At 37.6% G+C, this 54,352-nt stretch overlaps 6 protein-coding genes across 9 annotated transcripts; 4 read left to right on the top strand and 2 right to left on the bottom strand.

Annotated features, from left to right (window-relative positions):
- Positions 1-2,808: 2,808 nt before the first annotated feature.
- LOC130722894 (metal transporter Nramp2-like) lies at positions 2,809-7,426 on the bottom strand. The gene is made up of 4 exons (XM_057573780.1): positions 6,695-7,426; positions 5,625-5,761; positions 4,823-5,475; positions 2,809-3,521 (listed from the first exon to the last, which is right to left on the bottom strand). The coding sequence occupies exons 1-4, from the start codon at positions 7,249-7,251 to the stop codon at positions 3,297-3,299; spliced, it is 1,572 nt and encodes a 523-aa protein (XP_057429763.1). The 5' UTR covers positions 7,252-7,426; the 3' UTR covers positions 2,809-3,296.
- A 6,793-nt stretch (positions 7,427-14,219) lies between these two features.
- Positions 14,220-15,831, top strand: LOC130748854 (agamous-like MADS-box protein AGL104). The gene is made up of 9 exons (XM_057602100.1): positions 14,220-14,404; positions 14,544-14,597; positions 14,786-14,801; positions 14,906-14,967; positions 15,055-15,082; positions 15,177-15,238; positions 15,370-15,469; positions 15,627-15,754; positions 15,798-15,831. The coding sequence occupies exons 1-9, from the start codon at positions 14,220-14,222 to the stop codon at positions 15,829-15,831; spliced, it is 669 nt and encodes a 222-aa protein (XP_057458083.1).
- Positions 15,832-16,769: 938 nt separating this feature from the next.
- On the bottom strand, positions 16,770-19,045 carry LOC130722880 (cyclin-A3-4-like). Of its 4 annotated transcripts, none has more exons than XM_057573743.1 (7): positions 18,628-19,045; positions 18,331-18,563; positions 18,156-18,231; positions 17,950-18,026; positions 17,673-17,841; positions 17,434-17,597; positions 16,770-17,349 (listed from the first exon to the last, which is right to left on the bottom strand). In XM_057573743.1, exons 1-7 carry the CDS (start codon positions 18,892-18,894, stop codon positions 17,286-17,288), a joined length of 1,050 nt encoding a protein of 349 aa, XP_057429726.1. In that variant the 5' UTR covers positions 18,895-19,045; the 3' UTR covers positions 16,770-17,285. The 4 variants fall into 4 exon arrangements, with proteins under 4 accessions (XP_057429726.1, XP_057429736.1, XP_057429751.1 ...); XM_057573753.1 differs by having other exon boundaries at positions 17,434-17,585; XM_057573768.1 differs by having other exon boundaries at positions 16,771-17,349; positions 17,434-17,561.
- A 23,827-nt stretch (positions 19,046-42,872) lies between these two features.
- On the top strand, positions 42,873-44,358 carry LOC130748834 (uncharacterized). Its single transcript, XM_057602081.1, has 3 exons — positions 42,873-43,511; positions 43,597-43,822; positions 43,916-44,358. Exons 1-3 carry the CDS (start codon positions 42,873-42,875, stop codon positions 44,356-44,358), a joined length of 1,308 nt encoding a protein of 435 aa, XP_057458064.1.
- On the top strand, positions 43,622-45,947 carry LOC130722835 (uncharacterized protein At2g29880-like). The gene is made up of 4 exons (XM_057573686.1): positions 43,622-43,822; positions 43,916-44,381; positions 44,628-44,986; positions 45,082-45,947. The coding sequence occupies exons 3-4, from the start codon at positions 44,636-44,638 to the stop codon at positions 45,787-45,789; spliced, it is 1,059 nt and encodes a 352-aa protein (XP_057429669.1). The 5' UTR covers positions 43,622-43,822; positions 43,916-44,381; positions 44,628-44,635; the 3' UTR covers positions 45,790-45,947.
- A 2,031-nt stretch (positions 45,948-47,978) lies between these two features.
- LOC130722827 (putative cyclin-A3-1) lies at positions 47,979-50,153 on the top strand. The gene is made up of 7 exons (XM_057573675.1): positions 47,979-48,407; positions 48,501-48,733; positions 48,840-48,915; positions 49,020-49,130; positions 49,224-49,373; positions 49,466-49,600; positions 49,690-50,153. Exons 1-7 carry the CDS (start codon positions 48,096-48,098, stop codon positions 49,765-49,767), a joined length of 1,095 nt encoding a protein of 364 aa, XP_057429658.1. The 5' UTR covers positions 47,979-48,095; the 3' UTR covers positions 49,768-50,153.
- Positions 50,154-54,352: the final 4,199 nt, after the last annotated feature.

Below are 54,352 nucleotides of genomic sequence, written 5' to 3'. Positions count from 1 at the left end.
ATGCACTTAACTATATTCGTTGATATATTGCTTATCGAGTTTTTGAGATATTGAATGTTGAATTGTTATTAGAAATCTGATAACATGTTATGTATATACCTTAGGGTGGACGATACAGAACTTATATGTATATATACAACCTATATATATATACCCCTTTATTCATCACATGTTGCTTGTATTATCTATTATATTCTGTGAGTTGACCCTAGCGCCTTGGCTTTGTGTGTATGGTTGTGTTTGGGCGGTCGGCCTGCTGCCAGACGTCCAACAGCTGATTCAAGATGGTTCGTCGTTCGGGGAGGATCCTGAGCGCAATGACTACTACTAAGCCTTCGACATGGACCCGGACTTCATGCATGATCGGATGAGGGTCGATGTTAGGAGTATATTATATGGGGGATTTTTTTCACAGCTCTGATTGTCATTTCTCATTCTGGGGCAGGGTAGGTCCCCGACTATTAGCTTTTGTGTGGTTCTCTTCTAGGAGGATCACAGGGAGTTTGTCAGGCATAGGAAGTCTTTCGAAGGCCGTTTGGGGCTGACTTATCTTCTTGAAAACTGTGTTCACAAAACTCATGGCTCTGACCATGGGATGTACTTATTCGCCTGCGGGCACTATCCCCAATTACTTTATGTTTATTATCTTTGGGTTGAGTCTTCATTATGTTAAGTCTTCTATTTGAAAAGAAAATTGGAAAAAATATTTACGCATTTTCCGCACTATTGATTTAAAGTCTCTAAAGTGGCACCACCGAAATCGGAGTGTATATGTTATGTTGTAACATGTATATGTTATGTTGTAACATGCGTTATAAACTTATAATGCATTAAATTAAAGCAATATTTATTGATTTCGTAATTATTTTTACAAATAAACATTTCTCTTTAAATTTTAAACAATCAATTCCTAAAATTTTCCATTCAAATTAAATCTATCAAAATATTCATAAATTTTTATTAGTGTATTTTTGTTTAATTAGACTATCATAAAAATTCAATTTAATTTTGTATGCCTATAAATACTTAATATCACATATTTTATATAGTGTAATTAAACTAGTAACTGATATAACCAAGTGGGTTGGTGTAGTGGTTCAACACTTCATCCTTTAAGCAAGTGGTTGGGGTTCGAATCTCAGCTCTTGCGAATAGAAAAAAACTCTTTGGTCAGCCCCCTACCGCTTAGTGCGCTTATCGTGGGGCGAGAGATTAGGCTCACGGCTGTCGGCTGTGTGGATACCTTTGTCAAGACAAAAAAAAAACTAGTAACTGATATACCAACAAGGTCTAGCACAGTTGGTTGAGAGTTTGACTAATTAAGCATTTAGTTGAAAGTTTAATATTTTGGTGGGGTGACATGAAGAAGAATTTGTTATGAGAGAGACATATTCATTTAATGTCATCGCAAAGCCTAAAAAATAGAAAACTTATTAGCCTCTTTAATCTCTCCTTCACATTGCATTTGTTACAAGAAAAATATGAGAGATACATTTCGTTTGGTTGCACAATTATTGTGAGAAGAGAGAAATTTTGAAGCAAAGTCCACACCTTTATCAATCTTCGGTTGTGCGCCAAAAATAATGAGAGGGTTGGACCTATCTTTTTTGCCTTTACAATCTTCCTAATTGACATTTTAACAGTAGAGTAAGTTTTAAATTTGAGAGATTAGTTTCTATGCATTGACGGTATAAAAAGTTTTACACAGTCATTCAATCATAACCTTCCATTTTCGATTTTAAATATTTTGAAATTCAAAATTAGTTACCAAAATGGAGGAATATAATTGAATGATTGTCTTAAACTTATTTACACTGGTAATGTATGTAAATTAATCTCTTTAAATTTTAGGGTAAAAATATATTTTGACGAGAAAAGTAATTTTTCTCCTTTTAGTTTTTATCCAACCAAACAAGAAGAAATAGTTACATGTTGTTACTACATTCTTTCTCATCTATTTTTTTCTCATACAAACAACTCAAACAATATATTGTTTTCTCACCACTTTCCCTCTGCTCATTCTCTATTCTCACTTTCTCTCTTTAACCAAAGATAGAGTTAGTGGTTCTTCCCTCTCCCTTCCCATTGATTATATTTTCACATTTTTCATTTCTCTTTAGGAATTTCAATTGTACACAAAGAGGACTTGTAACTCATGCTATAAGAGATAACAACTTTAAGAGTTCCAAATTGGAGGAGGGAAGATTTTGAGGGGAAGGAAAGTGGAGGGAAAAAGAGGAGGAGGGAGTCATTCCCTTGTTTGAGAGTTCCAAATTCCCCAAAACTCTATCCATTCTTAAAATCTCTCAAACAAGGAGATCTTCTCATAAGTCTCCCCTTCAATATATGGTGTGTCTGTGAGGTGAGTTTCGGAAGTTCAAAATTCCACCAAAACCCTAATTTGGGGGAGTTCCACGAAATATAACTAAAGGAGGGTCTTGAAGGATTTTCAAAAATTTCCCAAAACCATTCCCCTTAAAAAATAAAAAATAAATAAAAAAACCCTCTCAAGGGAGGGCTTCTGATAAACCTTTTATTTCCCTCCCTCCCCTCCAAAACTCTAGTTACATTTCCAAGTTCTCCCAAATTTGGGGGTTTTGAACACCCAAAAAAAGGGAAGAGCTTACCCTTCTTCTCATCCCTTGCGTTCCCCTCAAAGCCTTCCTTTCCCCTCCCCTACCCTAAAAACTCCTCCCTCTCCCCTTCAAAACTCTAACTCACAAACACACCATTATTGTCTTGCACATAAGCAAATTAGTACCTACCACATGTGGAATGAGATCATAAACAACAAGAAAACAGGAAAAGTGAGAGACAAGAAAAATGTATTTCACATTGTACTATAAAGTAATCCCTACAACTTATGTCTTCTGCCTTACCTGGCCACTCATCATATAAAATATACTCCATGTTTCTTCACCAAAGCAACATGAGAATGTTTCTATAAGTTAAATACAAACTGTTTACACTAAAGAATGATGCAGCAATTAACAACTTGTTAGAAAAAGAATTAACCAAGTTGCAATGATGCTCTCTCCACATCTTCCATTGCAGTAAGATATCTCCATCTTGGTACGCATGGAAGGTAACCTATGTAACTCTTGCAAAAATGCAGTGCAGTTAAATCTAGGTGCTTTCCACTATCTGACCTTGTTCTCCCTTTAATCGTGGTTGGAAGGTTAGAAGACTTTATAAACTTCCTCTATGGTGTATGAAGCAAAACTCCTCATGCAAAATTGTTGCAGAAGCTTGCTGTTCTATTTCCATATTTTTCATGTCATGTGAACTTTGTTGATTTAATTCCCAGCAATAGTAGAAAATCCCTTAGGAAGTCGATTAACCCAAGAGGAAGGAAGAGCACCGCTCAATGAAACCAAATATACAATGAATGCAACATATGCAACTGTGCAAGAGCAGGCTACAAAACCAAGCAATAGGCCGTTCACCTCAGAAACGAAGAAATCTACCAAGAGATACCCATTGATTACTATTATCAGTACAGCAACAGTCCATGCCACCCTCTACACACACAAAAAAATTATAAACATTACTAAAAAAACCATATGATTTTACTAAATGGATTTGGTAATTTGCACATCATTTTTCTTTAAATTTATTAAAATCTGCACAATTGTGTGAATCATGTACAGGAACAAGTAGTTACAGTAGAGGGAAATTGGAATTCAACGATCATTTTCCTTAATGTCATGAGAAAATTCCTTGAAATTTCAGTACATTAGGAACACTACCAAGCAACATTATAAATGGATTAACATCCTCTTATGTTAAGATTTCACCAGACTTAACCACATTGAAATCGTGCTTATCTCTCTTCATATATTAGATAGGCACAGAGTTTAACATGACAATGTCGTGTTATGACAACCTACTTGATGTACCAGTAACCAGTGAAACATTCATGATATGAGAAACAAACTATGTATATGTAAGAATACTAGTACTTTCAAATGATTTTTTTGACAGCAGCTTTGGAAAAGTGATCAATAGTCAATCACATATTTTATGAACTTCTACAGTACTACAAATGGAATTGAAGGATCACTACATTGTCACTTGTTTAAATCCGACTCACCCAACTATTCAAAACTTCAAAGTTAAATTCAAATATATGTGCAGATATGATTCATGAACCTTTGATGTCTCAACTCTCAAACCACACTCTATAAAAGTACCTGGTAAGTAGTAACACATAGTTCACAGAAAATGCGGCTCAGTATCAAAATAGTTGGGCTAGATAAACCACACAAGAAACATATCTTTCGAGTAATTTACATTCAATTCTACATATCAATTCTATTATAAGAACATGAATCCAGTAATAAACACAAAAACTTGAGACTGGAAAATACACACATGCAATATGCACAAAGATCATCACTGAAAAAACTATCAGAACTAAACTCATCAAAGCGTCGGAAATACAAGTCAAGGGATAAAAGCAGATATAGAAAAATGTCAAGATTGTTACAATCTCTTAAAATATTCCTGCAGTGCTATTTCCATTTATACACAGCATGCAGGCATAGATTGTTTATTCAATAGTCAATAGACATCTTAAACAACTTGAGATTTGATTATCAGATTAATGCAGACCGTTGTCTAGATAGAACCATTATTAGCAAGAGAAATAGATTGACCGCTGCAGAAACTAAGCTAAACAGACGGAAAAAAAAAAATTTGTTTCCTTGTCAAATAATCTAATAAAATGAAAAACAAAACTTTGAACCATGAGGGAAGTTGATTCAGATATCTTGGAATTAACAATTGACGGAATGAAAGAATACTGAGATGATTAACGCACCTCAAGAACAGGCCCAATCTTAAAGGTGCCCATGATCTGCTCACTGGAGACCAACGTGAGGAGGGGAATCAGTGCAAAGGGAATTTGCATGGACTGAAGCACATTAAGCCACTCATTCAAAACATCCAGTGACCCTTCCGATCTATTAAAAGCAATAGCTACAACTATAGTTGGCACAATTGCACAACTTCTAGTGATCAATGCTCTCAACCATTTCTTTAACCGAAGGTCGAGGAAACCCCCCATAATGAATTGCCCGGCATATGTTCCAGTGATAGTGCTACTCTGTCCAGCTGCCAATAACCCGATTCCCCATATATAAAGAATAGGGAAGACCCCTCCTCCATACTTTTCCTCAAGATACTGCCCTGCATTCACCAATCCTATGCTATCTGCCTGCTTCGTACCATAAAAACCCTTAGCAAAAACTGTTGTGACAAATAGATTGATCATGAAGGAGACTGTAAGTGCAACTGAGGACTCGATTGTATAGTAATTGAGAGCCTCTTGTACACGGACTTTCTTTTGTGGGTCAATCTTTCTTGACTGCACCAAAGCAGAATGCAGGAATACATTGTGTGGCATTATGACACAACCCACAACACCTACAGCCTGACGAATTGTTTTTGAGCTGAGTCTTGGAATCAAAATACCTACCAGAAGGAACAAGCAAGGTTACACCAGTGGACAGATATCTTTTCATTTCTGAAACGCCAGTTGGAGAGGCAAGCTACTTAAGAAGACAGAAATTTGGGTCATATAAAAAACTGATATCTCAGCTACACAGTCAGATAAAATTTACCCATCATAAGTTCTTTCCCACTAGGTCTTGCGTCACCAAACATCCAGGCAAAAGAAAGAGCCATGGTAGCGATGAGAACCGCAAAAGCAGCTTCCAACTTCCTCACTCCATAGTTCTCAAGAAATAGAAAGAAAAAGCTGTTTGACAGAGAGAATAAACCACAGTTAAAAATGTGTTTGGACATGAAAAGTGGGAAGGTTCCAACCAATTAATCAACTACAATAATAAACAAGGGTCAGAAATTTGAAATCAAGAAATGAAACCAGTAAATGCGTATTTATACATAGTTCTCTTCAGTTAGCAACTTCCAAATTAGAATAGCATACAAGACTGAACCAAGATGATCAGAGGGATGAAGGAAGAAAGGATTGGAGTACTCATCCATGCTGAATCAATGGAAGAAAAAACAGAGAAATCAGAGAGTGCAGTAAGCAATATCTTCTGATACCATATTGAGAGAGAAAGAGTAATCTAGAGTGAAAACTTTGGTCGAATTAAACGAATTAAAAAGTGGTTACAACTATATATATAAATATGTGCTAGCTCTAACAGAATACATGTGCTAGCTGCCTAGCTGTAACTAAATTAGGCATGTGACAGTTAAATTAGTTAATATCTAACTAACTGAAGGGTACTCCTAATAAATCTGGTGTTGACAAAGTGGTTCTCGTGTTCAAAATCATAGTGCGTTAAAAGAATACTTAGTGCATGCCTGGAACCCCTACTACAATTGATTCTGAATTCATAATCAATTCTGGCACCCGTAAGCTATTCAAAGAAGCTTCTCCCCAAAATTGATTTTGGCTTCAGAATCAATTATAGAAGGACTTACATACATGGACTTAGCATAGGCTCTATGATTTCTAATTATTAATCCTGCAAGACAAAATCCACAATATAGCTCCAAATTATGAGTATGATTCTCAGCTCCTCCTTTACTAGATGGTGCACTCCACTAAGCAATTCATAATACCATTTTGACTTAAACGATTAACTATTATATGATTGGAAACAAGAACAAATCAAATTTGAATAATTGAATGAAGGGTGAAATACAAGAGATACCATACCAATCAGAAGCAGTGATAAGAACTCCAACCCAGAGAGGGAAAAGGCCTCTGCTAAGAATTTGGATCGCAATGGCACTACCAATAACCTCTTGAATATCAGCACCAATCAAAGCAACCTCAGCCATGAACCACAGCACAAGACGAGCCCAATTTGGATAGTGGTCCCTACAGAGCTCGGCGAGGTGGCGGCCGGTGGCGACGCCGACCCTGAGAGAAAGAAGCTGAATCAAGAGACCCATGAAGGTAGCCCACATCAACAGCCATAGCAGCGAGTAACCGGCGATGGCACCAGCTTGCAGATCCCCTTCCAGATTCCCTGGATCCAAAAACGCTATGCTCATCAAGAACCCTGGCCCTGTGAACATCCATAGCTTCTTCCATGAAAATGGTGGCACAGTTGATTCGTCCACCGTTTCGAAGTCGAAATCCACCACCGCGATTTTCTCTCCGGCTTCATACGCCGCCTCTTCTTCATCTTCTTCCTCCCTTTGTAGAAGGCGGTTTCCCTCTTCTTCTTCTCCTTGTTTTGAATCCTCTTCCGGCGACGGAGAACTCATCGTCGTTTAATTAATCACAGTCGCGGGTTCCGATGAGCACCGTCGAAGCCAGTTTTCCGGCGAGCTTGTTACGTGTGCATACACAGCCACTGGTGCAGCTATTTATTCGGATCTATCTATGATGTCACACACATCCTCTGCTACTTTTTATTTTTTCCTTTTCCTTTTCTTCTCTCTTTTTTTCTGAGATTCTCTTTCTTTTCTTTTTTTTCTAGTTTATCCTTATTCGTTAATAAACCAAAATACACTAGAATACTAATACGTCAAAAAACAAAAGTAAATACTACATGACCATTTTTTTCTTCTTATGTTATGTTTTATATATTGTACAACAACTTTTTCTTACGTGTTGTTAATTTTTTTCCTAGGTATTTTATCGTCTTAATATTTCAATATTTTGAGTTATATCGAATTTATAGATATATTTCAATAGATGTTTCAGTTGAGCTCAATATTAGTTACTTAAGAACCTTGACTATGTAACATGTGTTACACTTGGTTAGTTTCGTGTTGACATATGTTGTCATATTGTTTCAGCATATTCTTTATTTTTTTTATAGGGGTTATAATTAGTTTGTGTGCTTGTTTATTTTAATTAAGATAACACGTTACTTTAAGCTATTTTTTGAAAGGAACATGTTTTTTTTTTTTGAGAGAATTGAAAGGAACATGTTACTCAATCGATAAGTCATTTTTGTTTATATTGATTTAATTTTAATTTAGAGTTAATAATCATTTTGGTTCATGTAATTATCAAGGTTATTTTTATATAAAAAAAACTATTATCAAGCTTATCTAAATTGGACAACAACTAACAGATGAGGAGACTAATTCAAAGTTTACTATTTCAAACATAGTTAAACCATGGTTGAATCAACATTACCTTTATAGATTAAATGTTATAATATTGAATACAAAGTAATATTAATAACTTCATTTTTTTATAGGCATATTAATAACTTCATACTACAAATAAAAATTACACAATATAATCAAAACTACGACTAAAATAGTAGATTTAAAATAACAATAGTTCTTTTTATAAGCTCAAAATAACAATAGATAACATTAATAATATTTAGGGAATATTTATTATTCAAAATTCGAAAGAGACTAAAATAACAAATATTATAACAATTATCAAGGTCAAATTATCAACTGGTGTGTTGTTAACTTGTGTTATGTTTACGTTTTAATGCAATAATGTTACTTTAAAAAATGAGGTGTGTACGTATCATTGTTGATTTTAATGTTTCACCCATATTTTATTGTTTTAAAGAAATAAGAAAAAAATATCAACAAGAAAAGTTGGATTTAAGGTTTCCTGCACGTGTTCAAGCCTAGTTTGTCAAAAAGAAAGAGTTTAAAATGCCTACAAAAAACTTTTTTCGGTTGAAACGTCCTAAACCGCTAACCAATCGATTATCCTTAGTCGCTCACTTTAGACCGATTTGCCTGGTTCGTTTTCGATTTTCTCTTAACACGATTTTGTGGTTATTCCAAACTGGTCTAGAGTTTGATTCCCTGTTCTACTAATCAAACCGGCAGGTCCAGTCCGATTTTAATAACCATGATAATTATAGTAATGTTTGAGTTTAGTCCTGCACCTTACTTCCATAAGGTCGAAAAGCCATTGGCCACAAATGGTTTTATAAGATCAAATGTGACGGCACTGATGGTAGAAAATATGCTCAAAATGAAGAAATTAATTTCAAAGAAATATTATCTCGAGTACTAAGATGTCACTATTAGGGTATGTGTAATGCGCATTTGACTTACATATTGAAAAGTTGGGTTCAAATCCGGGAGAGGAAGAGGAGGGGATAGGGGGAGTGAAAGTGGTGAGTATAAGAACGAGAATTATAGTATGATTACAATTTTACATTTTTGTCTCAAGTTCGATTCTGGTCATTCACCTAAAGAATATTCATAGATTTTAAATTTAACGGTGTTTAATAATGTTCTGGTGAAATATAAAAAAATGTATTTAGTCTTTTTTTTTTACATCGGAAAGATAAATTGTACTCGTTAGGGGTTGATCCATGGACCTTCTCCTCTCACTCATTTATCATCAACTCTTATCACTTGAGTTATCATTCAATGAAACACCCAATGACGGATTTACATGAAAGGGTATGGAGGCAATTGACCCCACAAACTTTTTGATGTTTCCTTAATACAATGTGTTGTTTGTATTATTTGTCTACAAAATTTTTACTTTCATACTAATATATGTACCATTTACCCCCATTACTTAATTATATGTATGTGTATATGTAAATTTCTAATAACTCAAAATTTATGGATTTGCCACTTGACACACCTAGTCTAGTTTTAACTGCTAGATACTATTTTGTAACTTATTCAATTATTACTGTCGCCCAACACCTTTACGTTGTCTTTGTCCAAGCCATAATGTGTTTTGTTACTTTCAGGGTCACTTGTTAGCGTCAAAAGCTGTTCTCTAACTTTATCTTGAAGTCATATAAGGATTAATTAAGTATGAAGGATTAAGTTGGCTCCATGATAAGTGCTAATTTTACGTATATTCGGATATAATTTTCTGCACTTATTTAACTTGTATGCTTGAGTTATTGATCATTTTATCCCTTAAATGACTAATTTGTTAAACACTTAGTTTTAGTATATATACTGTGTAGAAATCATGTTTAATCCCCTAATTTTGATGAAGGTTTAAAGTTTGAAGAAGATCAAGAAAATCAAAGCTTTGGAATGAAAAATGAAGGTTCTAGATGTGTTGGGTGCTTAGCACCATTTCTGGGTGCTTAGCGCCATTTTTGGAGAGAGGAAATCCAAAGCTGAAGAAAGCTTGGCGCTTAGCACCAGAAAGTGGCGCTTAGCGCCATTAAGGCGGTTTCAACCTACTTTCCATGGTGCTTAGCACCAAATTGTGGCGCTTAGCACCAACCTGCTGCTCTGTTTTGATATAAAGTGTGTTCCATCACGTTTTGAACCACTTCTTGGACCAGAACTGAAACGCACCACTTAGGGAAAGATAAAACTCAAAGGAGAGCATCAAGGGAGGTATATGAGACTTGGGAGAAGGCTTTGGAGCTGATTTCATCGCCGGGAACCGTCATAGATTCGGTTTTTTCATTGTTCTTCTTCTCTTTTATGATTGTAAAGCTATTCATGGAAATGGATAGCTAATTTCTCATTTGTTGGGATTGGAACTAGTTGTTTTGATGCTCATGTAATCTATTTGATTTTCTTTCATGCAAATTTCATGTCTCTATGTTAAAGAATCAATGGTTTTCTCTTATGCTTCAAGCTATATCTTAGGTTGATCCCCTTGGGTATTTTGATTGATTCAAACTTGTATAGAGAACTCACATGATCTTGAGTCTGAACTAGAGTTAATCATATGTTTCTTTTCCATGATTTAATGATTTTTACCTTGTGCTTCATGCTTGTTTTGGATTGATCACCTAGAACATGAATTTAGATTTAATAGGATGGTGGGAACTAACTATTTAAATCTGAATTAGGTAAAATCATCTAATGATTCTAAGGTCTAGGGATAGGGTTAGATCATTAGTCTATTCAAACATTCATGTTTAATGCTACTCACTATTGTTAATCGATCAAGGGATTGAAGGTTAATATAGGGAGTTAATAATCTTCTACACCGGGGGACTGGGTAGTAAGATAAGAAATTGTGGGAGGAATCAATTTCATAGAACAATATTTGCATGTAAATCAACAGGTTACATAGAGGTCAGATAACGAAACTCTAATCCCAGCAAAACTATCTACCTTGGTGAATCCAACTCTTTTATCTTCTTGATTTATGTTTTTATGTTCTTAAGCAAACAATCAACCTCTTTGTAAACCATCATTTAAGTGTGTTAGCTATTGAACGGCATAAGTATTACACCTCTCTGTGGATACGACAAAACCCTTTACTATACTACAATTGAGTCTTGAGAGATTCAAACGTAAAGTGGTAAAAAATCTTTCAACACTCCACCTTGAAAATTTTCAATATCAATCAAACACAAATACAAAAAATAATAATTTTCTCATAATACGTGCATGTCTGCATGAAGAGTTTTTCTGGTATTATTTATAGCACGAGTTATGGATCATAGCAAATATTTGACATATTGAATTATTTTTTCTCTAGTATATATTTTATAATTGATGTAGTATTCCTTAAAAGTAAAATTAAAATAAATTCCATTCAATCAAATTTAGATTGAATGAAATTTAAATTAAAAATGAAACTATATGATAGAGTAAAAAAAAACAAAGAGATTATGGATAAGTTTAGAAGACTAACAGATAAAGTTACTTGCAAACTGAAAAATTAGTTAATTATTACTTAAAATTTAATCTTACAAAATTCACAAAAGCCCCCAACTTTTGAAAGTGTTTTTCGGGTATAGTTAGCAATACCCATAGGAACCATTTTTGGAAGAAGTATCTTTTTTTTGTCAACGATGTAAATTAACATTCAAAGATTATCCAACGACACTTACATCAGTGAGACTAGACGCCCTAGAAGTGATTCTACAATGCATTATCAGATAAGAAATTAAACTTAAAGCATGAGAAAATTATTTTTTGTATTTGTATTTGATTGATATTGGAAGAAGTGTCTGATCAAAAAAGAAAGAGGAAATACTTTTTTTTGAAAAAAGAGGAAGTGCTTAAGGACTAGGCCTAGCTCGTCGCATCTGCTAGTAAAGTGGGCCATTCTCAAACACTTTGATCGGTTCCCTTTCATGATTCTCATATGCTTGGCTATGCTTTGTTCCCAGCCAAGAACATGTCCCTTTTTCTTCTTCTTTCTTTGCAAATTTAGAAATTCTTCACCAAAATCAGATAAAGATTGCTGTGAGAGTGTCTTTGAAGTGCTTGTCATCAATCGTATGAGGTTTAAATAGACAATTGCTCTCCACTCAGAACGATATTGGAGCCTTTAAATAGCTGCAAAAACGACCTTTGCACAAGGAGTGGAAATTTGGCCTGTAATTTATAGTCTAACCTTGTGAATAGTTGCACCTCAATTTGAAGCCACACATGGATGGAGTATACGATGTAATCACATTTGCTAAAAGAATTTGTGGACTTTATCTTAGGAATATCGTTTCAAGATTAAAGTTGGAAATTAGGAATAAAAATCTAATAAGTTACATAAACTTTATATCACATTTTATTCAATACTTATCTACCCCTTCGGCTAAGTCATGGCTTAGGGACGTCCTGATCTCCGTAACATCAGACCTGACCTAAACCGGCATACCATCCTAGCTTTGAGAACCAGGAAGTTATGCGCAGATCATAACCCCCATTATAAATTAGGGCATTTGTAACTTCCATCTGAGTTAATAGCGTCGTCACTCCACTGAATAAACAAATGTTGATACCTAATTAATACTATTAATTCTTCATGAAACCCTCAGAATTTCTCATATACTCGAGGGATAAAGTGTGTCTTTATAAGAGACTTTGACTCAACATTAATCCAAGACCTGAGCTTGGACTTCACGAGTACATATCCGCTTTGAAGTCATATATTTGATGGAAGTGATGGTGTTCAAGAGTACATAAGAGATTAAACCCAAAAATCTCAATGCCTTAAGAATTTAGGTAAAAATATGGTGTATATCTCTTAATAACCTTCTTTTCTAAAACAATGGGGTGTGTAGAGAGACTTACGTGCCCCTTTCATGTCTTCCAAAAGTTGGAACTTGGAACCCTTTTTTTTACACCCAAATTAATAGAGCGTGGGCTGAATATTAAATTGGCAAAAAAGTCTCGAAAATGAACACTGTCGGAAGGCAACATATTAAGAAAATTTCTAACATTTTTCAAGAGTTTAGTTAATTAGGCCAGTGATGTAGATGAAAATTTGAATGTCAACCAACGATTTATTCATTTAGAAGTGAACTATATAATAAGCATAAATTTTTAAAACAATCTTTGAAACAATGTGTAAACTATGTTGTCCACGTTAAAAGAGATATCGAGACCACTCTTTCAATTATGAACTCTCTGTGTCATCGTAACTCATTCCCCAGCAACTTGATTAAAAAAATGGAAATCCATAGAAGTAAAAAGAGTAGTAGGCTGAGAAAATAACATCACTCGTTCTCACAAAACATACTTCCAATTTATATATTCTTCTCAAATTTTCCCCACTATCCTCAATCTATTAACATGAAATTATGACTACAAATTGACAAGCCTAACAAAATTATCAATCTTCCTACTATGTAGATGAACCTTCAGCATATGTGACCAGAGGAGAGACAGAGAGAGATATAAGGAAAAATAGCTTTACTTGCTACCCCTACTCCTGATCATCACCATATTCCCCAATTTCAGGATATTCTAACTTCATCACCATATTCAAACTTGCTTAAAATGCACACACATAAATTCACATGAATACACTAACGTGGCAACACCAAAGTAAGAAAATAAGCAAACATGTTCATTTAGTATTGAGTACATGTACATGATGATTCAAAATCTTTCTACAACTGATCAAGCTAAAGAAAAATTAATTCTGCAGAAAAAATTATGAAAAGCTTATCGGAATAGTTTTTGAATTTGAAAATTGATTTTGAGAAAATAAAAGATAGAAGCCGCAAGATGAATAAATGTTGTTCTTAACAAATTGCTGACCTGAACAACAAGCTGGTCCAATTCTTCAAGTTAAATAAACCGCCATCTCTTTATTTCTCAACCCTCTTCGCGTCACCTTGTGTAAATGGCCTGATACAAACAAACATTTCTTCCTTTTTTTGCTCTTGTTTTCTTCTTGTGTTGCCGCCTAAGTTTACACTTGCATTTCACTTATGGAAACAGGTGGTTTGCCTCCACCACGTTCAATTCATATCTATAAATCTCACGAGGGGCTCATTTAATGCTGTTTCCTTTGCCTATATATTTGACTTCTCATCATCATAGATGCTTAATTTCCATGAAGGTGAATTATGGGGAGAGTGAAGCTTCAGATCAAAAAGATTGAGAACACAACAAATAGACAAGTTACTTTCTCAAAGAGGAGGAATGGGCTGATCAAGAAAGCTTATGAACTTTCTGTTCTTTGTGATGTTGATGTGGCTCTAATCATGTTTTCCCCATCTGGAAGAGCCTGTCTCTTCTCAGGCAATAGAAGGTTAATTGGTGAACTCCTGTGAAATAATGTGTCTACTTTTTTTTCCTGTCAATTTATTCATCTCATTTTTTATTTCAGAAGTTTTATTATTATTCAAATGATCTACATAGCTCATTTTTTTGTTATCTATGTTTTGAAGCATTGAAGAAATTCTAGAACGATATATAAATCTCCCGGAGAGTGAACGCGGAAGGTAAGACTTGCTTATCAAAATAATTTCCCGGACTTTCATTATAATTTATAAGAGTTATGTTCACTTTTTTTATCTTAAATTCCAAGCTAGCGTCTATTTAGGGCGATTAGTACTTCTTAATTTATCCTAATGTTTCTACCTTTCATGTATTGGCCTTGTGAATTCTTTGTTACCGTGCAACCCTTAAGGACACATAATCAAGAGGTAATTTTTAGTCTTGTATCATATAGCATTTTTTAGATGGATATTAATTTTGAGAAGTTGATGGGGATATCATTCTGAAATTATAAATTTTGTATTCTCTTTAGCAAATCCAAAAGGTGCTTTGTAAGATGAAAGCTGAGGGTGATCAAACATGCCAAGCTCCAAGGTATTTCCTTTAGCTCTTGTCTGGTTTGTTAATTTGGGGTTTGATGATTTATCATGAAGTTTAAATCTTAAGCTGATGTGTTTGCAGCCCGGTGATTACAGACTCCCAACTTGAGGTATTTGTTATATGATCTAGCTCTGATATAATTCCATTTTCCAACTTCAAATAATGTTACATGTTTTTGACTGGTCATTCTATGCGACATTCAGGAGATTCAAAGACAAATTTTTCTTTGCAAGTCTCAATTGGAAGAGATGGAGAAGCGACTGAGGTTCCTTTGAATTTATCATTTCTCACTATTTACATATCATCATTAATTGAAAATCAAAAGCAAAATTATATTATGTTATGATGGAATTAATATAGCATTTCCACCATTATTTCACACTATATTTCGTTTAGGGTATTTGAAGGTGATCCTTCTGAGATCACAACTCTGTGTGAGGCTGAGTATCGTGAAAAAGTCCTTCAGGAAACTCTAAAACAAGTGCAACTAAGAAAAGTAAGTTTTATTTCTTAGTTTAACTAACATCGACAGAAGCGACATAATACCGCTAGTGTTTAAACTTATATGCAAATTATATTTAGAAATTTAAGGATTGAATTAAGCTTGTTAAATGTTTAAAAAAAATATCTTACCTGTAAATTAATCTGATTAGGTACACCTTGCAAAAATTGTAGATGGATTTGTTAGCAGAACCTCGAATACATTAGACTGGTTTCCACAGGGAGATCCACATGTTCATATTATGAACCTCGCCAATGCTTATGACCCTGCTCCTCTCAGGTACTTTTCATTGGCAATTTGGCATTGATCCATTTGTTTGTAGATTAACTGCATCTGCATGTTTAGAAACAAGATAATTTTTTACGTTATGAGAAATGAATCGCTCTGAAGTCCTCAGTAAATTTGTAAAGGGAGAAGTGATTCTTAAATATTCAAACGTGGAACTAAGCATGCTACAACTGTGTATAAAGTTGTTTATCTCTCTTTTTTCTGCACACAGTGATCAACAATCAATTAGTAATGTTGTTGATATGGTAACGCCAACTTCAACCCTTCTATACACAACAAACATAGATCATGGAGCTCAAATGAATCCTGGCAATAGAGTAGTGGCTGGCATAAATAACACACTGCATCCTCAGTTTGAACCAGTTATCGACTTCAACTCATCTTCTTGGGGACATCTCCATCATTTAGGTACTTACTGAAATATAATCTTGATAAAAGTACAGGTTTGGAACCATTATGTTTGTGAATTGTAGTAGATGCTGTATATTGATGTTTTAACTATTGACAGAGAGTGGATCAATGTCAGTTGCAGAAACACGGGAAGGACAACTACTCGAACAGTATTTTTCTCAGTTTACTCCATCAACTAACTTAATGCCCAATCACAATCAAACTCATGCATGATATAAGGTTACTATGTACATTCTTTATGGAAAATTACAAACTGCTTACACGGAGAAGATAGGCAAAAGTTGAATATGTATTAGTACTTCTGCCGGCACCAGCAGAATAACAGCTTTTGATACATTTGTATCGTTTGGCTTCCATGTTTATAACTTGTTGGCAAATTCTAACTGGATGTATCATGTATGTAATTGCTAGTTTTATGATATAAAGTTTTTTATGAAACGTTTCATGAGAACTTACCAAATGTCTTGCCTATAATTTCCTTTTTCATTCAGAACTAAAGTTCAAAAATTATGTCTAGCAGGCATTGGTATATAACAAAAACTAAATATGACATTTGGATTGAGCATCCCACTAATTATTTCATGCATCTGATTCAGAAAGTGCTACATAGAATATGTTATTATGGATAGGATAAAGAGAATAATAAGGATAATTTGGGACCCAATGGAGAAAATCTGAATGTAAAATTGAAGACTTAATTTACAATAAGTTAAATTGTAAACTGGGATTATCATCACAGAAGCATCTGGCAATTAGATATCACACCAACTGTGTAGTGCAGGCTGAAAATCACAGCATTGAAGGTCCTTTTAGTTATATCCTCTATTACAAAAGTGCACCATATTATTTATTTTTGAAGTGAAAGGTTCCCGCTCCTTTAAGTAAATGCTACTACAATTTCAATACCTAGCTGAACAAATTATAGAGTGTCTTCACCATAACTTATATCTAAATAAGTTGACTGCCATGTACAATATAACCTTCACAAAATTGAAATTCAGCATTGAAATGACCTCATAGCAAAGTCACCGTATAGCATGCTTCTTGTTCAAAAAATAGCCAGCTCCATCAAAATGGTGGACCAATTCAGTACAGGTTTCATCCAGCTACATCACTTCTTCAAAGAGATGACTTGGTAAATGCGGAGGCGCAGGCAAGTTTGACACACATTTAAACTGTTGGAACATAAGACCTTGAGTCACTCTACATACCATGATAAAATCTAAAAAGGAATAGAAGGGAAAATATTAAATAATCACCTTATGTTGCTTGTATTTGTCCCTAGTAGCTTGGAAAGACCCTCCACTTCTTGCCATGTATAAATCATGTAAAACAAGAACACATTCTTGTAGCTCAAGTGATGTATACCCAGTGCGTTCTTGCAGGGCTGGTGTCTTCCAAAGGCAAAAAACTTCATAAATGCCTTGAACCACATGTGTTAATTAAGTAATTCTTTTACATAAAAGGTAAGTCATTATTCATAACACCAAACACTTACCCAGGGATGATTCTCAGGCCAAATGATAAAACTAGCTAGAAACATTGTAGATGCAGCCACCAAAGAAGGCAAGAACATTAAACAATCATACTCCAACAAACTTAGCTCAGCAAGATAGTAAGTCAGATACTCAAACTTTTTATCCTGGCAACCAATCCCAGTAAACCTCCTGGATCACATTTGTAACACATTATTAGTCCATTGTAATTTCAATTAGGTTTAAATGATTGTTATTTGCAACAACAGAATAATGAAACTGAGCTCAGCATATACTTGCCTTAGAAAAGTCTTAACAGTAGGATTGCCCATTTCAAAATCTAGGGACTTGAGAATGTCAGCTTCCATCTTTAAAACCTACATTATAAGCAATGACCATGGGAACAAAAATTATGAGCATTGCCACATTGCAAAAGGAAATTATCCAAATCAATAAGACATTAAGACAATTTAATAACTAATCAAAGATTAGAATAACATATCCACCTCTTCATTGTTGTATGTGTTATCAGTGATGAAGCACAACTTTTCGACATGGCACGGGTTAATTTCTTCATACTTCCTGCATATCACAAAAGAATTCAATTGTGATGATGCTTAAACCAGATTGACATCACATAACAACAATTGCAAAAGGAAAATTAAGGTAGTGAGGGTTTACGATGCGATGAGCACAGCTGAAACACCGAGCAATTGAAGCGAGGGCTTGTTGACGATATTAACAGATAGGAACCTATCAATGTAGGAAACAGCAAGATGAAGAGTGTCAGAGAGAAGCCTATACTCCTCAGCAACCTCTACTAACCAATCCACCAAAATTCCCCTCATGTGAGGAGTAATATCCATCTGAACTTTCTCCATGTAATTAATCACCGGTCTTCGCTTTTTCTCCATCTGAGAAGAAGCAAAAAACATCAGAATCAAACCAATTTGAATTTCGAAAAGCGCGAAACCCTACCTCCATTGCGTGAAGATATCTGAAGATGTCGGAATCAAAACGAAACTCGAGCTTGCCATCGGTGCTTGAATCTGTGTCAACGGCATTGCTAGCTATCTTGTTCGTTGTTGCTGTTGTTTTGTTGGGCTTGGGATTCTTCAAAGTTTGAGGGATGTTGAGATTGGGTGATGAATTGTGAAGCTCACCCAACACGATTCGTTTCTTTTTGAAGGATTGGTTTTGGGATTGGTTGATGGACTTTCTCTTAGCGGCGACACGAGTCTCCATCTCCGGTTGCGGTGGTCGTCACACTCTGTTTCCTCTCAGACAGAAGAAACAGTGTGTGAAGGTGAAGGTGAAGATGGAGATGGAGAAGATTTGATTTTGAAGGGATGGTGAAGAAGTGTTTAAAAAATGAAAAGCGCGATTATTTGAAATTTGATTCAGAGCTAAAAATGAAACTGTCTTAAACGAATGCCGCTGTGTCTGCGAAAATTTTGGGGATTTTACTTTTTGGTTCAAAAATTGATTCTGTGAGGGAAACGTGAAAATTGTTTTTCAAATGGCGGGGAGGGCGCGCTTTCGCTTCCGCCGCCTATAAAAATTTCATTTGTGAAAAACAAAATAGTGTTAAATATGTTTCAACTTTCAAGTTAGTGACATTTGGTCCTTGAAACTTCTTTTATAGCTTTTGGTCCTTTAATTTTTCTTTTATAGGCAAATGTAGTAAATTAGTACAAATTATTCATCTTCAGGGTTCGAACCCTGGTTTTTCACCTGTAATTACCCTTAACTCAAACATGTGAGTTACTCACCCCGTCCTGGTCCCTTTAAAATGTTCTTTATTTGCATAACGACATCTGATGTAGGTGGTATTTTTTTCCAAATCACCAACAACCAAGTCATCGGAAAAAATTTAAATTTTAACACTGATATATTTACACTTCATTTTCTCTTCCATATCATTTCCACTTGTTTTCCTTTTAATTTCTCTCTGCATTTTCTGTCACATCACATATCATATCACTTATTTATCTCATTTGTGTTCACATTTATACGAAGTGGAGGTGGAAATTGATGGTGGACTCAACATTATTCAAATAAATTATATGTGTATTTTTTAAAATCACTTCTGGTCCTTTAAATTTTCTTTCATTAGTTTTGATCATCTTCCTCATTTTTACCTTCTTCCTCCCACCCACATCATTGTGACCAGGTGAATTTCAAATCACGTTTTTCAACTAGTGATTGTGGGAGATGAGGTATGGTGTCTAGTTAGAGATATGGTTGTGTCGGGCTCCTTCAATCTTACATTGTCTCAAGAGCTTATTGCTTTAATTCTTAAGGTGGATGTACCTACGCAGTTTACAAAGTTTCGACCTATATGCGCATGTATTTTCATGTATAGGCTTATTACAAATGACATGATGAGTAGTTTGAAGCCTTTTCTTCATGGTTTTATTATACCTTTTTGGAATAAGTTCAGTCTCGAGAAGAAATATGGTAGATAACTCATAAAGACTATTAAGACCACGAAGAAAAATATGTCTAATAAGACCAATAATAGAAGACTTCACCCCAGTCAGAAGAAAAGACCGTGAAGAAAAGGCTCCAACATTCTTTTGATTCATTTGATGCACCATGAAAAAAGGCTTCAACTTTCATTAGTTATTATCGGAACCATGGTGACCATGCCCTCTTCCAAAGTGTCATTCACCTATTGTTCTTGAAAAGAACTCTAAGACTAAGTGAGTTGAGTAAAACAAGATCTAAGAATGGTATATTGATAAAAGTTGAGTTACAATGAGTATGGAAGACCTCATTTATATAATAGGTAGGTCGGGCATGCTAAGTGTCTAGATACACTGAATGGATGCGGTTACATGTAACAGAAAGACAACAACGTGATAACAAAGCTGACAAGCTTAACCCGGAAGTCAGTAAAGACTTGGTCATAGCACCATCTCTCACAATCTTACGTGGCAAGTTAGACGCGTCCCCACCTTCTCGAAAGCTCTTTGATTTATGTCGGACCGCATTTGGTATGGTCCAAGAGCCCTCTACCGATATCATGGTACGCCGGGCCGAAACCCTGAGTGGTACACCTATACATGTGTAACACCCTCTAAACCCTGCGTAATTATTAAGGCATAAATCAAAGTAAAATGCATAACACAGAGGGTGTCACACTTACTCTCCAAAACCATAAATCAAAACACCTGTCATGCTCATAATAAATATATAAATTTCCAAACTTAGTGTCATAACGTCATATGCATAGCACAGCGGATTTATTTTTCAACTCCAAACTAAAACATACTCCAAAAATAAATAAAGAGAGTTCACAAAATAACTCTTAATATCAAGGTTCGAACTAAGCGTTTCCCCGGTGTTACATAATAGAGCATGAATCCCATCACTAAAAGCATATCTAAAAGACTAGCTCCTCTGACTAACCCTCGCGAGAAGCTCCACTGCTCTCCGTACCTGAGCGATGTCTCATAGAACATCATTCCAACAGAAGGATGAGAACTCATATCATATGGATAAGCATAATAATAAGTAATGCGAAAGCTTATAAAAATTATCCATAAATTTCTCATACATAATTAAGAAGATATATCATAAAATTTAATATAATCAATTAATTTTCAAAGTATGCCAATACTCCATAATCATAGCTCAGATAAAGCAAATATAAATATTGTCAATTACCACAACAACAAAATTCTCCAAAGATATTGCAGTTAACTTTAATTAACATCAATAACTCCCTACAATAACTTATATGACTCAAGTGTGACTCCGTGCAGATGTCTTTGGTACCAAAGTTGTTATCCTTAGCGGTATCACCGCGTCCACTCCAGACAGATAACCACCAATAAGCCCTCGCACTAGGCTTCAAAACCACTCCAGTTTTGGGACAAGTCACTAGCCTCCACGAGAACTAGCAAACATTGCCTCTTGACAACTATGCAGTGTATTGTGCAAAACTCAACTAACATATGCATATTCAGACCATCTCCAAGTCCTAATTATTTTAGCATATTCATCACCAGTTGCACAAAACACAAATTACATGTTATCAATTATACAACTTGCAATTCCAACTTAACATCTCAAACATAACATCAGTTCAGAAAAACAGCACCAAAACAATAAACTATTAAACATATATAAATTAAATATAGTTTATATTTAACATGTTCAGCAACTTGTGATCCCTTAAATATACTGGAAAGACGCTTGTCTCTTTTTTTTTATGAAAAAAATATCTTCATCGTTGCTAATTTAAAAGAAACAGTACCACTATCTAAAAAATGCTCGAAACAAATCCCTATCATAGGCATTCATATGTTGTTCTTTCTAAAGTTGATAAAAAAAATATCATGTTTACCATTTAAACCAATAGATGATTTATTCATCATATTATAGCACTAAGTGATCAATCAAAACTATCAAGTCAACACAGTATGTATCGAAACTTTGTAACTAATAATTAATTGAAATTAATCAAGTACAATCAAACTAATTAATTAGGTAACTATCAAGGATCTAGACCCTAATACACCTATAGGCCGTCAGCTATAAACTTATAGCACATGGTGATGTTTCCAGTTTTTGGATCAAAATATGTAAACTTCATAAATTAAAATTATAACTCCTAGAACATGCATGGCTATAGAACTCACGAAAATAGCAACCAGAGGATAGTATAGCATAGACCAGATTCAAGAGGTACCATCACCACCAAATACATTCAAAAGAAAAACCGCACCACCACGACCCATAAGGCAATTGAATTGATCTCTGCACACCACGCGCACCTTTACCCCTCTCTCCTACCCCCACAGTGCATCTAAAATCAAACCTATCTATTTTCAATTTAGAGAATTCTACATCCTATGGTTTCTAAATCATGCTTTCCACCATCATTAACTATTATGCCAAACCAAAAAAATAAGAATTCAAACCCTTACCTCTTGAAGATCAAAGCCTAGGTTTTCTTCTCTTTTCTCCTCTCCTTCTTGCTTTCACGCTTTCTCCCTTTTCTGTTCTGCTCTTCTAATTCTGATTTCTCTTTCTTTCTTTTCTCTTTCTATTTAACTCCTAATTACTCACTCTAAACCCTAAAACCCCTTTTAATTAAATCTTTTACTATATCACATAAGATTTAAATAATAATCACATATATCACTCATATCCAATTTAAATAATTTATTCACTACATATATCACTATATCACCTTATTATATAATAAAATCACATATTTATTCAAATAAATATATAACCTAATAATAATTAAAATAAAATAATTAACATTCTATTAATAAGAAAATTGGGTGTTACAACTCTCCCCCACTTAAGGATTTTCGCCCTCGAAAATTACCTTAACCAAACAACTAGGGGTAGGACTCCTTCATCTGACTCTCAAGCTCCCAAGTAACATTTCCCCCTGCCAGTCCTCCCCAAGCAACCTTCACCAATGCAATCTCCTTGCCACGAAGTTGCTTCAATTTTTTATCCTCTATTCGCATAGGTGATGTCTCCACGGTTAAGTTATCTCTTACTTGCATATCATCTACTTGGATCACATGAGACGGATCTGCAATGTATTTCATCAACTGCGACACATGGAACACGTCATGGAGATTAGCAAGTGACGGTGGCAAGGCGATTCGATAAGCCACTGCACCTACTCTCTCTGAAATCTGATAAGGACCAATGAAACGCGGCGTCAACTTACGCGACTTCAATGCTCGTCCAACACCCGTTACCGGAGTGACTCTAAGAAATACATGGTCTCCCTTCTCGAATTCGAGTGCTTTCCTCCTCTTATCGTGGTAACTTTTCTGACGACTCTGAGAAGCCTTCATCTTCTCCCGAATCATCTTGATCTTGTCAGTGGTCTGTTGAACTATCTCCGTCCTACAACCACACTCTCACCAGATTCATACCAACATATTGGCGTCCTACATCTCCTTCCATACAAAGCTTCAAATGGTGCCATCCCAATACTAGCATGGAAACTATTGTTATAAGTAAACTCAATCAAAGGCAGGAAACTATCCCAAGCACCTCCTTGTTCCAACACACAAGCTCTCAAAATATCTTCCAGTGATTGAATTGTCCTCTCCGTCTGACCATCTGTTTGAGGATGGTAAGCAGAACTCAAACGCAACTTCGTACCCAAAGCACTTTGCAATCCTTCCCAAAATCTAGAGGTAAACCTCGGATCTCGATCCGACACAATACTAGACGGAATACCATGCAAACTGACAATCTTCTCAATGTACAACTTCTCCATGGGATAATCCATCCTTATAGGAATAAAGTGGGCAGATTTCGTCAACCCGTCTACAACCACCCAAACAGCATCACAATGACTTGGTGTCCTAGGAAATCCAGACACAAAATCCATGGAAACACTATCTCATTTCCATTCAGGAATGGATAACGGTTGCATCAAACCAGATGGCTTCTGGTGCTCAATTTTCGACTTCTGACAAGTCAAACAAGAATACACAAACTCCGCAATTTCTTTCTTCATTCCTGGCCACCAAAATAATTTTCTCAAATCTTGATACATTTTTGTAGCTCCAGGATGAATACTCAGTCCACTACGATGCCCCTCCTCAAGAATCCTCTTCCTCAAATCAGATACAGCCGGAACACAAACCCTGTCATGACATCTTATGATACCATTCTCATCGATCCGAAAATCACCGCCTCGACCTTGATTGATCAAAGTAAATCGATCCACCAAACTCAAATCAGATTGTTGGCCCTCTCGAATCTCATCAAGAATGCCACTAGTAAGCTTCAACATACCAAGCTTCACCCCATAAGAAGTCTCTTCACAAACTAAACTCAAATCTCTAAATTGCTCGAGTAACTCCATCTCTCGCACCATCAACATCGACATATGTAGACACTTTCTACTCAATGCATCAGCTACCACATTCGCTTTACCCGGATGGTAATTCAAACTAAAATCATAATCCTTCAAGAACTCTAGCCATCTTCTTTGCCTCATGTTCAACTCTTTTTGATCAAACAGATACTTCAAACTCTTGTGATCACTAAACACCTCAAATCTTAATCCGAACAAATAATGCCTCCAGAGTTTTAAAACAAATACAACAGCAGCTAATTCGAGATCGTGAGTCGGATAATTTCTCTCATGCAATTTAAGTTGCCTTGAAGCATAAGCCACAACTTGTTGATTCTGCATTAACACCCCACCCAAACCCATCAAAGAAGCATCAAAATACACTTCGAACGGTTCCACCGGATTAGGCAAAATCAAAACTGGAGCGGTTGTCAACCTTCTCTTCAACTCTCGGAAACTAGTTTCACACTCCGCGGTCCAAACAAAAGCTTGACCCTTCCTAGTCAACTGCGTCATTGGCAAAGCTAACTTGGAAAAGCCTTCAATAAATTTCCGGTAATAGCCTGCTAAACCCAGAAAACTTCGGATCTCGGAGACAGACTTCGGAGCTTCCCACTGCGACACGGCCTCAACCTTCGATGGATCAACAGCAATACCTTCACTCGATATCACATGGCCAAGGAAACTTACTTCTTTCAACCAAAACTCACACTTAGAAAGTTTAGCATACAACTGTTTCTCCTTCAACACAGACAACACAATTCGCAGATGCTCAGCATGATCTTCTTCACTCTTGGAATAAATCAAAATATCATCAATGAAAACAACAACGAACTTATCCAAGTACTGATGGAAAATTCTGTTCATGTATTCCATAAATACACCAGGGGCATTAGTCACTTCGAATGGCATTACAGAATACTCATAGTGACCATATCTGGTTCTAAAAGCAGTTTTCTGAATATCTTCAGGCTTCACACGAATTTGATGATACCCAGACCTCAAATCTATCTTACTGAACACACTTGCACCAACTAACTGATCCATCAAATCGTCAATTCTTGGAAGTGGATACTTATTCTTGATAGTCACTTTATTCAGCTGTCTATAATCTACACATAATCTCATAGTACCCTCCTTCTTCTTAACCAGCAAAACCGGTGCGCCCCACGGTGACACACTAGGGCGAATAAACTTCTTCTCGAGCAAATCCTCCAATTGACTCTTCAATTCTTTCAATTCAGGTGCTGACATCCGATATGGGGCCATTGATACCGGCCTAGTTCCAGGAACTAAGTCGATCGCAAACTCAACTTCACGTTCTGGCGGCAAATCACTTATCTCCGCAGGAAAGACCTCCGGAAAATCACAAACGATCGCTAACTCACCAGTTGTTTCTTTCTCAGTAAGACTCAAGGTTGCCAATAGCATAAACACCTCAGCGCCCTCCCGCAACGACTCATTCACTTGCTTAGTGGACATAAACATATCCGCGTTCTTTTCAGGTTCAAGAAAAAGAATTGCCTTAGCAAAGCAATTGATATAGACATGGTTGGATCTCAACCAATCCATACCAAGAATAACATCTAGTTGATCTAAAGAAAGGCACACTAAATCGACTTCAAAGTCTTTATCACAAATACTTAACGGGCAACGCAAACATGCATGAGAAGTAGTCACCGATCCCATAGCTGGAGTATCAATAACCATATTTCTATCCATAACAGTTAACTGAAGATTCAACTCCTTGACATAATTCAAAGAAATGAAAGAATGTGTTGCACCAGTATCAATAATAGCAATCAAAGGTGTACTTTTAATAAAGCACGTACCTCGGATCAGTCTATCCTCAGCAGTAGTCTCAGCACCAGATAAAGCAAACACCTTTCCTCTCGCCTGATCCTTCTTCGGCTTGTCACACTTGGTACTAATGTGACCTTGCTCACCATAGTTGTAGCAAGTCACCATCGGGCCATCTTTACAATCATAAGACCTGTGACCTAGCTTGCCACACCTGAAACATTTCACCTCAGAATTGGGACACTCTAGAGAACGATGTCCTTCAACACCACACTTGTAGCACCTAACCGGATTAGGAGCTCCTCCCCCACTTGGCTTCTTGTCATGACCAGCTTTCTGTTTACTCATATCAGCAGGTTTCCCATACGGTTTTCCTCTGAATTGCCCCTTTTCTTTCTTCTCTTTCAAAGACTTGTAGTGAGCAGCACTCTCCCTGCTATCTTCATCATAGATCCTACTCCTGTTAACCAGATCAGAGAATCGGGCAATCTGTTGATAGCCCACAGCCTTCTTGATCTCAGGTCTCAAACCATTCACAAACTTGTTACACTTAGATCTCTCAGCTTCAGCAGTATTGTAGTGGGGACAAAACTTAATCAATTCCTCAAACTTTGCAGCATACTCCGCCACAGTTCCATTACCCTGTTTCAGTTCAAGAAACTCAATTTCCTTCTTTCCACGCACGTCTTCTGGATAGTACTTCTCAAGAAATGCACCCTTGAAAAGATCCCAAGTAATCTCCATCCCATCACCTTCAAACCTCTGAACAGTGTTGTCCCACCAATCTTCAGCTTCTTTCTCAAGCATATGGGTGCCAAACTGCACCTTCTGCGCATCAGTACAATTCATGACTCGAAAGATCTTCTCAATTGCTTTCAGCCATGCCTGTGCTTTGTCAGGGTTGTATGCCCCTTCAAAGGTTGGTGGATTGTTCCTTTGAAACTTCCCCAAAGCACGAAATTCATCCTGATTCTGGTTTACAGCATTCGCCTGTTGACCTTGCCCAATGGCGCCAGCCAACAATGCCAATGCCTCAGCGATAGCTTCATCATTCCTTCCTGCAACCATTGTCCTGAGAATTCCGAAACAGTATCGATTGCGTCAAAAACACATATCGTATACAAAAAGGAATTAAACATGCTAATAGACATGCTAATAAACCTAGCCTACTGACCGATCATGCTCTGATACCACTAATGTAACACCCTCTAAACCCCGCGTAATTATTAAGGCATAAATCAAAGTAAAATGCATAACACAGAGGGTGTCACACTTACTCTCCAAAACCATAAATCAAAACACCTGTCATGCTCATAATAAATATATAAATTTCCAAACTTAGTGTCATAACGTCATATGCATAGCACAGCGGATTTATTTTTCAACTCCAAACTAAAACATACTCCAAAAATAAATAAAGAGAGTTCACAAAATAACTCTTAATATCAAGGTTCGAACTAAGCGTTTCCCCGGTGTTACATAATAGAGCATGAATCCCATCACTAAAAGCATATCTAAAAGACTAGCTCCTCTGACTAACCCTCGCGAGAAGCTCCACTGCTCTCCGTACCTGAGCGATGTCGCATAGAACATCATTCCAACAGAAGGGTGAGAACTCATATCATATGGATAAGCATAATAATAAGTAATGCGAAAGCTTATAAAAATTAGCCATAAATTTCTCATACATAATTAAGAAGATATATCATAAAATTTAATATAATCAATTAATTTTCAAAGTATGCCAATACTCCATAATCATAGCTCAGATAAAGCAAATATAAATATTGTCAATTACCACAACAACAAAATTCTCCAAAGATATTGCAGTTAACTTTAATTAACATCAATAACTCCCTACAATAACTTATATGACTCAAGTGTGACTCCGTGCAGATGTCTTTGGTACCAAAGTTGTTATCCTTAGCGGTATCACCGCGTCCACTCCAGACAGATAACCACCAATAAGCCCTCGCTCTAGGCTTCAAAACCACTCCAGTTTTGGGACAAGTCACTAGCCTCCACGAGAACTAGCAAACATTGCCTCTTGACAACTATGCAGTGTATTGTGCAAAACTCAACTAACATATGCATATTCAGACCATCTCCAAGTCCTAATTATTTTAGCATATTCATCACCAGTTGCACAAAACACAAATTACATGTTATCAATTATACAACTTGCAATTCCAACTTAGCATCTCAAACATAACATCAGTTCAGAAAAACAGCACCAAAACAATAAACTATTAAACATATATAAATTAAATATAGTTTATATTTAACATGTTCAGCAACTTGTGATCCCTTAAATATACTGGAAAGACGCTTATCTCTTTTTTTTTTATGAAAAAAATATCTTCATCGTTGCTAATTTAAAAGAAACAGTACCACTATCTAAAAAATGCTCGAAAAAAATCCCTATCATAGGCATTCATATGTTGTGTAAGATCAAGTTTTGATCTAGTAGTACAACTCTACGTTTTGATGATTACAAGTTAACCTTTTGATATGAACAATTGTGGTACTCTAACGTGTTTTTTCTGAGTGTGCTATTTACAGGCTCTGGCCTCTATTCAATCTCACACTAATCAGAAGCAATGTGCTTAAAGAGTGATCCAAGCTACGCTTTCGCAATGACCATGTTCAATATGAACAGTGGAAAAGCTTCAGAAGTTCTGAAGTTATACAAACTCTGATGTGGACTCAGTCACTAGAAGTTATGAAGATCCAAAAAAGTCTGATAACCAAGAAACACTGAAGGTTCAGATGTTCTGATGGTGTAGAAGACGCTGAAGATCCAGAAGCTGAATAGTGGAAACTCTGATGTCCAGAAGCAAGAAACTCTGAAGACCATGTACTTTCCTTTGAGTTCAGAATCAGAAGATACAACGTCCAGACGATCTGTGCTTTCCCTCTGACTCTGATCAACCGGCTTCACAAGTTCCAACATGAAGCATTCCCCTGATCAGAAGTCTCCTAGGTTTAAAGGTCAAGTCACTATCCAAGTACAAAAGCAACTGTACCTTCCTGACGACCTACCTAACAGTCTCAGACACAGCAGAAGCTGGAATTTCCAGAACTTCCCTCCAACGGTAGCATTTCCATGCAGCGTTCGAACCCTAATCCTTGGAGTATAAATATAGGCTGAATATTGAAAGATGCGGTTGGAAGAATTTACACAAGCACAAGCTATATTCAAAAACCTCCGAGCATTCTTTCATCTGAAATTCATTGTGTTTACTATCAGCTTTTTAAAAGCAAATCTCTTGTAAACATTATTTGTTAAACAGTTTGTTTAGTTCCTTTAGGAGATCAAGGTTGATCGGATCCTAGAGAAGACTAAGAGAGTGAATCTTAGTGTGAGCTAAGTCAGTGTATTGTTAGTCACTTGTAGGTTTCAAGTGCAGTTGTAACACATACCTGATTAGTGGATTGCCTTCATTCTAAGAAGGAAGAAATCACCTTAACGGGTGGACTGGAGTAGCTTGAGTGATTTATCAAGTGAACTAGGATAAAATCCTTGTGTGCTTTTCTATCTCTCATCTTTAGCACTTTGTTCTCGAAAAGATTTGTTAAAATCTTTAAGGTGGAAGTTTTATCTTGAAAACGTTATTCAAACCCCCCCCCCCTTTCTACCGTTTTTCATACCTTCAATTGGTATCAGAGCACAAGTTCTGATTACCACACCTAGCAGTGTTCAGTGATCCGGGCCGGTGTGAAAAACAATGGCTGCCACCACCAGTGAAACTCAAAGAGATGGTTACAATGCAAAGCCTCCTATGTTCGACGGTCAAAGGTTCGAATATTGGAAAGATAGACTGGAAAGTTTCTTTCTGGGTTTCAATGCAGATCTCTGGGATATTATTGTGGATGGCTACGAGCGTCCAGTTGATGCAGATGGCAAGAAGATCCCAAGGTCAGAGATGACTGCAGATCAAAAGAAGCTGTACTCACAACATCACAAAGCAAGGGCAATTCTTCTAAGTGCTATTTCTTATGAAGAGTACCAGAAGATTACAGATCGTGAGTTTGCAAAAGGCATTTTTGAATCTTTGAAGATGTCTCATGAAGGAAACAAGAAAGTCAAAGAATCAAAGGCATTGTCTCTGATCCAAAAATATGAATCCTTCATCATGGAGCCAAATGAGTCCATTGAAGAAATGTTCTCCAGATTTCAGTTGCTTGTGGCTGGCATAAGACCTCTCAACAAGAGCTATACAACAAAAGATCATGTCATAAGGGTTCTCAGGAGTCTTCCTGAAAGCTGGATGCCTTTAGTGACTTCAATAGAGCTCACGAGAGATGTTGAGAATATGAGTTTAGAAGAACTCATCAGCATTTTGAAATGCCATGAGCTGAAGCGCTCTGAGATGCAAGATCTGAGGAAAAAGTCTATAGCCTTGAAATCCAAATCTGAAAAGGCTAAGGCTGAGAAGTCAAAAGCTCTTCAAGCTGAAGAAGAAGAATCTGAAGAAGCATCAGAAGATTCTGATGAAGACGAGCTAACTCTGATCTCCAAGAGACTCAACCGAATCTGGAAGCACAGGCAGAGCAAGTACAAAGGCTCTGGAAAGGCAAAAGGAAAGTCTGAATCCTCAGGCCAGAAGAAGTCATCAATTAAGGAAGTCACATGCTTTGAGTGCAAAGAATCGGGGCACTACAAAAGTGACTGACCAAAGTTGAAGAAGGACAAGAAGCCAAAGAAGCACTTCAAGACAAAGAAGAGTCTGATGGTGACATTTGATGAATCAGAGTCAGAGGATGTTGACTCTGATGGTGAAGTCCAAGGACTCATGGCTATTGTCAAAGACAAATGAGCAGAGTCAAAGGAAGCTGTTGACTCTGACTCAGAATTAGAAGGAGATCCTAACTCAGACGATGAAAATGAGGTATTCGCTTCTTTCTCTACCTCTGAACTAAAACATGCCTTGTCTGATATCATGGATAAGTATAACTCTTTATTGTCTAAGCATAAGAAGCTGAAAAAGGACTTATCTGCTGTTTCCAAGACTCCTTCTGAACATGAGAAAATTATTTCTGATTTGAAAAATGATAATCATGCTTTGATCAATTCTAACTATGTGCTTAAGAACCAGATTGCTAAGTTAGAAGAAATAGTTGGTTGTGATGCCTCTGATTGTAGAAATGAATCTAAGTATGAAAAGTCTTTTCAAAGATTCCTGGCTAAAAGCGTAGATAGAAGCTTAATGGCTTCAATGATCTATGGCGTAAGCAGAAATGGAATGCACGACATTGGCTATTCTAAACCAATTGGAAATGAGTCCTCTGTGCCTAAAGCTAAATCTTTGTATGAATGCTTTGTTCCCTCTGGTACTATATTACCTGATCCTTTATCTGCTAAAGTTGCTAAACCCCCTCTTAAAAAGGGATCTTTCTCTATGTCTAAATATCATGCAAAAATTTCTTTACACTATCATGTTGAGAAACCCAAGGTGATTAGAACCTCTGGGGTAACTAACAAGAGAGGACCCAGAAAGTGGGTACCTAAGGACAAGATTATCTATGTTGCAGATATCCTTGATAGCTCCACTGAAACACCAATCATGGTATCTGGACAGTGGATGCTCGCGTCACATGACGGGAGAAAGGCGTATGTTCCAAGAGCTAAAACTTAAGCCTGGAGGCGAAGTTGGCTTTGGAGGAAATGAAAAGGGTAAAATTGTTGGTACTGGTACTATTTGTGTAGATAGTAGTCCATGCATTGATAATGTGTTATTGGTAGACGGCTTAACACATAACTTATTGTTTATAAGTCAATTAGCTGACAAGGGTTATGATGTTATATTCAATCAAAAGTCCTGCCGGGCTGTAAGTCAAATCGATGGCTCTGTTCTGTTTAACAGCAAGAGGAAGAACAACATTTATAAGATCAGATTATCTGAGTTGGAGGCTCAGAATGTGAAGTGCCATCTGTCTGTTAATGAAGAGCAATGGGTATGGCATAGACGGTTAGGGCATGCCAATATGAGAAAGATTTCTCATGTGAGCAAGCTAAACCTTGTCAGGGGCTTACCCAATCTGAAGTTCGCTTCAGACGCTCTTTGTGAAGCATGTCAGAAAGGCAAATTCACAAAAGTCCCTTTCAAGGCAAAGAATGTTGTCTCAACCTCAAGGCCGTTGGAACATCTGCATATCGACCTTTTTGGACCAGTGAAAACTGAGTCTATAGGTGGCAAGAGATATGGGATGGTTATCGTTGATGACTATAGCCGCTGGACATGGGTAAAGTTTCTAACCCGCAAGGATGAGTCTCATGCTGTGTTCTCTACCTTCATAGCTCAAGTGCAAAACGAGAAGGCTTGTAGGATTGTGCGTGTCAGAAGTGACCATGGTGGAGAGTTTGAGAATGACAAGTTTGAGAGTCTGTTTGATTCCTATGGAATTGCACATAATTTCTCTTGTCCCAGAACTCCTCAACAAAATGGTGTTGTTGAGAGGAAAAACAGAACTCTTCAGGAGATGGCTAGAACCATGCTCCAAGAAACTGGCATGGCTAAGCACTTTTGGGCAGAGGCAGTAAATACAGCATGTTACATTCAGAACAGAATCTCTGTGAGACCAATTCTGAATAAGACTCCCTATGAATTGTGGAAGAACATAAAACCCAACATCTCTTACTTTCATCCTTTTGGTTGTGTTTGTTATGTTCTTAATACTAAGGATAGATTGCATAAATTTGATGCTAAATCTTCTAAATGTCTATTACTTGGTTATTCCGAGAGATCTAAGGGTTTTAGACTTTATAATACTGATGCTAAGACTATTGAAGAATCTATTCATGTTAGATTTGACGATAAGCTTGACTCTGACCAGTCAAAGCTAGTTGAGAAGTTTGCAGATTTAAGCATTAATGTTTCTGACAAAGGCAAAGCTCCAGAGGAAGCTGAGCCAGAGGAAGATGAACCAGAAGAAGAAGCTGGTCCCTCTGATTCACAAACTCTGAAGAAGAGCAGAATCACTGCAGCTCATCCTAAGGAATTGATTCTGGGCAACAAAGACGAACCAGTTAGAACCAGATCAGCCTTCAGACCCTCTGAAGAGACCCTGCTTAGTCTGAAAGGATTGGTGTCCTTAATTGAACCCAAGTCCATAGATGAAGCTCTTCAGGACAAGGACTGGATTTTGGCCATGGAAGAAGAATTGAATCAATTCTCCAAGAACGATGTTTGGAGCTCAGTGAAGAAGCCTGAAAGTGTCCATGTAATTGGAACAAAATGGGTGTTCAGAAATAAGTTGAATGAGAAAGGAGATGTAGTCAGAAACAAGGCAAGGCTCGTTGCTCAAGGCTACAGCCAGCAGGAAGGAATAGACTACACATAAACTTTTGCTCCAGTAGCAAGACTAGAAGCAATCAGACTGTTGATCTCTTTCTCAGTGAATCACAACATAATTCTACATCAGATGGATGTTAAGAGTGCCTTCCTAAATGGATATATATCAGAGGAAGTCTACGTTCATCAACCCCCAGGTTTTGAGGATGAAAAGAAACCAGACCATGTGTTCAAGTTGAAGAAATCACTCTATGGTCTGAAGCAAGCTCCCAGAGCATGGTATGAGAGACTCAGCTCATTCCTTCTGGAGAATAAGTTTGTAAGGGGTAAAGTAGATACAACTCTCTTTTGCAAAACTTACAAAGATGATATCTTAATTGTGCAAATTTATGTTGATGATATTATATTTGGTTCTGCTAATCAATCTCTATGCAAAGAATTTTCTGAGATGATGCAGGCTGAATTTGAGATGAGTATGATGGGAGAACTCAAGTACTTTCTGGGTATACAAGTTGATCAAACACTAGAAGGAACATATATCCATCAGAGCAAGTACACTAAAGAACTTCTGAAGAAGTTCAATATGCTGGAATCTACAGTGGCCAAGACTCCAATGCATCCTACATGCATTCTGGAGAAAGAAGATGAAAGTGGTAAAGTATGTCAGAAGCTCTATCGTGGTATGATAGGTTCACTTCTATACTTAACTGCATCTAGGCCAGACATATTGTTTAGTGTTCATCTATGTGCTCGTTTCCAATCAGATCCAAGGGAAACCCACTTAACTGCTGTTAAGAGGATCCTAAGGTATTTGAAAGGCACCACTAACCTTGGCTTGATGTATAAGAAAACATCAGAGTATAAGCTTTCAGGTTATTGTGATGCTGATTATGCTGGAGATAGAACAGAGAGAAAAAGCACTTCTGGAAATTGTCAATTTCTGGGAAGCAATTTAGTCTCATGGGCAAGCAAGAGGCAATCAACCATTGCACTATCCACTGCAGAGGCAGAATATATCTCAGCAGCAATTTGCAGCACCCAGATGCTCTGGATGAAACATCAGCTGGAGGATTATCAGATCCTTGAGAGCAATATCCCAATCTATTGTGATAACACTGCTGCAATCTCATTGAGTAAGAATCCTATCTTACATTCAAGGGCAAAGCACATTGAGGTAAAGTATCACTTTATTAGAGATTATGTACAGAAGGGTGTACTTCTTCTGAAGTTTGTTGATACTGACCATCAATGGGCAGATATCTTTACAAAGCCCTTAGCAGAGGATAGATTTAATTTTATTCTGAAAAATCTGAATATGGACTTTTGTCCAGAGTGAAGATGGATCAGAACCTCTGACTATGATACTTCTTGATCAGAAGATGTCTAGTCCAGAAGGTAACTCCATCAGAGTGTAAGTACCCATTGGTGCTGACTCTGAAGCTGAGACAGTAACACGTGTGTCAGTATCTCTGATGCATAGTTCCTTGTGCCCGTGTGACAGTCTGTCATGATGTGTGTAGATGTGCTTCTCTCCTGTGTGTGATACGTGTATTTACTGTTACTATCATGTCTTTAATTTTTAACTGTTGATCTTAAAATGCTTTTTGAATCAACAACGATTATTTGATAAAACCCACTATACACACGATCTCCTACACTTTCGGTTTTTACTCTCTCTCTCTCTCTCTCTTGTATTTTCAAAACCGCTTACCCTCGATTTCTTTCTCGCTCTCTATTCATCATCAACCTTCATCCTCTACCCAAAACCTTCAACCGCTCCAAAATGGTGAGACAAACCAGAAGAGATACTGCAGATGCAACCCAGTTCCCTCATATGGTAGTGGGTCAAGCTACAGGCCAATTGGGTCCTGAAGCTCCTGTTCAAGATCAAGCTCAAGAGCAGATTATTCCGATTGCAGAACGGGGCTGTGCCGTTCACTGCGTATATGCTCCTGAGGAACTTCAAGTACTGGCAGAATGGAGATTTGACCTCGACAATCTTGCTACAAATGGGTATGATCTTCGTCCTGAAGTCCAAGCTCAAGGCTGAGAAAATTACTTCAACAGGCTTCGAGGACCGGTGTACGACAAACTGATCAAGGAATTCTGGAAGCACGCCGACTGCGATGATACTCAGGTAGTATCTCACATTCTTGGAAGAAAGATTATAATTACAGAGAAGTCTTTCGTGAATCTGCTGGGTGCAGAAACTGCTCGTGGGTATCGTTTCCAATTCACTGAATCGAAGCTGAAACCCAAAACGAAGGATGAGACCAACAAGGCCCTGTACACCAATTACAAACCGGGCAAGACTAATTACAAAGTGATGGATCTTCATCCCAAGCTCAGAATCTGGCACAAGATTTTGCTGAATTGCATCAACCAGAGGCCAAAGGGCAGTTCCCCAGATTACATCAATTTCTGCCAGAAGGCAATGCTAGTCTTCATCCAAGACAAGAGGAAACTCTGCCTCCCTTTCTTCTTGTTCTCTTACCTGAAGGAATGTATCCGGAAGTCAAGGACTACTGCTTCCATCAAGTCAGCAATCAAGTATATCCCTTTTGGGAGATTGCTGTCTGATCTCTTCATTGAGAGTGACCTTATTCAAGATCTGGTCAATGCTGGATGCGTAGAGGATTTGACCACCATTGTCAGTGATGTCTTCACTGCAAATTCTCTGAAGAAAATGGGTCTGGTCAAGAAGAAGATTGCTCCTGCCCATGAAGACACATCTTCTGAAATCAGAAAAAGAAGAGTCCCTCTGAATGACTTTCCCTTGTGGACCTAGGCAGACAACCCTGAAGCAATCAGGTGTTTCGTTGATGATTTGAGGAATCAAGGCTTTGAGATTGATGTTGATGAATTCTACAGAATGTTGCCTCCTGCACCAGAGCTTGATTCTCCTCTCAAGAAGAAGGTTCAGAGGAAGATGATCTTAGAAGAATCATCTGAGGAATCAGATGTCTCTCTGAACAAGAGGAAGAAGGCTGGTCAATCCAAGAGAAAACATGATGAAACCAGCAAGCCAGATGATGGTGATAATGGTGATAATGAGGATGGTCCTTCTCCTGCCAAGAAGTAGAAGAAGCAGGTCAGAATAGTGGTGAAGCCTACCCGGGTGGAACCAGCTGCTGAAGTGATCAGAAGGATTGAAACTCCTGCCAGAGTGACAAGATCATCAGCACAATCAAGTAAGTCTGCAGTTGCTTCTGATGATGATTTGAATTTATTTGATGCACTCCCCATCTCAGCCATGCTCAAACAATCTTCAAATCCACTCACTCCCATTCCTGAGTCCCAACCAGCTGCACAAACCACCTCTCCACCACATTCCCCAAGGTCTTCATTTTTCCAACCTTCTCCAACTGAAGCACCTCTCTGGAATTTGCTCCAGAATCAACCCACCGGACCCTCTGATCCAACCTCACCCATCACCATCCAGTATAACCCATTAACTTCTGAACCCATCATCCATGAACAACTAGAGCCCAACCAAACGGAACCTGGACCCAGAACCTCTAATCACTCTGTCCCAAGAGCATCAGAACGTCTGGCTCCCAGAACTACTGATACAGACTCTTCCACAGCCTATACACCTGTATCCTTCCCAACAAATGTTGCTGACTCTTCTCCCTCCAATAACTCTGAATCCATTAGAAAATTCATTGAGGTCAGAAAAGAAAAGGTGTCTACCTTAGAAGAGTATTATCTCACTTGTCCAAGCCCTAGGAGATATCCTGGCCCTAGACCTGAACGTCTAGTAGACCCAGATGAACCTATCTTGGCCAATCCTTTACATGAGGCAGACCCTTTGGCTCAACAAGTTCAACCTGCCCCTGACCAACAAGAGCCAGTTCAACCAGAACCCGAACCAGAACAATCTGTGTCTAACCACTCTTCGGTTAGATCACCAAATCCTCTGGTTGACACTTCAGAACCTCACCTTGGAACCTCTGAACATCATGTTCAATCCTTTAACATTGGCTCTCCACAAGGTGCCTCTGAAGCTCATAGCAGCAATCACCCAGCCTCTCCTGAAACCAACCTCTCTATAATTCCTTACACTCACCTCCGACCCACATCTCTCTCTGAGTGCATCAATATTTTTCATCATGAAGCTTCATTGATGCTACGCAATGTGCAAGGTCAGACTGACCTAAGCGAGAATGCTGAATATGTGGCTGAAGAGTGGAACAGTCTGAGCACTTGGCTAGTGGCTCAAGTTCCAGTTATGATGCAGCTCCTGAATGCAGAGGGAAGTCAGAGAATCGAGGCTGCAAAGCAAAGGTTTGCTAGAAGGGTGACTCTTCATGAACAAGAACAGAGACAGAAGCTTCTTGAAGCCATTGAAGAGGCCAGAAGAAAGCAAGAGCAAGCAGAGGAAGCTGCACGTCAAGCAGCAGCTCAAGCTGAACAAGCCAGATTAGAGGCAGAACGACTTGATGCTGAGGCTGAAGCTCTTAGATGCCAAGCACTTGCACCAGTAGTGTTTACTCCTGCTGCTTCTGCTTCCATTCCAGCTCCTCAAGCTGCTCAGAATGTTCCTTCCAGTTCTACTCAGTCAAGCTCGTCCAGACTCGACATCATGGAACAGCGTCTTGATACTCATGAGTCTATGCTAATAGACATGAAGGAAATGATGATGGAACTTCTGCGTCGATCTGCTAAACCCTGGTCTTAGGATCTCTTCGTTTTTCTTCTTACCCTAGTTTTATTTTCTTTAAGTTTTTTTATTCTGTTATGTCTTTTCGTTATTTATTTTTGCACCTCATACATATATATATTTGACATTATGTTTGCAAAATTTTCTTTTCTCATAATAAACTGCATTTACTTCATACATTTTCCTTCTTTTTCCCTAAAATCCTAGAATGGAGGATCCCTCCTCATTCTTCTGCACTCCTGGCGCTGCTCTGACCTCTCCTTCTCCAGACGATCCAGTGAATACTGAATGTTGTTGAGACTGGCTGTAAACTCAATCCTCTCCAGAACCTTGTCTGAAGTCTTGAGCTTTCCTTCTATGATCTCTTTTTCTTCCAGCAGCTTTAGTTCGAGCTGGCTAAGTTCCTGCACTTCCTCCACGAAGGCCAGGAATTCCCTCAAGTCATTCTTCAACTCTGGACGCAGGTCCTCCTCCAGTAGTGCTCTCGCAAGCTCTGAGATGGTTTTTGTACCCTCTGGATGCCTAATGTTAAGGAACAAGTCCTTCTCAAAGGCTTTCTTTCTCAGCTCTTCTAGTGCGATCATGTTTGATGCCATTTCTCTTTTTATGGTATTGTTCGAGTTGTGAAGCTTACCCTATTCTCCATCGCTTTATATAGGCTTCACTTTCTCTCTGAAAGTTAATGCTCCTACAGTTTCTCGAGGTTAAGTTCTTGGTAACCGACCCTTATCTTTACTCCTTTGGCCGGTGGTAAACGTTCTTCTTTTGCATTAACTCTTCTCTTTAATTCGCCTAACTCTGATTCTTGCATCATTTTCATTTTCTTAAAACTTAGACCTTCTCTAAGGGGGAGTACCTTGTACTTCAAGCTAAGTTTTTCACACCCCAAACTTTTTGCTTATGACAAAAAGGGGGAGTAAACCCAGTTTTTGATGTGTAAGATGTGTTAGTGTGATTTATTTTTCTTTTGGAGAATTTAAGAGTTCCACCTTTATGACCATAGATGTGTCACTGGGCAAATACAAGGAATACATTTCACTTCTTCTGAAGTGATTCTGATACCCAAGACTCTGATACCTTGTCCGTTGACTCTGATTACTTATGCGCTCTGATTACTCTATTTTCATCTATGTCATAAGTTTTTCACTCTGAACTCTTATATTATTTAGCTCAGAATCTAGACTTTACTAACGTTTTCATCAAGTATTAGATTCAGGGGGAGCTAAGCTCAGAATCAAGCAGTGACTTGAATTCAGATTGGGCAAAATAAACTATTCACATCAGGATAAGTCTCCTTCTATATTCCTAAACTCTGAGTGAATTCAGTTTATTGTTTAAGAATTGTTCATCAAAAATCTTAGTTTTGTCATCATCAAAAAGGGGGAGATTGTAAGATCAAGTTTTGATCTAGTAGTACAACTCTACGTTTTGATGATTACAAGTTAACCTTTTGATATGAACAATTGTGGTACTCTAACGTGTTTTTTCTGAGTGTGCTATTTACAGGCTCTGACCTCTATTCAATCTCACACTAATCAGAAGCACCGTGCTTAAAGAGTGATCCAAGCAACGCTTTCGCAATGACCATGTTCAATATGAACAGTGGAAAAGCTTCAGAAGTTCTGAAGTTATACAAACTCTGATGTGGACTTAGTCACTAGAAGTTCTGAAGATCCAAAAAAGTCTGATAACCAAGAAACACTGAAGGTTCAGATGTTCTGATGGTGTAGAAGACGCTGAAGATCCAGAAGCTGAATAGTGGAAACTCTGATGTCCAGAAGCAAGAAACTCTGAAGACCATGTACTTCCCTCTGAGTTCAGAATCAGAAGATACAACGTCCAGACGATCTGTGCTTTCCCTCTGACTCTGATCAACCGGCTTCACAAGTTCCAACATGAAGCATTCCCCTGATCAGAAGTCTCCTATGTTTAAATGTCAAGTCACTATCCAAGTACAAAAGCAACCGTACCTTCCTGACGACCTACCTAACAGTCTCAGACACAGCAGAAGCTGGAATTTCCATAACTGCCCTCCAACGGTAGCATTTCCATGCAGCGTTCAAACCCTAATCCTTGGAGTATAAATAGAGGCTGAATATTGAAAGATGCGGTTGGAAGAATTTACACAAGCACAAGCTATATTCAAAAACCTCCGAGCATTCTTTCATCTGAAATTCATTGTGTTTACTATCAGCTTTTTAGAAGCAAATCTCTTGTAAACATTATTTGTTAAACAGTTTGTTTAGTTCCTTTAGGAGATCAAGATTGATCGGATCCTAGAGAAGACTAAGAGAGTGAATTTTAGTGTGAGCTAAGTCAGTGTATTGTTAGTCACTTGTAGGTTTCAAGTGCAGTTGTAACACATACCTGATTAGTGGATTGCCTTCATTCTAAGAAGGAAGAAATCACCTTAACGGGTGGACTGGAGTAGCTTGAGTGATTTATCAAGTGAACCAGGATAAAATCCTTGTGTGCTTTTCTATCTCTCATCTTTAGCACTTTGTTCTCGAAAAGATTTGTTAAAATCTTTAAGGTGGAAGTTTTATCTTGAAAACGTTATTCAAACCCCCCCCCCCTTTCTACCGTTTTTCATACCTTCATGTTGTTCTTTCTAAAGTTGATAAAAAAAAATATCATGTTTACCATTTAAACCAATAGATGATCTATTCATCATATTATAGCACTAAGTGATCAATCAAAACTAGCAAGTCAACACAGTATGTATCGAAACTTTGTAACTAATAATTAATTGAAATTAATCAAGTACAATCAAACTAATTAATTAGGTAACTATCAAGGATCTAGACCCTAATACACCTATAGGCCGTCAGCTATAAACTTATAGCACATGGTGATGTTTCCAGTTTTTGGATCAAAATATGTAAACTTCATAAATTAAAATTATAACTCCTAGAACATGCATGGCTCTAGAACTCACGAAAATAGCAACCAGAGGATAGTATAGCATGGACCAGATTCAAGAGGTACCATCACCACCAAATACATTCAAAAGAAAAACCGCACCACCACGACCCATAAGGCAATTGAATTGATCTCTGCACACCACGCGCACCTTTACCCCTCTCTCCTACCCCCACAGTGCATCTAAAATCAAACCTATCTATTTTCAATTTAGAGAATTCTACATCCTATGGTTTCTAAATCATGCTTTCCACCATCATTAACTATTATGCCAAACCAAAAAAATAAGAATTCAAACCCTTACCTCTTGAAGATCAAAGCCTAGGTTTTCTTCTCTTTTCTCCTCTCCTTCTTGCTTTCACGCTTTCTCCCTTTTCTGTTCTGCTCTTCTAATTCTGATTTCTCTTTCTTTCTTTTCTCTTTCTATTTAACTCCTAATTACTCACTCTAAACCCTAAAACCCCTTTTAATTAAATCTTTTACTATATCACATAAGATTTAAATAATAATCACATATATCACTCATATCCAATTTAAATAATTTATTCACTACATATATCACTATATCACCTTATTATATAATAAAATCACATATTTATTCAAATAAATATATAACCTAATAATAATTAAAATAAAATAATTAACATTCTACTAATCAGAAAATGGGGTGTTACAATATGCATCAGAACTAAAACTATCGTGTAACTGCTCATCACCATATAACTAACTACCACTTTGTTTGGTTGTAGGGAGATAGAGAAGAGATTGAGGTAAGAGAGAGAGATAGAGAAGAGATACTTGAGGCACCCTCGTTTGGTTGCAACATAAACAGAAGAGAGATGGTTAATTTCTGTGGGCCCTACCACTTTTTATGGTTCCCCCAAATTGCGAAGAGATAAGAAGAGGAACGCTCACCCCTTTTCTTTCTGCCCTTTCTACCCTTCTATGCCCGCGAGTTCTTCCTTGTTCTCCCGCGTGTTCTTCCTTGTTTTCTGATAAATGTTCCCTTACTCCATGTGTGTAGCAGCGGCACCGACGTAACCTTCGGTGGCTGAGCATCCGGCCTCGACCCACCAGCAAAGGGTGCTTGATCTTTATTTATTTAAGTGGATCGATCTTGCCCACCACCATTTCCGACTCATCTTACGACCCACTGCCACCGAGCGCATTTTAATCTGTCACCAAACTCAGGTATTTCATCCTTCAACTCGACACACTGTTTTTGTGTCTCTAATCCATTTATTTCATGCTATTGAAGGATTGATCTCTATTATAATTACATATCGATTCTTTGGTTTACTGTGTTGTTTGGGATTGATTCTTTCTTCATATTAGTGCTGTTATTATTGCGTGAAATGGGGCAAATATTGTTTTGCTCCAAGTTGTACTCTTTCACATGAATTTAAATTCTAGAGCATCGATGGAACTGCAGAGGTAAGACATGCCATTTGTAAAAATTGTCACTTGATTATAAAGAGGTAATTAGAGGTAAGCTTATAAAAATAAAAAATAAAACTTGATTATAAAGACATGTAATAGAGGTAAGCTTACAAATATTTCATCCTTGATTATAAAGACATGCCACTTTGCAATTTCATAATTGAGATTGAAATTTATTTTGTTTTCTGGTTTCTGTATTCAAAATTTTCTCATTTGTTCATGTCTTGCATAAGGTCTCTTTTTAGTTTGTCCTATGGATAGAGCCTTGAATTGTGATAACCATGAAGATGTCAATATTGATGATCATACTGAACTGTTAAATCAAGTTGAGAGCGACGAAGATGACCATATTGATCTTGGAATGTCGATTCAAGTGCAAATTTTGAATAGTACCCGACAAGAGTTGGAAAAGAGGCAATACATTGGTGTTGTTGTCTTGCTATGCTATGTGGTACATGCATTGCATTTGTTTCAAATGGTGACCACTTCTTTTCATCGACGAGTCCAAGATGTGGATCCACAAAGAGAGCGTAGGCGTCGTGAGTTAATGGGTTACCTAACACATACAGAGAAGTGTCGCGACATTATACGCATGGGGACTGAAGCATTCCTTCGATTGTGCCAGAAAATAAGAGGCACAGGTTTAGTAAAGGATAATATATGGTCCACTGTAGAGGAGCAAGTGGCGAAATTTTTACACATTATAGGACATAATGTTAAAAATCGTGTGGTTTCGTTCTTCTTCCATCGTTCCGGAGAGACAGTTAGCCGTCATTTTCATAATGTGTTGCATTCCATAATCTCATTACAAGAAGAATTTTTTATCCAACCATCAGGTGCGGATGTCTCGGCACAAATACTTCACAATGACAGATTCTATCCATTTTTAAAGGTATGAGGGTGGTTTTTTTACTTGTGGTTATCTTACCATTTTTAATGATTATATACAAAACTAACATTACTATTTATGACCAAAGGATTGCATTGGAGCTATAGATGGGACACATGTTCGGGTCAAGGTTCCAAGGGCAGAAGCCCCTCGCTTTCGTGGAAGAAAGGATTGCCCCACGCAAAATGTCTTCGCTGCATGTGATTTCGACATGAAATTCACATACGTTCTAGCAGGGTGGGAAGGAACAGCTTCAGACTCTAGAATTTTAAAGGATGCCTTGAGTAGGGAAGACCCTTTAATAATACCAGAAGGTTAGTAAAAACCTTTCAATTTGTAAAAACCATTCAATTTTCAATTTTTTTACTCGATCTAATGTGTTGTAATTTATCTCAACCTTTATGTAGGAAAATTTTATCTTGGGGATGCGGGATTTATGCTTAAACCTGGGATACTTACACCATATAGAGGTGTTCGTTATCACTTGAAGGAGTATTCAACTCGAGGCCCCCAAAATCCTAGAGAGTTGTTCAACCTACGCCACTCTTCACTCAGAAATGTCATAGAGAGAACTTTTGGTGTATTAAAAAAAAGATTTCCCATCATATCCAGCGGAACAGAACCACATTATTCGTTTGAAGTAATGAGGAACATAGTAGTTGCTTGTTGTATACTGCATAATTTTTTAATGGGTGTGGACATTGATGAAGCCTTAATGGCTGAAGTTGACCGTGAATTGCTTCAACGTGACATAGATAGATCCCAGGCTCAACGTGATGAGGAGTACAGACAAGGCCAACTTCTAAGGGATAATATTGCAAATGAAATGTGGAATGTTTATCAAGTTTAGTGTTGTTGTCTCATGGTTCCTAGGTCTTCATCTTGTAATTTATACTTGGATTATGTGCATGTAAACTTTGATGTTGTTATTCATGTTTTCCATATGTCATTAGTGTTGGGTTATTCTTTTTACTTGTTATTTATTGATCTGTGAAGTATTGAATTGATTTGGGTAATGTCAAAGACTATTCTTCTCATATGTATTTGTCATTGATTCCTAAAAATACAATGGTCAGCATTCTCTATCCTTCTATCTATTTACCTCAATTGTATTTATAGGTTGAAAGATGTCAAAGAGTAAAGGTCAAGCTGGGGAACCTACTCAAGTCCGTGTTGTGATCTTGAGGTGGACTGAAGACATGGACCAAATATTACTGGATGCCTTTTGTGAGGAGGTTACCAAGGGAAATAGGCCGGATGGTGCATGGACAACGCAAGGCTATGCTAATGTACTTGAGGCATTAAGGGCTGGCGTTTCACCAACCATGACAAAGCAAAATATTAAAAATAGAATGAAAACCATGAAGGATAACTTCACTGAGGCTTATGATTTATTCAAAGGTCTTAGTGGCTTTGCATGGAGTCCAATGACTAAGAGGTTTGAGGCTGAGGATCATGTATGGGAGGAATTAATTCAGGTGAGTTGCATTATTCATGACATGTGATGCTGATCATTATGCTATTTATTTACACAACATAATACTAACTAATGTTGTCATTTAATTTGTGAAAGGAAAAACCTCATGCTATTAAATGGAAACGATCGCAAGTCAAGCACTATGATACATTGAAAGAGCATTTTGGTGCTGATCGAGCAACGGGAAAAAAAGCCTTAAGTGCTGGCCAAATATTGCGTGAAATGGAGAAGGATACTGTGGACTTAAATGATGCTGGCGATGACACTTCTATGCCGGAACCAAATGCTGGTGTCTTTGAGGGGGGGAAATTCTCCCCTCCTAATGTTGACTCTTTTAGCCCAGCCCAAGCACCCTCCCATCAATCTACAGGTACATCTGGTTCACGAGGAACAAAGCGTAAGACACCGATGATTGATTCCTTTGATTCTCAAGTGGAGAAAATGACTAGTGCTCTTGGATTGATGTCTGATGCATTGATTAGTTGTAATTGTATTTCTAGTAAGCTGCATGATTTGGCTGAAAGGCAGGTGGGAGTCGCAGAATGTCAAGTTGTAGCAATTGAAGAGCGCAATGAAATTTACAAAGACCAGTTGACCGTCTTTAAACATAGTAAACCACTTATATATACTGAATCAGATGTGTGGAACATGTTGACTGAACTGAATGTAATTGACCACCTCCGCATGCAGTGCTATGAATTTTTATGCACTAATGATCAAAAGAAGCGCCTGCTTTTTGGTGTACCAGCTCACATGCGCTTGCAGACTCTGTTTCAAATGATGAATGTCGGTGGGCTGCAGTGACAGTTCATGTTCAGCCTATGTTTTTTTGCTAGTGTGCATTATGTACTTTTTGGGGTGTTTGTACTGAAGACATCTTCTAGTGCCTTTAGCTATTTTGTGTTACTAATTTGTAATATATTATGGAAAGAAGTAGGAAGCTAGGGAAGGGTTTTTTGATGTAAAAGGATCTATTTTTTTGTTATGGTGGCAGTCATATGCTTTGTAAGCCTTTTGAATGTAATTGACTCAAACATTATGTATGGATTATAGAAAATGTAATATAATTACTTCTATTATTGATTTTCCCTATCTTAATATATATTAGCAAATTTCTTTTTCTTTTTCTTTATATTTATCACATTTGATGTCTCTATTATGATTTCACTCTCACTTGAGTTAATTGGTGCCTAGTTACTACTGCAATTGCTTCTTTTTGAAGGAGGGGCATTGTTAATTGGTGCATGGTTACTACTGCAATTGCTTCATGTGCTGGTTTAGTCTTAAGAGGTATATATTTGCTGGTATATTGTTGTCTAATACAAAGGGAGTTATTTCCTTGCGTGATGTGGCAGTCCTTGGAGGGTTGGAATTGAATCATTGCTACCTATATTGCTTGCTATCTTTTTATTGATTTTGCAGGGTGATTTGGAGCAGCCACATTTAAGTCATTTTGATATAATAATGACTTGTTTTGTAATGTTTTTGCTGTTCTGGATGGTCTGCCAATGCATTGGGTCAGGAGCAGAAGTTTTGATATGATGCTGGTGGCCTATTGCTGTTATATTGCCAAAGGAGTGGCACTCAATGGGTTGCTCTTGAATTGTACATGGCAGGTTTGGCTGAGGTGTTTCTTACAAATGTATGAAATGATGGTGGTCATGATAGGGATCTGTTACTATTTCTGCATAAGTGATAAGGTGTTGTTCTTGCAAAGTGTTGTATTGACATTTAGTTTTGTTTATGGTGGGATTAAAGTCAGACATGAATTGACAGCAATTGGGCATCTTTCAACGAGGTCTCAAATCTGTTAGGAATTACAGGCAGATTTTTCACAGGCATCTGGATTTTTTTACAAGCATGCAGTACTAGTAATTGTGGCCACTGCATGTTAGAAAATACATTTCTGGCGGTTTTGAGCCCCCAACACGTTCTTTTGGAACCGACAGAAATTACTTGTCCATTACATGATGTCACATTAGAGTTTGGGCAAAAATGTCTTTTAACCCAAAAAGTAACCTTCTCTCTTTCCACTATCTATTCAACCAAACAAAGAGATAGAGATCCACCTCATTCTCTCTTCTCTATCTCTCTTCTCTTTTTATCATACCAAACAACCTCTAAATCTACTCTATCTCTCACCTATTTCTCTCTACTCAACTTCTCTTTTCTCTACTCTCTCTTCTCTATCTCTCTCTTCACAACCAAACAGAGTGTACAAGTGTCGTGGTGTGGGAATTATGTGTTTGACCTGTTCAACCATAATACAACTAATTGTCTAAAAGTACATTAAATGGTAGGTTGTCCAGAATAAGAACGTTGAGTCACCAAATGATAAGATCTCTCATTCTAGTACAACATCCATATTGCGAATCACTAGAAATATCACAAATCGCAAGATCCTAAGATCCAGATATAATCCTGATAAGAGCTATTATATCATATTTATGATATAAAAATAAAATATTTCATTTTTTTTTGATACATCGGAAATTTTTTTTACAATAGAATAACTTTCACATAAATTTTATAATAAATTTCAAAAAAAAAATTATAATACAATATTTTTTATTTAATTTAATTCAATATGTTGTTTATTAAAATTCATTAGCTCTGAATTTTCAATTCAAGTGAAGAGAATCTGAGTCCATTCAACTTAACTAATGAAGTAGATCCAATCGAACTTCTCACTCAAAAATATTTATGAGGCAGAATAAAAAGACTATTAATCTAATATTTTAAAATTTTATAGTACAGATTGGCAAAAAGCCAAAATTAAAAGCGCGCCCTGACCCGCCATTTGAAAAAAAGAACAAAAATGAACCCAAAACGAAAACGAAAACTCACTGAAATTTTGAACCAAAATTTTCAGAGACGCCGCTGAAAACCGCCCTGCGAAAAAACACAACATTTTCATTTCGCCATTCTTTTTCATTTGAAAGACCGCTCTTTTCTTTTCGTTTTCGCTCAATACTAATGTCTTGTCTCTCCCTATTTAACAACAACAACAAACCATTCCCTCATCCCAACACTGAATCTCCACCCTCCTTCTCCTCTCTGTCTTCTCCGCTTCTTCCAACCAAATCCACATCCAGAAGAAGGAGAAGAAGATGGAGACTCGCGCTTCAAGGAAGAGGGCCGCCGCCGCTGTTGCCGCCACCACACCGGTCCAGATTGATACTCAGCCTCTCAAGAAGCAGCGCGTTGTGTTGGGTGAACTCACCAATCTGTCAAATCTGATCTTCCCGCTTCCTGCAAATTTGATTCCGCAGAAACAGAAACTGCAACCTCGCAAGAATCCTGGCTTGAAGAAACAACCTATAACCCTCCCTTTGGATGTTAAGGTTGAGAAGTTTGATGACCCACATGGTGGCAGCGAGTGTTATGAACCCAGCATCCTCAACTACCTTCGCGAAATGGAGGTAATAATCCAATCCTCTTTTATTTTCCTTTGTCAATTCTTTAGATTCTGCTTGATTTTCCTGAGATTAACAATTTTGAGGGTGATTTCTCAGATGCAGAAAAAGCGGAGACCAATGGTTGATTACATTGAGGAGGTTCAGAGGGAGGTTACAGAGAACATGAGAGGGATATTGGTGGATTGGCTTGTGGAAGTTGCAGAGGAGTACAAGCTTCTCTCTGAATCACTGTTTCTCTCTGTTTCCTATGTTGATAGGTTTCTATCCATTAACCCTGTCAAAAAGGGGAGGCTTCAATTGCTGGGTGTGACTTCCATGCTCGTTGCATCGTAAGGCTTCTTCAACTTTCTCATGTTCAGTTTTGCAAATGTTGTTTTGTTATTAATCTGGTCAAGCATTTCATAGTTGCATTACTGATTACTCTTTAATTCGCAGGAAGTATGAAGAAATTGACCCACCAAATGTTCGACAGTTTTGCTCAATTACTGATTACACATACAACAAGGCAGAGGTAAATATCCAAATATGTTTTTCCTTGTTTGAGTTGGTGGATTTTGTTTTGTTCTTTGTCAAAACCCCTAATTTGTGTTCCCAATTTGATTGCAATTAATATAGGTTGTAGAGATGGAAGCTGATATCCTCAGGTACCTAAATTTTGAAATGGGGAACCCAACTGCAATCACATTTCTTAAGAGGTTTACTGAGATTGATTCTAAGAATCAGAAAGTGAGTTGAACTGTTATTCCCATTTTTCTTGTTCATTTTCCAAGACCCCAAATTTTCACTTTGCTGATTGTTGTTTGTATTTTATACTTTCAGACACCAAATTTGCAGATTGAATTTCTAAGCAATTATCTTGCTGAGCTGAGTTTGATGGATTATGAATGTATAAGATTCTTGCCTTCTGTTATTGCTGCATCAGCTATATTTCTTGCCAGATTTATTCTCTCCCCTGATGACCATCCTTGGGTAAATATTTAATGTTATGGTTATTGATATTAATCATTTTTCCATAAAAAAAAATGTGTTCTGAGGAACTTACTGTTGGGAACCTATTGCAGACTCCATCCCTGCAAGAATACACTGGTTATCAGGCAATTGAGTTGAAAGCATGTGTTCTCATCCTGCATGACTTATATTTAGCAAGAAGGTGTGCATCCTTAAGAGCTGTTAGGCAGAAATACAGGCAGCACAAGGTGATTGTTTGTTCCTTTCTTTTGTTATAATTGATTCTTATCAGGCAAATTGAATGGCTTAAATTGAAATCTTTGTTTTGCTGGAACAGTTCAAATATGTGGCAAACTTTCCTTCCCCACCAGAAGTACCGAAGTTTTACTTTGATCCTGTGATTCAGCTGGATTGATGTCAGAAGAGCTAATCAAGCTATAAAGATGAAGTTATAGGTGCTACTCACAATGCTTCAAGGCTTGACAAAATCAGCACCTTATTTTGGGAAGTTACTTCATCATAGTGATTAGTGGCTTTGTTGTTACAACATTTTTTACATGCTAAAGGGCATTTGGCAATCAACTTGTTTGCCTCATACAGAAACCTTGATAGGATCAACAATGTTAATGCTTTTAATTGTAGGGATCTCATTGTCTAGTTAGATCAGATTAGGTTGTGGGGATCTTATGATGATAAATTACTCATACATTGATCACTTTCTGAATCAGGATGTGCATCCTGTTGTTAAACTGTAATTTTTTGTGTAGGCATTAAGTTATAAAATATACTTTTATGATCTTCCTTCTGTTCGCATTTGTTTTTGCCTATAATATTTATTTTTCTCTTGTATTGATTTGAATAGTTTGTTTAATGCCTATTGTACCTATGTTCCATGTATAATGGCATCAAGTTTAAACAATGTAAACCAAGTATCTATGCAACATGTAGTTCAGAAGTAAAGCATTGAAGCTTGCTTGCACCTGAGTCGGCAATAATGGTGAACATTGATTTGGTTTGTGGACATAAATGGTGAATATTGATAATATCTAAACCTGGGGCATTACTTTTCTAACCACGCCCTTTTACTATTTGCATGTATTTTAGAAATTAATTGCCAGTCATAAGTTTGTAGAATTCAGAAGCTAACTTGGATGGTGTGAATAGAAAAAAAATGGAGAGGTGACATAGTAACATCCTAAACTTATTTTTTGCAATAATGGACTACAAAGTTAAGATCTTGGCAAAACTAATAACCATGTGATCCCATAGCTAATTCCATGTTTTTGTTATAGTTGGTATTTCTTATATCTACCTTTGCAAATGCAAACTAATCGATATCTTTAATAATTGTGCTAATCTTATGTTGTTACTTGAACGCAACGCAGTGTAGCTCATATATAATGTTAAATGAGGTAGAGCCGGTTTTCACATTTCATTGATGAGTGGGTAAAAAAGTAAGTGCTTGAATGCTTGATTAGCTTTAGTTCTTGGAATATTGATATTTTAACAAGTAACTATATGAAGGTAGTGAATACTATGATTTGAAGAAAGATTAATTGTGCGCCTTCAGGAAACTAAATGGGTTGGAGGTAAAGCTAACAAGTTAGAGATGACATTATTTAAGCTTTGTTACACTAGAAATATCAGAGGAATGAAGATGAGTATTTATATTGGACAAGAATTGGAAAAAGAATGTGGTGGATCTCAAAAGGATTGTGGACCATACCTTATCTTGAAAGTTATTGGTAACTCAAGAGATAAGATATGACTTGCGTATGAGTAAGATGTACCTTACCACGCGCGGGTGCATGTTGAAAATAATTTTTAAGATTTACAATGTAAATGCACTACAATGTCAAGACACCGAAATCACTCATGAAATATGAGAACCAAACTAGGGTTTCTAAAACTGTGATTGGGAATCATAGATTAGTGATTTGGTTGAGACAATGAATCTATGTTTGGTCTGGTATGGGCGGAGTAATTGGGCTGATCAAATCATGTATCAAATGGGCCGGGAAACCCATGATCCAACCGGATCAAAACCCAAGCTATAAATAAAAGAGGACCGCCCAAGCGGCAGGGACCTATCATTTCACGCATTTTTACTCACTTTGTTTACTTTCGCTTGCTCTCTAAACTGGTTAGCCTTAGTCTGTGGTTCTATACCGGAACATTGGCGCCCACCGTGGGGCCGAAGGATACTTTCCTAGGCTTCGTTTTTCACCGCGATGGTGACTCGATCCGGGGCGAACAGAGAGAGGAATCATGTTCAACAAAATGATGTTCCTCCCGATGCTCTTCAGCGGATCATGGACGATCTCAATGAACTTCGTCAACATAATCAACAGTTGCAAAATCAACTTACTGATCTCAATCAGACTCAGGGTTTACGAGAGGGCGATCGAAGAATGGTTGAGACTGTGGTGGACTTTCAACCTTTTACAGAAGAAATAGCGAACACCGCCGTCCCAGATAATTTGAAGACGTTGAAGCTTGATTCTTACTATGGCGACTCAGATCCAAAGGACCATTTAGTGTATTTCAACACGAAAATGGTCATTGTAGGCGCATCAGACGCGTTGAAGTGCAAAATGTTACCATCAACTTTTAAGAAGTCGGCGATGATTTGGTTTACAACTCTACCGTCAAGGTCAATTGTCAATTTCACGGAATTATCTACAAAATTTTTGTCTCAGTTTTCTACCAGTCGTGCACAAAAAGTAACTCCGGCGACATTATTCAATGTTCGTCAAGGACCAAATGAGACTTTACAGTCTTACATGGGGCGGTTCAATCAATTATCTGTCCATTTGGAGGATAAAATGCCGGAAATTTGCATTGCAGCTTTTGAATTGGGCTTGAAGCCGGGTGGTTTGAACAGTAACTTGAGTAGAAAACCTGTGGAGACGATGGTGCATTTACGCGAAAGGGTACAAGGATACATCAGGGAGGAGCAGAGCGATCAGATCAAGAACAACCGCCCGAATGCAGCGGTTACAGGGCAGAGGCAGCAGTTTGAGGCGAAGAAGGGAGCGGTTGCAGATCAATATTCGAAGGGATGGACCGAACGTGGCAACGCAGGGTATAACAATCGCAACTGTTATGACAGTCGATTTGATAACCGTTCTAATTTCAAAAATCGTGCTCAGCCGTATGGGATGCGTGGGCCAGGACATTCAATGACGTGGACCCGGAATCAAAATGATCGTGCAGTGCCGTTGGCGGTTAATTTGACTGAAGCTTTACACGCGTGTTTGGAGGCGAACGTTATCCGTTTCCCGCGACAGCCAAAGCCGTCAACGGGTTATGTGGATAAGAAGAAGTGGTGTGAATATCATAGGATCTCGGGACATAATACTGATGATTGTTTTACTTTGAAGAAGGAGATTGATAAGTTGATAAAGGCTGGGTGTATGAAACAGCTTGAAGGGCGAAGCAATTCAGATGAAGCAGGAACTTCAACCAGGCGCACCGAAGACGGAAAAGAGATTGAGAGTGAAGGACAAAACAGACAATCAGAAGGGAAAGCGAAGGGGCAGATTCATTCCATCTTTGGTGGATTCCGCGGTGGAGGAATGACTAACTCAGCTCGTAAGAGGTACGTCCATTCCATTAATGCTGTTTATTCTAACGATTGGGGAAGTTGGGCAACCAATCAACCCGATATAACGTTTACTGTGCGAGATTTTGAGGGAGTACAACCTCACGAAGACGATCCAATTGTTGTAATGCTGAGGATTGCTGATTATGAAATTGAGAGGGTACTTCTGGATCAAGGAAGCTCGGCGGATTTGATTTATGGTGACGCTTTTGAAAAGTTAGGGCTAAATGAATCTGATTTGTTGCCTTATGATGGTTCTTTGGTGGGTTTTTCTGGAGAAAAAGTATTTGTTCGAGGGTATGTGGAATTGAAGACTGTCTTTGGAGAAGGGAAGAATGCGGAGACATTTGCTATTAAGTTTTTGGTAGTGAAATGTACTTCGCCGTACAATGTACTCATTGGGAGACCATCACTGAACAGATTGGGAGCGATCATTTCTACAAGACACTTAACAGCGAAGTATCCATTGAGCAAAGGAGGAGTTGGAGTTTTAAAGGCTGATCAAATGGTTGCTCGAAAATGTTATTCAGAAAGTTTCAAGCAGTATGGGCACATGGGAAAGAAGGCAGTGAAAGAGGGGCATCGAGTCTATGAGGTGGATTTAGAACAGTCAGATATTATTTTGGATCCTCGAGAAGGATTCAGTGAGCACAAGATGAAATCAGAAGAGGAAACTAAGGCGATCCACATTGGTGAGCGAAACTTGAAAGTTGGTGTCAATTTAACTACAAGTCAGGAAAACAGGTTAGTAAAGTTGTTATCTGAGAATATGGATTTGTTTGCATGGAGTGCAAGGGATCTACCAAGAATCGATCCGGAATTTATATGTCACAAATTGGCTTTAAATCCCGGGGCAAAACCTATTGTTCAGTTCAAGAGAAAGATGGGCGAAGAAAAGACAGAGGCAGTAAAGGTGGAAACAAATAAGTTACTGGAAGCTGGATTCATTAGGGAGGTTAAGTATCCAACTTGGTTGGCGAATGTTGTAATGGTGAAGAAGGCTAATGGAAAGTGGCAAATGTGCACGGATTATACAGATTTGAACAAGCATTGTCCTAAGGATTCTTATCCTTTACCGAATATTGATAAACTTGTTGATAGGGCGTCAGGATTTGGAATGCTTAGCCTCATGGATGCATATTCAGGGTATCATCAGATAAGAATGTACCAGCCCGATGAAGAGAAGACAGCTTTTATGACAAATCAGGCGAACTATTGTTATCAGACTATGCCATTTGGGCTGAAAAATGCGGGAGCAACATACCAAAGGCTGATGGATAAGGTGTTTGACAAGCAGGTGGGGCGGAACATGGAGATTTATGTAGATGACATGGTGGTCAAATCAGAGGAAATGATAGCACACTGTTCTGATCTTGAAGAGGCGTTTGGCGAGCTA

The sequence above is a fragment of the Lotus japonicus genome, chromosome 1, assembly GCF_012489685.1.
Source record: "Lotus japonicus ecotype B-129 chromosome 1, LjGifu_v1.2".
NCBI classification, from domain to species: Eukaryota; Viridiplantae; Streptophyta; class Magnoliopsida; order Fabales; family Fabaceae; genus Lotus; species Lotus japonicus.
This window is presented reverse-complemented; position numbering and strand designations above follow the sequence as displayed.

Coding starts and splice junctions, on each gene's coding strand:
- LOC130722894 (XM_057573780.1), bottom strand. CDS start 7,251: ATGAGTTCTCCGTCGCCGGAAGAGGATTCAAAACAAGGAGAAGAAGAA. Junction 5,762..6,694: donor CTTATCACTGCTTCTGATTG/GTATGGTATCTC, acceptor TCTGTCAAACAG/CTTTTTCTTTCTATTTCTTG. Junction 3,522..4,822: donor AGATTGGGCCTGTTCTTGAG/GTGCGTTAATCA, acceptor TTGTGTGTGTAG/AGGGTGGCATGGACTGTTGC.
- LOC130748854 (XM_057602100.1), top strand. CDS start 14,220: ATGGGGAGAGTGAAGCTTCAGATCAAAAAGATTGAGAACACAACAAAT. Junction 14,968..15,054: donor CAAACATGCCAAGCTCCAAG/GTATTTCCTTTA, acceptor ATGTGTTTGCAG/CCCGGTGATTACAGACTCCC. Junction 15,755..15,797: donor TATGACCCTGCTCCTCTCAG/GTACTTTTCATT, acceptor ATTTGTTTGTAG/ATTAACTGCATCTGCATGTT.
- LOC130722880 (XM_057573743.1), bottom strand. CDS start 18,894: ATGGAGACTCGTGTCGCCGCTAAGAGAAAGTCCATCAACCAATCCCAA. Junction 18,232..18,330: donor TCAGCTGTGCTCATCGCATC/GTAAACCCTCAC, acceptor TGTGATATGCAG/GAAGTATGAAGAAATTAACC. Junction 17,842..17,949: donor ACTGTTAAGACTTTTCTAAG/GCAAGTATATGC, acceptor AATGTGATCCAG/GAGGTTTACTGGGATTGGTT.
- LOC130748834 (XM_057602081.1), top strand. CDS start 42,873: ATGGATAGAGCCTTGAATTGTGATAACCATGAAGATGTCAATATTGAT. Junction 43,512..43,596: donor GATTCTATCCATTTTTAAAG/GTATGAGGGTGG, acceptor TTATGACCAAAG/GATTGCATTGGAGCTATAGA. Junction 43,823..43,915: donor CCCTTTAATAATACCAGAAG/GTTAGTAAAAAC, acceptor ACCTTTATGTAG/GAAAATTTTATCTTGGGGAT.
- LOC130722835 (XM_057573686.1), top strand. CDS start 44,636: ATGTCAAAGAGTAAAGGTCAAGCTGGGGAACCTACTCAAGTCCGTGTT. Junction 44,987..45,081: donor TATGGGAGGAATTAATTCAG/GTGAGTTGCATT, acceptor AATTTGTGAAAG/GAAAAACCTCATGCTATTAA.
- LOC130722827 (XM_057573675.1), top strand. CDS start 48,096: ATGGAGACTCGCGCTTCAAGGAAGAGGGCCGCCGCCGCTGTTGCCGCC. Junction 48,734..48,839: donor ACTTCCATGCTCGTTGCATC/GTAAGGCTTCTT, acceptor TTTAATTCGCAG/GAAGTATGAAGAAATTGACC. Junction 49,374..49,465: donor CCCCTGATGACCATCCTTGG/GTAAATATTTAA, acceptor AACCTATTGCAG/ACTCCATCCCTGCAAGAATA.